Consider the following 67,390-nt stretch of genomic DNA (forward strand, 5'->3'; position numbering starts at 1 on the left):
ATGATTTTATCTACACCGAAATAATTCTGAGAAAATAAATAAAACAGACAACAGATTAGCAAGATTTATATTTTAGCCCCTGATCTAGCCATGAACTAAGGCTCAAACTTCCTGGACAAGCTAACACACTCCAGAAGAACACTCAGGAATATTTTCATGATTTATTAAGAACAGAAACTATCTACCATGAATAAAGTCTATTAAACAAAGATTAAATCAAATAAATAGCTACAACAAAGAACTGATCATGAAATTTTTATAGTAAAGCTAGTGTAGCAAGAGTAAACTACCACCAAAATTTCAGAGCAATACAAGCTTTCAAGCATCAGATAAGAAAAAGATTAAAGAACAAGTAGTTATACACCTAGTAACACAAAACAACATCTACAGCAAAAACTTGCAACTAAGGCCTAACATATTCTGGTTCTACTGCATAGAGCTCTTCAAGAGGATTCCAAAACATCAAGATTTGCTATTTTACGAATTTTCTACGAATTGATCTAGAATTTCAAAGTTCACTGAAAAATATTACAAGGCAGTCCTTAGTGCACTATTCACATGAGTCTAGGTCTATTCAAATAACACCCTGAAGTTTTGTTTCTTCCACCCCGAGGTCCTTGGGCCGGGTCAGAGAGAGGGGGCGGCGGTTGACCGGCGATTTCCCGGCGAGGGGCTCACCGGCGGCGAGAGGGGAGGGGTGCGTGAGCTTCACGGGTGCAAGGCGCACCTCTGGGTGGCCTAGGGTCGCGGGGAGAGGCTCGGAAGCGGCGGCTCGGCGGAGCAGGGCGGGTTGGCGGCGGAGGCGAGCGACGGCGAGGGTGCTCCGGTGAGGATTGGGCGAGGGGAAACGGTCTGGGAGTTGCGCGAGGGTGAGGCGCGGCTAATGGTGGGGGATGTAGGGGTGGAGCGGGTCTGGGTTGGCGGCTCCGCGGTGGGGTGGAGCTCGCCGGGGTTCAAGCGGGGCGGCGGCGGCGTTCTGCGGCGTGGGAGCGATGAGAGAGCGAAAGGAAGCACGAAATCGAGTTCTGGGGCTCTTGTAGTGCTCGGGCGCTCGCTAGAATAGAGCGGCGGGCTCTGCAGGGGACGCTCCACGGCGGCGTCGCGGTGGCGGCCGTCGGGGAGGTTCTGGGCGCGGCGGGGGTGCGTGGCGAGGGGTGGAGGCTCCAGCGCGAGGCAACAGGAGGGGGAGAAGCTCGCCGGCGACGCGTGGGAGCCAGCACACGGCGAAATAATGGCCGGGAAAGCCGGGAAGGCGTCGGCGGGCGGCGCTGTCGGTGGCCGGCGGCGAGAAGCAGAGCAGGGAGGGGGAGATGGTCATAAGGGCGATTTTGCAATTTCCAAAAGTTCCAGGGACCTTTCTGTAAACAAACAATAACTTTTGAACTAAAGCTCAAATGAAAAAGTGCCCAACATGAAAGTTGTTCAACTTTTCAAGATCTACAACTTTGATGTTGTGCAAAAATTTATTTGACCAAAGATTCAAGAGCTAAAATTAAAATCATTGAAGGGATTTTGAAATCTAGGAAATTTGTCTTTTTCAACGTAAATTCACTACAAACATAGACTTACAAGCAAAATTGGTTGCCATGCAATAAATGCACTGAAATTTTGCACAAACACCCTCCATAAAAGCTATAAACACAATTAACTATATAAAGGACCTTGCATAAAATCATAATTACACATATAACCTTTCATAATTACAAAAAGATCCTTTTTAAGTAATTCAAGCACATGATGCATAGCAAACCTACACCATTACTGTGCAGGCACCTAATTAAAATACTGTGTAAACACCCGGGGTGTTACAGGTTCCGTGTGGGAGGTGGGTGCGTTCCAAGCTGCCTGCACTGTTTGTTCAAACCGTGGAAGCCTTGTCCAGAAGTTCTCGAACTTGAATGGAGTTGGACGCCGCGGTCCAGATTGTTGCGCCAAAAGTAATGGACAGTGATCACTATGCGAAGACGAGAGTGCGTGCAGAGTATGGTCCGGGAAGGCCAAATCCCAGCCCTCATTAATGAAGAAGCGGACAAGTCGTATCAACGTCGGCCGGCGTCTCTCATTGCTCCAAGTGAATTTGCGGTTTTGCAGATGAATCTCTTTTAACTCGGAAAAATCAAGCGCCGCTCGGAATTGTCGCATAAGTCTTAGATTCAAATTTCTATTGTTCTTGTCCCTGGCTCTGTAGATCAAATTAAAATCGCCCAGAAGAAGCCAGTATATGCCCGGTGACGGCTTGATGGCGCGAATATGTTGCAGGAAAGCCATTTTCAGCCTTCTCTGTGAAGGGCCGTACACCGACGTCAGCCGGAAGGTCGTACCAGAGTCTCTTATTGTTACCGTCGCGCTTATTGAGAAGCTCCCAATCTGCACGTCACTTAGAAGTGTTGAGTTTTCATCCCAGAGTAAAATAATGCCACCCCTTGTCCCCTGTGCAGGTTTGTAGGCGAAGTTGTTAAGACGATATCCTCCTAGAAAGCGTGCGAAGGCACTATCGACATTCTGCAGTTTAGTTTCTTGTAGGCAGGCAATGTGGCACGTTGTTGATTTTAAAGTCTCGTGTACTGCCAAGCAGCGAGCAGTTGAGTTAAGGCCGCGGACGTTCCAGCAGATCGTGTTTAAGTCATTAGTCATTGTGTAGAGAAGTTTGCCGCTTGTCTTGGCAAAACAAAATTTTAGACGCTGGGAGTCTTGGACGTGTCGCAACGGCTGTGTGACGATAATGAAAGCGTCTTGGTGTGCCTAGAAAAGCCCGAAGATCGAGGCCAGCAGGGCATAATCACAGTCGCTTACAATACGCCCGAAGGTCGAAGCCAGCAGGGCAAAGTCGAAGTCGCGTCACACAGAATGCCGGAAGGTCGAAGCTAGCCGGGCAGAGTCTAAGTCGCATACAGTACGCCCGAAGGTCGAAGCCAGCAGGGTGGGTAAGGAGTTTCGGCATCTGGTAGAAGACAACAGGCCTAGGATACATGGAGTGTACTGCGCTCCTGTGCGGGCAATGCGCCACATCAAGCATCAGCAACCGCCAGCTCATGGTGTAGGTCTGCAGCATCCTCTCCTGCGTGCTGCAATAGCGCGTCATGCACCAAGTCGTCGTCGTCGTCCTCCAATTTGAAGAGAGCAGTCATTGCTGCCATTATGTGATCAGGAAGGGGACCTGAAAAGGTGCTGATGAAGTCTTGGAGAATCTCCTCAATGGGCTTCATTTCGTCATCGGAGATCCCCAGCTTGCGGCAAAGGTTGCGCTGCGCCCTTTCGACTGCCGGCAGCACCGGGCGCTTGGCTAGCTTGGCACTCCTTCTGACTGCAGTCGTGTCGAAGGTTCGTCACTGTTGGGGACGCCGCTTCTGCTGCTGCGGCACCAGAGAAGGTGCAGGCGTCGTGAAGAGATCGTCGATGGCCGCCTCCAGTTGCTCCTCATGAAGCAAACTCGTTTGGCCGCCGGCAGCCACCGGGTCCTCGTGTGCTGGCGACTCCTGGGCCGCCATCGGGCCCAGTGAAGGCTCCTGGAGCTTGCCATCAATGGCCCGCGCATCATCCTCCAGCAACCCCAGCCCAACAGCCATCGTTGGCGGGCCATGGGGAAGCGACTGGTTGGGCGCAAGGCAGTCCTGGCACGGCCCAGTGTTGCTGATGGAGTTTTGAGCGCCGTCAGGCGAGAGTTGCAGCGCCTCCCCCACCATTGTCGCCGTCGCAGAAACCTGCAAGTTTTGCAGGGCGCGCTCCACCTCCGCGATCGAAGGCGCCATAGCAGATGCAATCCTAGAGAAGACACGCGAAATAGGGATTAAAGGCTCAAAATCCTTTGGAGCGGACCAGGCTCCATTCCCACTTGCCGATTCCGCAGTCACCAAGCCAATTTTGTCAGCGAGGAGAGAAGCTTTGTTGATGTAGTCGGCGGCATCCTGGAACCAGAAGGTAGACGCGTCGCCGACAGACACTATCGCGTTGGTCTTCAGAGCCTGCGCCTGCCTTGCGAAGGTTTCACGGAGCTGAGCCGCCGAGAACGCCCCCAAATCCAGCTTGGCAGGATATGGCATTTGCAGAGTGCGCAGGCAGCTGTGTGTCAGCAGGCGTGATGAGCAGCGCCGACCCGGACGCCGGTCTCCCTTAAACTCGGTGTCGCGGCGGTGCGGCGACCTCGTGCGCTCCCGCCTTGTGGCCGCTGAAGTGTCGCGGTCGGAGTCCCAGGACCAGCGGCGCGACTGGCCGCCCCTGCCCGGGTGGTCATAGTCGTCGTCGCCGCCGCCGCCGCGACGCCCCGGCCAGACGAAGCCATCATCCTTGCATGTGCGGCCGTCGTTTCGGCGCCGCTCGGACCTGCGGATCTCATCACGGTCCCGTGGACGCCCAGTGCGGTCCCGTGCAGGTGCCGTGCCGTCGCGGTGCCGCTCGTCGTCGCGTCGTGCCAGCTGGTCGGACCCCCCCGGCAGCTGGATCGTGGGGCGGCAGGGGTAGCCGCGCTGGAAACCTGGAGCGCGCCTCCGCAGGCGAGCCGTCGGCCAGCCCATAGCGCCAGGCGTACCCACGCCGGACCGGCCTGAAGGCGGTCGGGTTGGAGATCGCTCCTTGAAGGTCCTGCGCTGCCGCCGTGTAGTCCTCCACGGCGCCAACATGGATGAAGACCTCGTAACGAACCCCATGTTGCCACTAATCCGGTAGCTGCTGGAAGATTGCCACGGCAGCAGACTGATCTGAAGGGCTATGGGTAAAAATCAGCCATACCTTCTTGGGGATGGCGCTCGGATTCTCCGTCCAGGCCCACAGGTCGATGTGCCTGGTATCAAGCGGCTGCACCAAGTCCGTGTTGATGCATTGCAGCGCACAGCGACGGCCGATGACGCGCTCGACAATCTCCGGCGTCCAAGCGTGGCCGGGGATTCCGCCGAGGTAGAACCGCACACGGTAGAAGATGCGCATCCCAGCGCGTGCGTGAGGCTCCTCCAGCGCCTCAAGCAGATGTCGATGCCGCGGCGCTGAAAGCGCCCACAGTTTCGCGCCTTCTCATAGTGCTCCTGACGTTCGAACCGGATGAGGTACGGCTCCGGCTGATGAACGGTGACGGTGACAGCACCCCGCTCCAGCTTGAGGGTGTCCAGCAGCAGCTCCTCGATGTCCTGCGCCCCTGCTCCGCGGGGCAGATGCAAGGCCCAGGGAACAAGGGTGCAGGCCTCCCAGTCGCGGGCGTCACGCTCCAGCCCGAAGGAGTTTGGCACGAAGACCGTGTCCTCGTCAGGCCTTGTGTGTGGGTTGCCGATTGCCATGGGCACGAACCCAGGGCGCAGAGGAGGAGGAGGAGGCGGCGGTGGTGGCGGCGGCGGCGGGGGAGGTGGCGGCGGTGGCGGGGGTGGGGGGGTGGCTACGGTGTCTGCCCAAGCGGCACTCCCGCTCACGATGTCCGAACTGGTGGCAGCAGAAGCAGCGGAATGGGTCACGGCAGACGGCTGCAAGGTGCCCCCTTCCAAGGCATCTGAAGCAGCGACCGTTCGTGGCAAGCTTGAATGCGTGGAGAGAAGTAGTTGAGCTTCTTTAATGGTGGCGGGTTCCTTCCGAGCGGCTTGAATGGCGGTCATGTCCGCCGTCACCTCAGTGTTGGAAGATGGCCGTGTTGCGCAGAGGCCGCTTTCGGCGTCCGCGAGCAGGTGTCCACCCCGGATCCAGCGGCGCCGGAGTTGACCATCGTGGGATCCAGTCTTGCATCGTCCTTGTGGCCTGGCCGGAGTAATTGCGCAACTCAGACGGAGGATGCCGCGGCGTAGTAAATGCTCGGCGTGGGGGTTGCCGCCGCGCAGTGGAGGTCACCGGACGATGGGATGTGCGGCGGGAGACCGGCAGGTAATCCGGAGCAGGCGACCCAGACGGAGGAGCAAATCTTGGCCGTGTTTGGTTAAATTCCATGAAATTACTGTAGCACCTTTGACCACTAATTTAAAGTATTAAATAAAGTCTAATGACAAACCCACCTTCACAACCCCCCGTGTAAATCGCGAGACGGATCTAATGAGGCATTTGACCACATGATTAGAGAGTGTTTACTGTAGCATTACTATAGCAAATCAACCCCTAATTACCGTCATTAGATTCGTTTCGGAAAGTTACACACATCCCTAAAAAGATTTTGCAAATAGACTACATTTAGTACTCCATGCGGACGTTCGTCTTTTTGTGTAAACTTGACGTGACCGTTTACCAAACACGGCCCTTGCCGTAGATCCACCGTGTCTGACCACCTCCGCGTAGGTGGGGGCCGGATCCACCATGGTGTTGCTTGGATCCATCGTGGCAGCTTCATACTCCGGCGTGGGGGGCATCCAGTCCGTCTCATCGGCGACGGGATGTCCATGGCTAGGCGGGGGCGGTGGCGAGTATGTGAAGAAGGCTTCCCAGGCAAGCCGGTCTGGCAAAAGCTGGGAAGGGTGGATCTGTGGCTAGGGCAGTTGGGTTGGCTGCTGGCGGCGGAGGATCTTGGGCAGGGGGTGGGGGAGTGGCTCGCCGGCGGTGGATGGCGAGGGGGGTGGGGGGGGGCGGAGGTGGGTGGCGGATGGCGACGGGGGGTGGGGTGGGTGGGGGTCGGGAGGCATGGCTGCTTCTATGATTTGCTTCCGGCTGTGCAGGCAGCATCATGAAATTAAAAGCGAATGAATATAATGATTTCGCGGCGACCTCTCGCTCCGGTTTTATTGGTTAGTTTCTCCTATAAATACCCTCGCTTCTGATCTGTCTCCCCGCATCCATTGTCAAGTACTAGCTCGATGCCTCGATCAGAGCTGGGAAGTTCGTAACACGCGAGGACGTCTCCCGATCGTCTTCATCTCGATCTCCTAGCTACATATTGACCCTCGCTCTCGTCTCTCTTCTCCCTCTCCCGGATCGGCAGGGCGCGGCGGCCAGCCATGCATCCCGCCATGGATTTACCGACAACCACATGGGCATGGCTGGCGCTTGCTCTCATCTTCATGGTTGCAGTAGCGATCGAAACTAGAAGACGACCACAGCGATCTGCCGCTGGTCGGACAGTGAAACGACGCCCGCCTCCTCCCCCTGTCTCCGGGTCCGGGGGTCCCTCTCCTAGGCGACCTGCCAGCTCTGCTCATCAAGGGCCCCTTGGCACTGATCCGCGACCGCTACACGAGTCTGGGAAGCGTCTTCACCGTGCGCTTGTTCCACCTGAAGCTGACCTTCTTGGTCGGGCCGGACGTGTCGAGCCATTTCTACCAGGGGCTCGACTCGGAGATCAGCCAGGACGAGGTCTCCCAGTTCACCATCCCCACCTTCGGCCCCGGCGTCGCCTTCGACGTCGACTACGCCACTCGGCGCGAGCAGTTCAGGTTCTTCGGCGACGCCATGAAGCCGGTGAAGCTCAGGACCTATGCCCAGCTCATGGTCCGTGAAGTCGAGGTAAGAAAGAGTCGACCTAGGAGGCTAGGAGTATACATCTATCTAGAATGCATGCATGAATTTCACGAGAGAAAAAAAAGGTTTGAACTTTATAAATTTTCAATGTTGCAGAGCCACTTTGCTAGATGGGGACAGTCCGGCACGGTTAACCTGAAGCAGGAGCTGGAGCACGTCGTGACGCTCATCACCAGCCGGTGCCTGCTGGGAGCCGCCGTCCGGGAGAAGATGTTCGGCGAAGTCGGGACGCTGCTCCGCGAGCTCAACGACGGCATGCGCCTCGTCACCATCCTCCTCCCTCACCTGCCCATCCCCGCGCACCGCCGCCGCGACGCGGCGCGCGCCAGGCTAGGCGAGATATTCGCCGAGATCGTCAGGTCCCGCAAGAACCGCAGCGACGGCGGCCGGGCCGACGACGACGACTGCCATGACCACGACATGCTTCAGTGCCTTATCGACTCGCGGTACAAGGACGGCCGCGGCACGACGGAGACGGAGGTCGTCGGGATGCTCGTCTCGGCGCTCTTCGCCGGGCAGCACAACAGCTCCAGCGAGGCCACCTGGGCCGGGGCGCGCCTCCTCACCCACGCCAAGCACCTGCGCGCCGCCGTCGATGAGCAGGCGCGCGTCGCGGCGCGCCACGGGGGCCGCGTCGACTACGACGCCCTGCTGGAGATGGATACCCTGCACCGCTGCGTCAAGGAGACCCTGCGCCTCCACCCGCCGGCGCTGATGCTCCTCCGCCACGCGCGCCGGAGCTTCGCCGTGCGCACGGGGGACGGCCGCGAGTACGAGGTGCCCGAGGGCCACGCGGTGGCGAGCCCGCTGGTGATCCACAACCGGCTGCCGCACGTCTACGAGGAGCCCGACAAGTACGACCCCGACCGGTTCGGCCCCCGGAGGGCGGAGGACAGGGCCGGCGGCGCGTTAGCGTACATGTCGTTCGGCGCCGGGCGGCACCTCTGCGTCGGCGAGGCGTTCGCGTACATGCAGATCAAGGTGATATGGAGCCACCTGCTGAGGAACTTCGAGCTGGAGCTCGTGTCACCGTTTCCCCAGACGGACTGGAACGTGGTCATGCCGGGGCCCAAAGGGAAGGTGATGGTCAGCTACAAGAGACGGCAGGTGCCTACTACTACAGCCTGAGCCAAAGCCAAGGGGTCTCTATTTCGAGATCAGTAACGTTAGATGAAACGTACAGTTCAGTTCTCGTAAGAATAATCCAGAAATAACCTACCAATGAACTCTGCATATCTAGCATACGCACGGCCTATGAAATCTGAAGGAAACAAAAGAATGACATGACAACATAGATCATGATTTATGAACAGAAAAATACAGCACATGACTTAATCTTCAGTACAGCTTGATGTAATTGTCTACGAGTAATAAAACTTCTCTCCTACCAGAAGCCTCCACTCCACACAACCATGTGTTGTCGAAGTACAAGTGTTGTTTCTACTCCTCCCAACCCTCGAGGAGGTGGTAGGTACTTTTGAAATGAGAAAAGATGTGTCCACCATGCAACAAATAACATAACAGACCGAAAACATTGCTCAATATAGCTGCCGGCCTTTGGCTAAGCACAACAGACGCATTGTGCAATTACAGTCAATTCTCATTTTGCATTACTGGCCGAATTTGCAGCATAGCAAACACTTCAGCCTTCAGTATATCAAGACTGGTACCATGATCACTTCCATATGCTCAGTTTACATTTGTTCCCAAGTCGTTCCTAAGTCATTCAAGAAATGAATGCTTTGCCAGAAATTGATAAACCCAATGAATTTGGTACATAAAGCCTTTGTAATAACATTTCTTACACGAATCATGTTATTTTCAAAATATCATGTACAAAAATAGATGGGCACCGAACTAATCAAAACTCTCAGTTCCAAATACCTCTAGTTGTTGCATTCTGTATTGCCAGTAGACAGGTTTGCTATCGATAACTGGTAGAATAACTAGTCAAGTCCACATGCTTGCGCTTGCTTGTAGGTCCAGCACAAGCCTTGGTGAAAAGAATATATATACACAATGCTGCTGGTATTTTTCCCACCATAATGTTTCCAGTAAAAATTGAGCAATATACCATGGCCATTCTGAGTACCTACCTATTGAAAGATTTCTTCTGTGTATGGGTTCAAAACCAAAGTGAAGATCTGAGCTGGAAATTCAGACTGCTGCGACTACAAAACATCAAGGCAATGGAGACAGTAACGGTTAAGGATTCTCTCAACAAGACTGTTGGATTCAGGCACCAGCGTAGATGTAATGCCGTTCCAAAAGTGGAAAGTGGTAGAGTCATTCACAATCCTAGAAAAGATTGCATCATGGTGTGCTTTCTCAACCATGTTATCTGGCTGTAAGAAATATCTGCAGTACAACAACATCATAATGAGTATGCATGTCTATGTCCAATTTGTAGCTAGCACTCAGCTTCCAGCCAAACACATGAAGATCTGGCAATTAGTTTAAAGTGGAACGTATAACAAGTAAATTTGAGGAGCACCGGAGGGCTTTTAGGTGGTTGACATAACGAATCAGCTATGCAATTCAGGATCATGAACAATTGAGATAAAAGACAGAATATAAGGCAAAAGTGCTAGAATACTAGATACAAAATATCATAGTTTGATATTATCTTTCAGGTCGAGATTGATAGCTGACAATTGTAAATATAGCTTTTGGATAGTAAAATTGATCAAACATCGATAGTCAGCACAAATGGATAAATAGAGATCATACCTCATAATATCAGTAGAACTTATAGGGTAAAATGTAGCAGAGGGCTCCAATTTTGTGTAAAGATGCCACATATTTTCATCTGCTTTGCTAGATAGATTGCTTATTACTCTTGTCATAAGTCCAGCGCCATTCCACTGCAAGTGGGTATCATCATATGTTGAATAAAACTCTTTAAGACATTCCTCCAATAACGGGCTGCAACCAGCACAAGCAAAGTGAGAAACACTAAATGCGCACTAGCAGTAGTCATGTAAGTGCTCACATCTGACACCTAGTTACAAATAATATTTAGTACTTTGGTGCACTACAACGAAAAGATGGGTATTGACCCCCTTTTTTGTGAATCAATAAAACATGGATAGATGCCGACTTCATGTTTGTTACCTATTACATGATGGTATAACTAATTTAAGTTAAATGAATTATTATAAAATAAAATAAAATCATATAACATTTTTACCTCTGTTTTTCAAATGCTAGCACAGCACCACTATAACTGGAACTTCCAGGTACATGATTTGTGGCACCAATAGTATTTCGGAGCGATGTTAAAGGTTTAAGTACGATAATATCAGAGTCAAGGTATATTCCACCATATCTGCATACAAAGCACAGAGAAATAAATTAACCATATTTGTCACAAAGAAGAGGGAACTAATAATGTACTCAAGATTACATTTATGTTCCAACTTCCAAATTCTGCCTGATATCAGTGTCACACTCATCGACATCCATGAAAAAGGAAAAAGTCTAAATTACTCTTCTCAACTTTAGCCAAAGTCTGGATAACCCCCTAAACTATAACTTGGTTCAATTTACCCCTAAACTATACCATTTAGTTTATTTTATCCCCTAATTCAATTTATCTTTTTTGTTTCTCCATACACAAGTCGAATTTTAATTTCAAATTTTGCAGTGTAGTAGTGGACATCATAATGCATATTTAGAAAAATTTTTATAAATTTTTCCCATTAGTTTTCATATAATTTTGTACTCCAATGATTAATTTATCATTAAATATTCTAACCTATCAAAATAATAATAAAAAATATGATCTATTTTTTCTAACATGTGTTATGGTGCGTACTATTATGCTGTAAAATTTCAACTCAAAACTCCACCTATGCATGGAGAAATAAAAAAAGACAAATTATATTAGGGGGTAATTTGAACCAAATGGTATAGTTTAGGGGGTAAAATGAACCAAACAATAGTTTAGGGGGTTATCCAGACTTTGGCTATAGTTGAGGGGAGTAATTTAGACTTTTTCCCATGAAAAATACTTATCATATTATTGGTTTGGTAACTAAAAGTAAGGTTGAACTGTTGAAGGCTTGAAGCTAATTTGTGAAAGAAAGTTTCAAACACTATTTGCCAATAAATTATTTTCTCTATTGGGAAGGTTGATAACAAAATGTATGGTTTTAATCTCACCCTAGTTGCTATTGTTCAGCTCTGAAAATAAGGACATTCTCTGTAGATGATATCCCAAGCTCTCAACTAAACTAATCGGGTCAAGAACTGAGAATATCAGTTAGAGGGTGCAATCGCATCCATTTACAGGGTGCTTGGTTTGAGAAGCCTCCTAATTCTAGGATTGGTTGTGTCAACACGGGACCATGTCATCATCATTTTTGCTGGGTCACACTAGTCAGCAATTTTTAGCCTTGTGCTTGTGAGGGACAAGGTGGGAGGCGGGCAAATAAGTTGGTAAGTTTCAGGGTTATGATCAAATAGTGCATTCACAATCTGGTTCCTCAAACCATCAGTCTGTTAGATTCTCCACTGCTTGTGAAAAGACCTAATTTAAGTATCATTCTGATGTTCCAAAATTACAAGTGGTGAGATGCCTGATTATTCACAGTTACTTGTAAAAAGTGAAACTGTATTTTCAGCTGGTAATTCCCCTTTTTCATGTTTTTAGTCATGCATCAAATTGCACTGCCTGAGCTGATAAGGAGTAGATTGATAAAATTATTTGCAATCTATTTCTTAAGGTAACTCTTGTGCCAAGAATTACCACAAAGAATTTTTCTGCTCAAATATAAATACGTATCATTATCTCTCAGGATTTTTTTTTTCTGATAGAACGTAAAGCAAACAGAGCACGTCTCTCAACAACTTCCAGAACTTATGTACTTTAGGATTGTATTTTCTTACTTGTAAAGAGCAGCAAGGCGTATTAGCTCACTGTAATGCAACGGGTAATATTTTGTCTGCCTCCATTCATACCACACTGATGCAAACTCATGAGTTGAAGTGCTTTCCAAAAGCTCGTCAAGATTCGGCACTGCAACAGAAACTTTATATCTGCACGAGAAATAAACTCTATGAATAGCAACCCATATGTAGACTAGGTGTGGCTAAAACAATTATAACTTAAAGTGGTTACATGCAAGGCTCATAGCATTAGTGGGTCATGCAAAGTACATACGAGTCACAATGTCTAACATGTAATGTTTTAAGAGTTCAGATGTAATTCTAAGCAGTATAGTTAGTTTAATTATATAATTAAGTGAGGTTCAAATGAAATACACAGTTTGGCCCCTGCAGTAAGTAGATAGTAACAAGACAGATCCGTAAATGTTCCTACAAATGACTGCCAATAACTTGCCATTAAGCTAGCAGTGAACCATTTTCTTTTCCTGAAAAATACTAGATGCTACTATGCTAGTGCCTCCAAGCTGCTCAGCAGGCAAGACGGCGATTAGGAGGTAGACAGGAGCTTGGGATGGTGGCATACAATCACAATGTAGGATAGTGACAGTAACTTAAGGTACCTCTAATGACAGAAGTTATTATTTACATTACATTAGCTCACACATGACAATCAATGTCCATATAGAACTATACACAAGATACACTTTATGATCCGCATCCATTAGATTGGATATTAAAATGAACCAATCAGAAAAAAAAAGTGTAAACCAGATGGAGATTTTAAAAGTTGGGTGGCCAACAGAAAAGGTTAATCAAGTATCTAGGGCATCATTTGCATGATTTGAGAAATGATTACTTAAACTAGATCATGTCATCAGGAAAAGATGTGTGTCACAAGCCCAACTATAAGATGTGACTTCACTTGTCCACGAGAATTGAGAACAATTGATAATTAACAAACAGTATCCTATATTTTTCTCATTGTGCTGCAATATAATTACAGCATATAAACTGAACGGGATACATGAACAACATGTAAATCTGATATAAATCTAGAGTTGATAACAATCATGTTTTTTCTCATAGTGCAAATGTGCAACATGTGCATTCAATATCGTAGAATAACTAAACTGATTTTGATCCTTAAATACTATGTAGATCTTATATAATACAATACCAATCCAGAATTGCTAACAAAGATATTTCATGTTTTCGGTTGGAATTATGCAATTTCTTTTGTTCATGGTCTATATTCTAGAGTTAGGCTGTTAGCTACTAAAATTAACTACTTCAATTAATTGTATTCTAGAGCTATGGAGGCTAGAGTTGTGTACCAACAGAACATACCCTTCCTTCACAAATTCCTGGAAGGATTCTAGCTCCAGCGTCTCTGATAGCATGACTACGCAGGCATCTGGGTGCTGAGTGAGCAGGCTCTCCAATCCACGCTGGTGTCGGACACCATAAGCCCACTGCGGGCTGTTCCACACCATGAACACCCTCATGGAGCACTTCCCAAGCTCGAAGAATCTCTCCATGAACTCTGAGAACCCCAAATGGGGATCAATCCCCGGGAAATATCCCCAACTCCTTCCCTTCTGTTGCTTCACCTTCACAGCTGCTCCCATGCCCTGCTCGTTTTCGTAAGATAGGAGCCTACGCTGCTCAAAATTCTTGGACGCAGGTTTGTCGAGCTCAGCTAGCAGCATCCGCTGCACCATGCGGTCGCCACGGGTGAGAGAGGTGAGGCCGGGGCTATCGGGGTCCTGGAGCAGCGGGTGATTGCGCGGATTGAGTGACTCCAGGTTGGAGCGGAGCATGCGATCGCGCCGGAGGTAGTCGGCCTTACCCTCGAGCCACCGCGCCCACCCGGCCCGGAGCCGCGTCTCGGCGCCCTTGGCGGAGGCGGGCTTCAGGAGTAGGGCGTCCTCGATGCCGGCGATGGACGAGATCTCCACCCGCAGTTCCAGATCCACCAGCTCGTCGTCCGATCCAAAGGCAGCGGCTGCGATCCGGCGCGGGGAGTCGAGGCGGGGGAGTCCAGAGGATAGGTATTCGCCGGCGGCGGGGAGGCGGAACGGCAGGCGGGCGGCGCCAGCGACGTGGTCCCAGACGAGGGACGTGGAGGCCGCCGCGGAGGCGGTGGCGTCGTCGGCCGCGTCGGCGCCCGCGGCGTCCTCGTCCAGCACGTCGAGCTCGTCGATGCGGTCGTCGTCGGGGTTGGTGCCGGCGCCCCCGCCGCCGTCGGTGGCGGTGGTCGTGGTGGTGACGGTGAGCAGTGGGTCGAGCGCGGCGGCCACGTCCTCGTCGACGTCTTCGTCGGCGAGGAGGGCGGCGGAGGAGTTGGCGTCGGCGGCGGAGTGGGAGCGGGAGGTTGGGAAGTTGGAGGACGATGACGAGGAGAGGCGCGAGTGGAGGACGGCGAGGGAGAGGAGCAGGAGGAGCGCGGCGACGGCGGCGCAGAGCTGCGGGCCCAGCCCGGAGCGCCGCCGCGCCGGGTGGGAGTGCGTGCGCGGCAGCATGACGGCACGAGGGGAGGCCGGTGCGGTGCGCTGCGAGGTGCGACGCCGCTTTCCCTCCGTCCCCCGCACCAGCAGCCGCGCGTCGGAGGATTTCTTCGTGTTTAAACCACGCCGACGCTTTGCCTGGTAGCTGTTCGCGCGGCGTCACCAACCAACTTCACCAACCCTCCCCGACGCTCCGTCAGGAAGCTGACCTGCGACTTGTGACCTGTGACTCTGTGAGTTCGTGACTAGCCAACCTTGAGCCCCAACTGAACACTGAACTTGGTTCGGTCAGGGGTCACTTGCTCGCCATCGTTGGGCAACAAACTGGTTCTAACGCTCGAGCTAGATTTCAGAAGTTTCAGAAAACAGAGGAGCCTGAAGGTCACAGGTTCGGAAGTTCAGAGAATCTGACAAGTAAAGGCTACAAGTTCAGAAGTCCTAGACAAATCAACACTGTCTTCCCGTCACCCTAGTCATCTGATCAATACAAACATCAATCATTCAATCTCCATCACCTTCGATCTTTGGCCACCCGTTTTCGGCTTGCGACTTGACAAACGAAGCTAGGAGCTTGATGTCATCCTCAGATAGCCGGGGGCCGAAGGTGCACTGTCCTCTTGGGGTGCATTTCTCTCCAAAGCCCTAACAGAAAACAAACATGCAACTATTACAGTACATTTTTTTTCTTTTTCTCCAAAACAAGTAGCTACACTTTAGTAACTGAAGAACACAAAGATGGTCACTTCAGGAGGTTGAACTCACCGGCATCCTCCCCTTCCCGTAGTATGTGATGCTATACAGTTCCTCCTCTGTGGCGACTCCATTCCTGCAGGTTTGCCTCCGTTGCGTCAGTAGAGTGAGCAGTGAGAACACGCACATTCTTCAGTTTGCATATGACAGTTACCTCTCGAGATCCTTCAGGAAAAGAGTGGCTCCCTGGCATGATCAACCAGCGTGTTAAGAACAAACGATGATCAAAACATATAATGGATCTGTCCTCCACACAAGGATTTCGGCGCAGCAACTCACTGGCTGTAGGATGTTTCCCCCCATGTCGTGGCATCCGATGCAAGCCTTCCGGAACAACGCCGCGCCTTCTGAAACTGGTTGGGCAAATGCTGTCGAATTGGGGAAAATTGAAGGAAAAACGCGCCGTCAGCCTGAATTCCAACTACTACGAACATCCTATATAATACTATGCATTATCCTAGATTCAGTTTTCTTTCTGCTCCTTGATTAGGAGAGCAAGTTTCAGTACGGGACAGTTTTGCTGGTATGCCTGCAGAGTCAGTACTTGCGTTCTTCAGCTAATTCCATAGAAATTACGTTAACAATCAAACCTCAAATGCCAGAACAGCGTATTAGGGTGTCCAAATTACAATAAGCCATCAGTAGCAGCAACGATTTCCCATGTAAACGACGCAATGCAGCTGACACGGGCGACAATAACAACTTGAAGGTCTGCGCATCGCACAGCAATCAACAAGCAAGGACTGAACAAACCTGGAGAGGTACCAGCAGGTAGTCCAGGGGCGAACCTGCAAGGAGGAGCGCCGCAGCCAAAAGTGGCGCGGCCGCGCGCTCTGCCACGGCTGCAGCGACGGCGGAATGGCGCGCCTGCTTCAGACTGGCGCAGCAGTACGCCGACGCTGCCCTCGCCCGAGGAACGGAGGAAGAAGCCGAGCAGGCGGAGTGAGACGGCAGCGGGGGCCGCGCGGCCGAAGGAAGCCCGTACATCGCGCGTGGCGCGGGCCCGGCGTCCTTCGCCGTCGGCGTCGCAGCGGACGAGGAAGACGACGCTGCCGAGTGCCGATGGGTAAAGGTTGGCTCAAGTGGACGCCACGTGGTCTTTAGGATCTGCAGGTGTGAACTGTGTGAGTTGGGCCATACGTCTACCACGTTTCGGCCTAAATGGCCCGGCTTCATCAAGTCCTGGGCCCATAATTGGCCGAGGTCCAAAACGAATTAAACCTCCAGATCCAGATTTGCACAATGAACATCTTCATAAGTCATCAAAACAAAGACACCATTGTACGTCCTGACTTCAATAGAAGCTCTCACAGAGGGATTGTACCAAACCAAAAAAAAACAAAGAAATTGAATTTGAATGACAGGTCTGCCACAGTTCATGAACAAAGTGCAAACTAACATGTGAAATCAGACTATTGATCATGATCACGGCCTCGAGCAAAATAGAGTAGGCATCATAATGCTAGTACACAAAGGCGCAACAGGATTGAGAATCAAGCAAAAACTATGAATTGGCATAAACAAGGATCTTATACATCGCCATCATCCAACAACACGTGACAATACAAAAAGGAAGTATGATTGGTTAAATATCCACATGTCAATTAGACAATCACATCATACCAAGACATGTTGACATATATGATACATGTGGTGATAGACTCATAGTCTTTAATCAGCAGATTAAAAAATATAGGCTTGTATAGAATTTGAATTCTGCAAAATGAATCATACACAGCCTAAACAAGTCTAATGTGAATTGCATTAGTTCGATTACCTTATACTCCCTCCGTTTCAAAATGTAGGTCGTTTTGAGTTTTTTAGATTCGTAGTGTTTGCTATGCATCTAGATATAATATATGTCTAGATTCATAGTAAAATATATGAATCTAGAAATGTCAAAACGACCTATATTTTGGAACGGAGGGAGTATAGTATAGCAATAGGAAACTCATCCATTCATCACGCTACTACCGTGTTTGTTGTTTGTGTTTACTGAACAGCTGATGTACTTGCTTCAGACTTCTTCACAGCTAATCAACAGTTCACAGTGATGTTGAGCCCTGTTATGACACTAAAAATGAAGCCTGTGCTACAAGCCGCAACCAACCTGCCACCATGTCAGGGACACTGAACATAGCTAATGCTTATATAGAACATACGACTCCAAATTACAGGTAAGAATAATGCTATCATGCTAGTACATGAACAGCTAATGCAAATGCAAGTATGCAACATCCCCTTTTCCTCTGTCACAGAACTGCCCTTTCAGCAGTCTTAAGTAACAAAATTAACACCCCTTCTCCATCTCTCAACAGTTTTAATCACGGCCTCATTTTCTTGTCATTGAAGAATATCGAAAACCACACAATGAATCCCAAACAATTCATGTGCAAACATCTGAATAAACATGATATTGCGTATACTAATTAATACGGACTACAGCATTGTGCAAACTTTGCTTGAAGTTGCTTTACACTGTTCTGAATCCATGCAAGCAAATTGCAATTCATGGCCTCTTTCCAAGAATACAACTGGATACTCAAGATCATACCATGAAAGCCATGCAGATGCCAAAATACATGCATCTTTTTAGAGTCCAATCCAGCTGCATCTCTAATGTTGCATTCAGAGTAATCTTTATACAGTTTTGTATACATAATTGGTTGGGGCTCCAATGTTCCATGACAATATTACATTCTACAAGTGAACTACATATAGAAAAAACGTGTTTGATCATCAAGGGGAATCGCTGTACGCCTTTACCGGATGAGATTGCCCAAATAGATCAGGGCTCCTGATGTGCCTCGAGGCAGATGGAGAGGTCGATCCGCGCGCGCTGGCACTGCGTGCGCCTGAGCTCGGTGCCGGCACTGCCGCAGAGGGTGCGGACGGCCTCGATCTCGTCGGGGCAGCACGCGGTCACGACGCACTCCGCCAGCGCCCGGCTGAGGTGCCGGCACAGCGCCTCTGGCTGCAGCGGCCCGCGGGCGGCGCGGCGGCGGCACTCGGCGAGCGCCCGCTGCGTCGAGGCGCAAGGCCCCGGGACGGGCAGCGCCGTCGAGGCGTCTGGGTCGGACTCGCGGTCTCGTCGTCCCCCGCAGCTGCCGCCGGTCATGGAGTTCGGTGGGAAAATCGGCGGCGCTGTTCGGTCCCGGCGTGATCTCTTTTCCTCTGGACTCTTGAGAATTCGACAGCGATCTCCAGTAAAGTTTGTCAGAGGCCCGATAAAACGATGGGATCGGCCCACGAACATTTCTAATAAGGCCCAGTTAACGATGGATCGGCCCATGACGAACGAGTTGTCCTTGTACCAGCAGCTGGTTCGGGTTGGGCCCAAGTCCAAATCCAAGTATGGTGACATCTCTTTTTCAGAGAACAGCATGCAGATGTGGCAAACGACAAATTTCTCCGGTGTATGTGGTCACTTTCTTGCTATCGATTAGCCTCTGACGTTACCTTATTTGAGCTGTGGTCAAATCACAGTCCACACTCAAATGTAGCTCCAATACTTATCCCCAAAACATGTGGTTCATCTCTGCTGGCATTATCCTGTTAGTTTTTGTTTTTGCCCGCCGTGCAAGTACCTCCATGCTACTACATAACACAACGACGCCGTCGATCTCACGGCCGTAGCAGCATTTGCTGAAAAAAAAATTCTTGTACCCATCAAAAGAAACCATATACCGGGTGTTGCATCTACATCACCTGACACGTGACACTACCCTTACCGCGCTGAGACGTCCACCAGGCAACATGATTTGGTGTCAGCCACAGCACGGGGATGACCGGCTCAGGGCTCAGGCAGTCAGTCTGAGCTCGGGCAAGTAAAAAAAAACAACAAAATCCTCCTTGCAGCCAGCAACTCTTGCTGCTTGCACGAGATGGGCAGCGGCACACCCGCGCCGTGCACTGTGGCGCGTCCCGTCGATGCGCGGCGCCGGCACAGCCTGTGCCTAACCAGAAACGTCAAACGTCCCACCGAGAGGCACTGGTATCCGAGGGGAGCTTTTGTCCGGCGCCCCGTCTCGCCCGCCGGTCGCCCCCCGTCGAATGATCACAGGCTTTACCAATCAATCCCGGCCGGACCCGAGCAAACCAACCCCCGTCGGCACCGCCGGCCGCACACGCACGCACACCCCGGCGGCCCGGCCCCCGTGATTTTCTTTAGAAAACCCCACTCCTCTCCCGTCCCCGGATGGAAATGGAGACGACCGGTCGCCTTGTCGCGGCCCGAGACCTTTGATTCCCCCTGCCTGGCCGCGCCAGCAACTGCCTGCAACCAGACAAGCAGACGGCCGCCCTGGCGCCCCCTTCCTTCCACGCTCGCGCTCGGCGCTCCCCACTCCCCAGTCACCAATGCGATCAGTGAGCCGTCCCCTCTCGGCTCTCGCTTGCCTCGCCACGGGTGACAACTGGCAGAGTGAGTCACTCGGCGGCCTTGCCCCGGAACGAATTATTGGCCGACGGCGCGATGCTCCAGGGCGTGTTGTCCCGCGCGCCCGCCACCGACTCGCCAGCAGCGGCAGCGATGAAGGCCAAGCGGGCGCCGGCGTCCCCCGACGATGAGGATGACGGGGAGGGCCGCCCGGCGCCGGGGAAGCGGCAGCAGCTGCTTGGGCTCGGCTCCGCCGCCGCGGCGGCGGCGGACGAGGAGGGCCCGGAGACGCGGGGTCTTCGGCTGCTAAGCCTCCTGCTCCGGTGCGCGGAGGCGGTGGCCATGGACCAGCTGACGGAGGCGCGGGAGCTGCTTCCCGAGATCGCCGAGCTGGCGTCGCCGTTCGGGTCCTCCCCGGAGCGCGTGGCGGCCTACTTCGGCGACGCGCTGTGCGCGCGCGTGCTCAGCTCCTACCTGGGCGCCTACTCGCCGCTCGCGCTCCGCCCGCTGGCGGCCGCGCAGAGCCGTCGCGTCGCGGGCGCGTTCCAGGCGTACAACGCGCTGTCGCCGCTCGTCAAGTTCTCGCACTTCACCGCCAACCAGGCCATCCTGCAGGCGCTCCACGGCGAGGACCGCCTCCACGTGGTCGACCTCGACATCATGCAGGGCCTGCAGTGGCCGGGCCTCTTCCACATCCTCGCCTCCCGCCCGCGCAAGCCGCGCTCGCTCCGGATCACCGGGCTCGGCGCCTCGCTCGACGTCCTCGAGGCCACGGGCCGCCGCCTCGCCGACTTCGCGGCCTCGCTCGGCCTGCCCTTCGAGTTCCACCCCATCGAGGGGAAGATCGGGCACGTCGCGGACGCCGCGGCGCTGCTCGGCCCGCGCCACCACCACCACCACCACCGCCACCACGAGGCCACCGTCGTGCACTGGATGCACCACTGCCTCTACGACGTGACGGGGTCGGACCTGGGCACGGTGCGGCTGCTCAGGAGCCTGCGCCCGAAGCTCATCACCATCGTGGAGCAGGACCTGGGCCACAGCGGCGACTTCCTCGGCCGGTTCGTGGAGGCGCTGCACTACTACTCGGCGCTGTTCGACGCGCTGGGCGACGGCGCCGGCGCCGGCGCGGCGGCGGAGGAGTCCGCCGAGCGCCACGCCGTGGAGCGGCAGCTGCTGGGCGCGGAGATACGGAACATCGTGGCCGTGGGCGGACCCAAGCGGACCGGGGAGGTGCGCGTGGAGCGGTGGGGCGACGAGCTGCGGCGCGCCGGGTTCCGGCCGGTGTCCCTGGCCGGGAGCCCCGCCACGCAGGCCAGGCTGCTCCTCGGCATGTACTCGTGGAAGGGGTACACGCTGGTGGAGGAGGACGCGTGCCTCAAGCTCGGCTGGAAGGACCTCTCCCTGCTCACCGCGTCGGCGTGGGAGCCGGCGGACGCCGCCGCCGCCCCCACGCCACGCCGCGGAAGCCAGGAGACGTAATTGCAAGCCAAGATTTTGCCGCAGCACCTAGATTGGCAACCATTCTCGATCACTTGTGCTGCTAATCTCGCAGCTCCTTCGTGGCCACTTCTGTTTCTTGTTGTCTCCCCTGTTCGTCTTCTTCTTGTGAGTAACTTGTGTTTGTGATATAAATCGTGTAGGATTCGGCATTCGTTCCATCTCCATGCTCAAATCAACATTCCATTTCAGATTCTACAATGATGCGGCTTCAGTTTCGGTCTGAATTTTGCAAAACGAACATATGCATTATCAGCACTTGGAGAGGTTGGTGATTGATAGAAAAAAGCTTGCCGTCACGGTCTGGTCCTGTGAATCTAGTAAACATCATCCATCGCCTTCCACAGTTCCGGGTGTCCCGGACTGTCAGTAAAGTAAAATAGAAGCTCAGCTCAGCCGCCGGCCGTCGGCCGTATGCCTGCAATAGCTTAATGAGTCAGTGACGATGACAAGTTACTGAAATGAAAATGACTGCTTCCACGTACGCACGGCGTGTTACGGCCTTACGGGTGCGCAACAGCTGTTCCTTCCTGGCTTTGGATATGGATAGCTCCATGTACATCCTTAGTGTAAATCTCATTTCTCGAGGAGTCAAACAAATCCAATTTTAACCGAATTTATACAAAATAATACTAATATATATATTACAATATAAATATGTTTAGATTAATTATGTAATAAATTTCTATACTACATCAATTCAAAGACACAAATGTTTGTAATTTTTTGTATAAATTTAGTCAAAATTAAAAGTGATTGACTTTTCAAGAAACGAGATTTACATTTTTCTTTTTGAGACGGAGGGAGTAAAACAAGTTGGAGTCTGCGCTTTTTGGATAGAGACGATCAAGGTCGCCTCACTTCACGGGTGGACAGGCGAGAAAAGAAAGATGCACGAGGAAAGAAAGACGATGCATGCTGCCTGGGCCTATATCTTCGACTAGCCCGTGAACTAGGCCCGGCCTATTTTTCGCGCATGAACTAGGCCCTTTTTCTTCTTGAAGGAGTAAACAAAAAAAAAGAAGAAAATCGATGGCCCAGTAATCAGAAAAATCAAAGGAATAATTCTAGAAAAAAATGAGCGTGATAGTGGCTGATCACACGAAATTGCATGCAGCCACACGAAATTTTACTCAGTTAATGAATTAGGAGTCGCCAGCCGGTCACGAAGCTCATCGGTGTTCGTACGTTCGTTCCCCGATTCTTCACGTTCAGTGTTCTTCGGTCCAGCATTCGACTTCAGCAAGCACGCGCGCGCGGTGCAGTTCTGTTCTTGGCATGGGGCATGCCCACGCGTACATCAACAGGCTGCATCCGAATTGATCTCCCAGATTGGCTACCAACAATCGCAGCAGGCGATTTCATTCGCAGTTCCAACTAGCCGCGCCACCGGCAGAAGGTCACGCGTGTGCCTGTTTCTTTTCTTCTAGCTGCCGCATCAGAGACTCTGCCGGGTTTCGTCTCAACCCAAGTGGCAAACCAATCGCAGCTAAGAGCCGACGCCATCGAGGCCGGCCGGCCGGCCGGCGCCCAGTTTCCCCCACTTTCTACTTCCTCTCGGGCGCCTATCACGTCGAAGCACACCGAACGCCTTGTCCGCATCGCTCGCTCTCGCCCTCTGCGTTTTCCTATATATACAAAAGACCCCCCCCCCCCCCCCCCCCCCCCCGGCGCACGAGCATCTGGTCCGATCCGACCTTGGTTTGCTGCGCCGTCGCGCGAGGATGAGCTACTACGGCCAGCAGCAGGCGCCCGTGACAGGTGGGTGATCCGCGCGCGAGCTCGGGAACTTTGGTTTCTTCCGTTGCCTCGCCTTGAATCCTTGATCGAACACAGGCCTGGGCGCAGCTGAACTGAACTGAGCGCGTGTTTTTTTTTTTCTGTTTCTGTGGCTTGGGCGAAGCAGCGTACCCGCCGCCGGGAGGCTACGCGGCGACGGCGCCCCCGCTGCCGGCGGGGCAGCCGTACGTGCAGCCGCCGCCGCCGGCGGGGTACCCCGGCAGCTTCACCGGCGCCATGATGAACCCGCCGCCGCCGCAGGTGGTGGCGCCGGCCCGGACGCGGAGCCGCGGCGACAAGGCCTTCTGGGAAGGATGGTAAGCTAAGCATCACGCCCTTTTCCTTATCCCACGACCACGAGATATATACGTTTTTTCAGTGACCCGCCGGCCGAACTGATTCGCTCGCCGCGTTGCTCTTGCAGCTGCGCGGCGCTTTGCTGCTGCTGCGTCCTGGACATGTGCTGCTAGCCCGGCGAAAGCACCAACACATCGGAGATTATGGAATGCTCTCCATCTGTAACAGAGTCCGTTTGTAATGCCTCGAGAATAACTAGTGTGTGATACCTGTCACGTTACTCGCGTACCATCAGCTTTATTATGTGGGCATGAGGTTTGTATTTCTGATGCATGTATGAAGGTCCAAGGTTATCGAGATTTTTTTCCTCATTCTTAAGAAAAGACAAAATTTCTATAACATAAACAGATAGGCAGCAAGATGCGATAATAACCACGATAATCCTGATAATTACCGCTGATGTTTCAAGGTTTTTTTTTTCTTGAGGGCAATGGTGTTTCCAGGTTCCAAGTTCCGATAGGTATACCAGATAATTAAACTGATGAAAAGGATGACCACATCTACAGGTACTACAATGTTTCAGCAACTAAGCTTCAGGATCAGTGAAGTAAACAGGGCTCTCAAGGTCATCATTGTTCGCAGAAGCGAACGAATCTTCAGACCCTGATGTTGATGGAGTTGCGATGCTCTCATCAGAATCGGATATCTCATCATGCAGAGCAACATGTGCTTCAGGTTCGGGCTCAGGCTCGGACTCGGATCCAGAGGTCCCCAGCATGAGCTTGTGAATTGCACCCTTGGCAGTTTCAAGAAACCACTCATCCTCAGGAAGTGCGCTGAAATGAATTTTTGTGGAAGAAGAAACATGATATTAAGCACTGGGCAAACAGATAGCCTAACATCATTGAAATGATACTGTAATCACGGACCTTTGTGGGTCAACATTCCTTGCTGAGAAAGCAGCAATCGCTCTGGTTATGATTGTTGACACAAGCTGCTGAACTGGTCTGTGTGGAAAACGCCCGCAGACAGCAATCTCAACAATGAAGTGCATATCCAGAATAAGCTGCAAGGAGCAAAGGATTGTTAACTTCAATATTTGCATCGAAGTAACATAACCATTCAGGAAAATGTACCTGCTGCAGCCCTGAAGGCTGGAGTTGGACAGACCAGTCCTCAAAAACATCCCATAATTCTTGCTCATTGGAGAGCCACATGACAACAGTTTCAGTTAGCCTTGAGAGTAAGACCTTCTGTATCTTATCTTTTCCCAGGAGAACATCACCTGCAACACTAGCTAGCTGCTGCAATCTTCCAAACAACGCCTGGAAGAACAACAATAGATAGGTGAGACAACTTTGTTTGGATGGCCAACTTTCAAATTTGTTGGTGTTTGGATAATCACTTTAAAACTCTAAACCAAGTTGGACATATTGATGCATTTCAATAACAGAATAAAGGAGTTGAAAGTGAGAAATAGTCATTGAATAACAGAATTCTTTTAACTTTAATCAGATTTGCCAAACATAATGTTGGGAAAAAAACCATACATATTTTTCCACAACAGAATAAGCACCACACAGCAAAACAACCACAAATTGATAATTACAAGCTCAATGATAATGTAAACATCACTGCTGTTCCCTCTTAAGTTACAGATTTTGCACCCATGGGACCCAAATGCAATACTCTAAAAAAGATATGTAGTATATTTAACTGGCATAATTTCCTTAAGAAGTGTATATCTCTATCCTTACACCTTGCCCTTCCCTACCCTTCAACATCACAGACAATCTGAAACTCTGGGACTCCCATGCATTCATTTAACAACAGTTGCTCAGCAACTGATAAACACAAATAAACACATTATGCTTATGCATAAAGGCACACATTACAACATCCAATCTAAAATATAAGTCGTTTTAATATCTGCGTTGGTCAAATTTTTTTAGTTTTGAGCAGAAATATATGTGATTAGTAGATTGACTACATAATATGGATGTTTCTCGATCCATCATGAAAATACCTTCATAGTACATATTTTAAACAACATATTTTCATAGAAATTGGCCACCGAATCTTGGAGACTATGTCATCTCCTAAACTGATTTATATTTTGGACCAAAAGGAGTACAAAGTAATGTCATGTAGCATCTATAACACAGAAATATAAAACAATTTTTCAGAAAGATAAGAAAAAGTCACTCCTATCAGGATCATATATAAACATATGATATTAAATCACTGAGATGCAATACAAAATCACCTGGAAGGGCAGTGAAGGCAAGGGGTCAGCATCAAACAAAAGATCATCAGTCTTCCGCTCCATGTACATTCTAGCATCCAATCGTGACTTCCCTTCCAAGTAAATAAATGATAAGACATACTGTCGGCAAAAGTGATCTCTTAGTTTGTCTAATGAATGTTGCAAATGACGTTTCCACTCTTTGTATTCAATGGAATATATGGAACCAGAACCAAGGCCTTCACTTGATCCACCAGCACCTTTCTTTTCAGTTTGCATATCAAAGAACTTGGATACAGCAGCTGGCAATAACTCATCTGCTATAGTGTATGCCGCTCCAATTAGTGTAAGTTGCTGCGCATCACTTTCAGCTTTAAATTCAACAGGCTCTTTTGACTCCAGTAGAGTATCATCTTCAGAAGGTCCAGGCAAAACTTTGATCAGTGTTTCTACATATCTATCAAAAAGTTGGAGGAATTTATTAAGAATTGCTCCACCAAAGTGAACTATAGTCATTGGGGTGACTTGATCCAAAATATCCTGTATGGAGGACAAGCAAATATATCAACCACTTCAAATTATCAGATAGCAGGTGAAGTACATAGATTCGCGGAACAAGTAAATGAATTGTGCAGTATTGCATTCTATTTGCTCCGGTTAAAGATTACTCTATTCACATTCCGAAAAAAAAAATAGAACATGAATGCACAAACAGTAAATTGATTACAGTAACTTGGTATCTACCCAAGCTCATTGCTACATAAAGCGAAGCAAATGTGTTACATCTACTTGTCCTAGATATGTTTATGAAGGGAGGTATTCTTCAGTGCATGGCTGCCTGTGTCAAGTAACTATCATATGCAGAGAATGTGGGCTGACTGCTAGCAAAGCATCAAAAGATTTCAGTAAATTTTCCATGACATTTGGCAAATTTGTCAGCAACTGATCGACTTATAGCAATGCTCGAATGCTCAATGAGGTTAAAATCGAATGTCTTTAGAAAGGAGCAAAAGACTAGCAGGCCAAATCAAATTGCACAATCCAACATAACAGAAAGTTGAATTTCCAGACATGTTAAACAAAAGGTTGGATTAAGGCTAGTCCACTGAAAAAAATATCACAAGATAAGCATCAACAAAGAAGAACTCACATTGACAACAGACATGAACTTCTTTCCACTGCTTGTAAGCATAATGTTTGGGGCAACTGCACCAGAAAGCGGTGATCCTTCTTGAGGGGTGAGAAGCAGAATATCATCATTACTTGCTGCCTCCACAATCTTTCTTCTCACCCTTCTAAAATTCAGTTCAAGAACTTCTTCGATATAAGGCCGCAATAGCACCATAAGTAATTTTGAGACCTTCAGCCCATAAGATTCTAGAAAAGAGCAATGAGAGAGACTAGTTTGGATGCATATGCAAGCAGCGCGAAGGGCAGAAACACTCTCAGGCAAAGGAGAATTTTCTTTAACCAAACGTGCAAATGTTTCAATTTCATATTCAGCCCATTGGATGATCCGGTTCATATTCATGGGGCTATCTCCAAATAGTGTATTAGTTTCTTTCGCTGCTTTTGCAATAGCTGTGAAAACAATCTGTGACAATGATGCAGCGTAAGTTTCTGTGTAGATTGAACATGAGGGGAGAAATGCCTCAACATTTTTCTGAAGGTGTGAACCGTAAGCTTTTAGAAGTAATTGATGGGCTAAAGAACTTTTGCCTATCTTTACTAAACCAGCCAAAGACTTCCTTAGTTCAGTTATAGGCAAAGATGGCTGTTCAGACCACCTGACAAGCTGATCCTCAAGAATTGCTTTCCTTTTAAACAGTGCTGTCTTAAAGGCAGAAAGTTCTGCATTTGATTCTTTGCTAGATTCATCTGTAACCAAATATTTCTTCTCTTCAACTTCCAGAGCAAGCAACGCTTCCTCCATTTTGTGCTCCGCAAGCAAAGCATCTAACTTATCAAGAAAAATAGCTTTGGGGTCCTGGGTATCATCAGACAAAATTTCATCCAGTTCAGTTTGAAAATCCTTTTCTTTCACATCTTCTTCCTTGTTAGATTTGAACCAGACATCAAGCTCACGGCACACGCCACTCATTAGGTCTTGCACAAGAATCCCTTGGGCAGACACATGCTTCTGGAGCTCAATTAACTCTTGCTCTGCTTCAACAACCTCCTCTGATATTCTGTGCAAATAGCGAAAAGGAGGGAAAATATTGAATAGGAAAATGATTTAAAAAGTGAAAATGAGTGTGTGGACTGGAATTTTCAGGTATAAGCAAAGGAAAATAACATATTCTGAATTTCCATTTGTTTCATTTATTTTCATAGCATAAGGGATCAGCCATAAATTCTGGGATAATTACCTGAGAAAAGCCAGGTACTTTGACTGCATATTTCCACTCAGATTTTCAATAGCATCCTTCAACTCTAACAACTCAGAACAAATTTTCCTGATACCCTGCAAGTACAACAACCATGCTGTTCATTACCATCACAATACCAACGAAAACTTTTTAGAAACCGCCAGAGTCTCTACTCCTTTCCGATTCCAAAAGACAAGGATGCACTAATACAGGCAACACTAAACCCTTCCTTCAATCCCAGTTAAAATTTGTCAAGTTATGCCAGATTTTACTTGCAGTTCTTAGTGCAAGAAGCAGCTAGTACTTCTGTTTGGTTGTGCTTCTAGTCTTGGTGCATCAAAGTTCAGTGAGACCATGAGCTACAGAAAACCAGAACACAAATTTCAAGAATCACAGATCAGAACTAATAAGACCAGCTCTTTCCCAAGCAAAGGGGGAAATTTCTAAGGCCAAATGCAGGATAGATTATCTCCCTACGCGAGATTACCCCTCACAAGAACATCAAACCACCTCTAGATCCAAAATTGCGAAATTTCACGCACAAAGGGGGCCGCGCCCCACAGAAACGAAAGAAGCAAGAACTCGCTCGGCACAAGGAGTAAAATTCCCCACTATGCGCTGACCGGAATGTAAGAGAAGAGCTGAAGAGCAGAGCAAGGTAAGGAAAAATCCGACCTTCTCGGTCTGGGACTGGTAGGTCGCGTTGATGGAGGACTGTGGGGTGATCCACTCGTGGCCCGGGAACTCCTCCTCCAGCTCCTCCCCGCTGCTGCTCTCCATCCTGCACCTCCGCGCAACCTCAGAAGCCCAGTGCAGGGTCGATGCTGGGAAGGAGAGATCTCTTGGCGTGCGGCGAGACCGGACTGAATGGTGAGAAGACAAAGGCGGCGGCGCTGGTGGAGGAGTGCTGGAAGTGGAGTGGAGTGCCGTCACGGGTAGCCACCCACCGGCAGCAACCGGGGGGCTACCATCCAGGGGTTTTTCTGCCTTGGCGTGTCCGGCGCTAGGTGAGAAAATGCAGCCCGTCGGCGACTCGGCATGACTTCCACCACTCTTTCCTGCAATGCAATATAGTTCAATCTTTCCATTAAAAATCCGGGCAATTTTTCATCCAAACTGGCCACCACAGTCCATAGCTATTTGTACTTTCTTTATTTTGTATAACTAATTACTTATGGTGTTCTAGAATTACAAAATTAATATTAGAATAAAAATACAATGACTCGATACCGATGATAATTTCTTACAGTAAAGGATGATGTTATATATGCTTCAAATGTGCCTTCTTTTGTCGTATGATGTGATTTTAGTTCTTCTAATGTCTACTTTGAGAAGTATAGTTAATATGTAAATACATCTTGAAAAAACATTAACAAGTTGCTACTCTTCGAACTTCTTTCTATTATCGTTGACATCAAGTACCAATATCTTCATAGTTCTGCATTATTAAGTGATGAGGAACTTATTTGCTATGTATTTTTGTTTAGATTTGCAAAGGTCCTGTATTTACATAACCTTCGTTATAAACTTCCTTAATTATTTTCCACATTAATATCTTTTAGCTTCCATTGAAAATATGAATCCTGTCTAAAAGAAATAAATTCCAAGTGACTATATTGAAAGATTATGTTAGGAATTTTCTCAAAATTTACAGAAATACTATTATACAGCGCAAAGTGATGGAGACTATAAAGTGGATCCGATAAGAAAATCCTAAATTCGAGATGCTAAGCTTTGAAAGTTACCTGTGGATTTAGAGATCCGCGGCATGATGGCAAATATCGCAGTGTGGCAGCGGAGTTTGAATCGTGAGCCGGAGGGGGGATGGTGGCGCTGCCTTGTTCGTTCTCTTTGTACCTAGTAGCTTGATTTCCTAGAACTAGCAGCGACTACACGGTGAAATTCTGAATCAAGAGGAATCAGTATCCGGAAGGCGATGATAGTGGTGCTAACGACTTCTTTGTTAACTCTTCTTGCACGGAGGAAGGTCTTGGTGAAGAGGATTCGTCGGTCGATTGGATCTGAATGAAAGAGGAGTGGGGAATTTGGGAAGAGGGGGGCGGGGGGAGGGGGGCTGAGGGTATCGAATGGCAAGACAGGCGAGATTTTTTATATATAGAAGAAACATAGGTGGATTTTCATTTTGGTCTCATGCAAAATCGGCCCTACCCCATCCAGCCAGTCCCATGGGTAGCCCGCACCAAGGTGGATTTTTTTTTTGACAATCACCTCTGATCAGTTTTACTTTTATATAAAACAGCGCACACGCTCCGGCTTCATTCTCGGTTTTTTGTGCCAGGGTAAGGCTCTTATAGATTTTTAATTTTTTTGTGTACATCTGTAATAGCACATTCTGAAGTTTTTTTTTTAGAAATGGGGATTACCTCAATTCCATTTTGTGATCAAAATAGGGAAGATGTTGGAATGCCTACAGCAGCAAAAAGGTAAAGAGGGAGAATATAACGAAGATGAAAACGGAATACTTCCACCAGTGGGTGGATGCAATCTTGAGTTCTTGACCCCCTCCGTTGTAAACGGGATAGAATGCGATGGGCTGGGCCGTGCCTGGCCCAAAAGGTACCCATGATTATTTTTAATAGTAATTTGGTTTAACCAACGAAGTATGCTTTTGAGGTTTGTGTGAATGTTCAATGAAAACAGCTACAGGGGAACTTCAAATAAGCATTTTCAATTAATGATATCAGAGGAGTTGAGGGATCCGAGGGTTCGTCGGCAGCCGAGGGAAGCGAAGGGGCTCTCGGAAAAAAGTGGATCTTGCCTCGCGCTGACTCTGGCGATGGCACCCTACAACGCTGTCACGGCTCCTCTGACTGCCCTTCACGGTTCTGCCGCCGCCGGAGTTCGACGTCGGAAGTCCAGCCGGAGACGAGGATGGCTGGCAGCAAGGATCTCTTCGCATCCAGGGGTAACACGACCGTCGATGGCCGGCTTCCTCCCTCTCCTCCTCATCAACGTCGTTCACGGCTCGTCGTCACGCCATTGAGGAGGCTTGTCCCGTGGCGGTAGAGCGGTGCTCGGGAGGACGCCGGCGCTCTGCGTGGATCGGCCCGATTACGGTCCGTGGCGGCTACAGGTGAGCGTGCTTCGGCTCTGTGGCGGCAGATGGAGGGCCGCCGACTTTGGCAGCAGCCAACAAAGTTTGGTGACAGTCATGGTGTCTAGGTCCTCAGGTGAAAGCCATGATCGGTCTTGACCAGTGCCGGCGACGACGGAGCCCTGGTGCATCGTTCTCCTTGTTGAAGGCGTTGCAGTGAGGATCTTGACTCTGGTATTTTTTTAGATGAAAATCGAAGAGCCGAAACAGGTTCGGATGGTAGTGGCATCTTTGGTGATGCTTTCCTCTTGAGGTGTTTTTTTGGAGTCCTTGGGATGACGGTACCCAATCAGCTCGGTGGGATGGCGGTGCACAGATTGTTTCATGCACTTGATTGGATTGCTCGTTTGCATGGTAGAGATTTACTAAGTGGAGTTTCTACGCGACAAGAGAACAACAGAAAACAAGTGTCCGACAAGAAGAATCATCATAACTTATAAAATTTCTAAAAAATGGTAAATGTGAGGGATTAGTTGCTACACAAAACTTGTTGCTAGGTGGAAGCAAGAGCATGTAAAAAGTGTGAAGCTTAGTCTCTTCAGCTTTCTTTCTTAATAGCTTTCTTTCCTATTTTTCTTTGTTCCTGGTGTTGAGGCGTCAAGTCTAAGTACTCATGTATCTTCAGGTTAGGTGGCCGGATTTGTTTTTTTTTTTGTGATCGTAGACATTCACTCGTAAATGTTCTTAGACTAGATAATTTTCGTAATCTAAAAAGGGAGGTCATGAAATGAATAGATTTTGATCAATACTCTTGTGGCAGACAGTGAAAGCCTCTCTAATTGAAAGCAGCTAGTAAAGCCCAATTCGAAACAGAATAGATCCAATAAGCATCAAACTCATTTTGTTATGGCCCATGGGCCAACCGCCAATATATCGCCTCATTTTAGGAAAAAGTCCTTTTTGCCTCTCTGAACTTTGGGCCGAGTCCGTTTTTCTTCCCTGAACTTTGAAATCCCTCCTCGAACTCCCGAAACCGGTTGCACGACCTCCTTGAGCGGGTTTGAGGGTGGTTTTACCATTTTTCTTTTATGTTTATTTTAATTGAATCTTTGAAAAATTATAGCAAATCACAAAAAAAATCATAAAATAGAAAATCAAATTTTGTTGGACTCCACATGAGTAGATATACACAGTGAATATATTATATGGTATACTTTAGTACAATTTTTTTGCTATATCTTTAGATATATACTTTTCTATAATTAGTTTATAGCTACAATTTCCGTCATCCAATTATTGTGAAATTTTTTATGGTGGGCTAATAATTATATCATTGAGCTGTACTAAAAATTTTATGATTATTGGATCATGTATGATTGAATTATAAATTTATCTAGTTTTATCTATAGATTCGTCTAGATTTTTCTATAGATTTATCTTGTTTAAATAGATAAATCTATAACTCAGTCAAACTTTATCCAATAATCATAAAACTTTTACTACAACTCCATAATATAACGATTAGTCCGCCATAAAAATTTCACCATAATTGGACGATGAAAACTGTAGATATAAATCAATTACAGAAAAGTATATATCTAAAGACATAGCAAAAAAAATTGTACTAAAGTATACCATATAATCTTGTAGCATACACCAACCCTAGGTCACGGATCAACAATAACCTTACCCAGCAGGTAGAAACTCTAAACCTCTGAAAAGATCATGGGTTTTGTTCAAAAAAAAAACAGATCATGGGCATACAGATTTCACAAGTAGGCCTTCTGGGTTTGTTGACCTGTGACTCTGTGAGTTCGTGACTAGCCAAAATTGAGCCCCAACTGAACACTGAACTTGGTTCGGTCAGGGGTCACTTGCTCGCCATCGTTGGGCAACAAACTGGTTCTAACGCTCGAGCTAGATTTCAGAAGTTTCAGAATACAGAGGAGCCTGAAGGTCACAGGTTCGGAAGTTCAGAGAATCTGACAAGTAAAGGCTACAAGTTCAGAAGTCCTAGACAAATCAACACTGTCTTCCCGTCACGCTAGTCATCTGATCAATACAAACATCAATCATTCAATCTCCATCACCTTCGATCTTTGGCCACCCGTTTTCGGCTTGCGACTTGACAAACGAAGCTAGGAGCTTGATGTCATCCTCAGATAGCCGGGGGCCGAAGGTGCACTGTCCTCTTGGGGTGCATTTCTCTCCAAAGCCCTAACAGAAAACAAACATGCAACTATTACAGTACATTTTTTTCTTTTTCTCCAAAACAAGTAGCTACAGTTTAGTAACGGAAGAACACAAAGATGGTCACTTCAGGAGGTTGAACTCACCGGCATCCTCCCCTTCCCGTAGTATGTGATGCTATACAGTTCCTCCTCTGTGGCGACTCCATTCCTGCAGGTTTGCCTCCGTTGCGTCAGTAACAGTGAGCAGTGAGAACACGCGCATTCTTCAGTTTGCATATGACAGGTTACCTCTCGAGATCCTTCAGGAAAAGAGTGGCTCCCTGGCATTATCAACCAGCATGTTAAGAACAAACGATAATCAAAACATATATAATGGATCTGTGCTCCACTGCTCCACACAAGGATTTCGGCGCAGCAACTCACTGGCTGCAGGATGTTTCCTCCCATGTCGTGGCATCCGATGCAGGCCTTCCGGAACAACGCCGTGCCTTCTGAAACTGGTTGGGCAAATGCTGTCCAATTGGGGAAAGTTAAAGGAAAAACACCCGTCAGCCTGAATTCCAACTACTACGAACATCCTATATAATACTATGCATTATCCTAGATTCAGTTTTCTTTCTGCTCCTTGATTAGGAGAGCAAGTTTCAGTATGGGGCACAGTTTTGCTGGTATGCCTGCAGAGTCAGTACTTGCGTTCTCCAGTTAATTCCATAGAAATTACGTTAACAATCAAACCTCAAATGCCAGAACAGCGTATTAGGGTGTCCAAATTACAATAAGCCATCAGTAGCAGCAACGATTTCCCATGTAAACGACGCAATGTAGCTGACACCGGCGACAATAACAACTTGAAGGTTTGCGCATCGCAGTTCGCACAACAATCAACAAGCAAGGATTCGACAAACCTGGAGAGATACCAGCAGGTAGTCCAGGGGGCGAAGCTGCAAGGAGGAGCGCCGCAGCCAAAAGTGGCGCGGCCGCGCGCTCCGCCACGGCTGCAGCGACGGCGGAATGGCGCGCCTGCTTCAGACTGGCGCAGCAGTACGCCGAGGCCGCCCTCGCCCGAGGAACGGAGGAAAAAGCCGAGCAGGCGGAGTGAGACGGTAGCGGGGGCCGCGCGGCTGAAGGAAGCCCGTACATCGCGCGTGGCGCGGGCCCGGCGTCCTTCGCCGTCGGCGGCGCAGTGGACGAGGAAGACGAAGCTGCCGATGGGTAAAGGTTGGCTCAAGTGGACGCCACGTGGTCTTTAGGATCTGCAGGTGGGAACTGTGTGAGTTGGGCCATACGCCTAAATGACCCGGCTTCATCAAGTCCTGGGCCCATAATTGGCCGAGGTCCAAAACGAATTAAACCTCCAGGTTCTATCCAGATTTGCACAATAAACATCTTCATAAGTCATCAAAACAAAGACACCAGCGAACTGATCATAGATCAGTTGGTTAGGTCCATTGTGGTGGAACCTATCCACCCGGGTTCAAATCCTCGACTTAGCACTGGTGCTCGCACTTTTCTGGATTTATTTCAGGATTTTCCGACGTTATGCATTAAGTGGTAAGCGACGTCCTGACTTCAATAGAAGCTCTCACAAAGGGATTGTACCAAACCAAAAAAACAAAGAAATTGAATTTGAATGACAGGTCACGGCCTCAAGCAAAATAGAGTAGGCATCATAATGCTAGTACACGGGGGCGCAACTGGATTGAGAATCAAGCAAAAACTATGAATTGGCATAAACAAGGATCTTATACATCGCCATCATCCAACAACACGAGACAATACAAAAGAGGAAGTATGATTGGTTAAATATCCACATGTCAATTAGACAATCACATCAGACCAAGACATATTGACATATATGATACATGTGGTGATAGACTCATAGTCTTTAATCAGCAGATTAAAAAATATAGGCTTGTATAGAATTTGAATTCTACAAAATGAATCATACACATCCTAAACAAGTCTAGTGTGAATTGCATTAGTTCGATTACTTTATATAGTATAGCAATAGGAAACTCATCCATTCATCACGCTACTACCGTGTTTGTTGTTTGTGTTTACTGAACAGCTGATGTACTTGCTTCAGACTTCTTCACAACTAATCAACAGTTCACAGTGATGTTGAGCCCTGTTATGACACTAAAATGAAGCCTGTGCTACAAACCGCAACCAACCTGCCACCATGTCAGGGACACTGAACATAGCTAATGCTTATATAGAACATACGACTCCAAATTACAGGTAAGAATAACGCTGTCATGCTAGTACATGAACAGCTAATGCAAATGCAAGTGTGCAACATCCCCTTTTCCTGTCACAGAATTGCCCTTTCAGCAGTCTTAAGTAGCAAAATTAACACCCCTTCTCCATCTCTCAACAGTTTTAATCACGGCCTCATTTTCTAGTCATTAAAGAATATCAAAAACCACACAATGAATCCCAAACAATTCATGTGCAAACATCTGAATAAACATGATATTGCGTATACTAATTAATACGGACTACAGCATTGTGCAAACTTTGCTTGAAGTTGCTTTACACTGTTCTGAATCCATGCAAGCAAATTGCAATTCATGACGTCTTTCCAAGAATACAACTGGATACTCAAGATCATACCATGAAAGCCATGCAGATGCCAAAATACATGCATCTTTTTAGAGTCCAATCCAGCTGCATCTCTAATATTGCATTCAGAGTAATAATCTCTAATGTACAATTTTGTATACAGAATTGGTTGGGGCTAATGTTCCATAACAAGATTACATTCTACAAAGTATGTGAACTACACGTAGAAAAACGCGTTTGATCATCAAAGGGAATCGCTGTACGCCTGTACCGGATGAGATTGCCCACATAGATCAGGGCTCCTGATGTGCCTCGAGGCAGATGGAGAGGTCGATCCGCGCGCGCTGGCACTGCGTGCGCTTGAGCTCGGTGCCGGCACTGCCGCAGAGGGTGCGGACGGCCTCGATCTCATCGGGGCAGCACGCGGTCACGACGCACTCCGCCAGCGCCCGGTTGAGGTGCCAGCACAGCACCTCTGGCTGCAGCGGCCCGCGGGCGGCGCGGCGGCGGCACTCGGCGAGCGCCCGCTGCGTCGAGGCGCAAGGCCCCGGGACGGGCAGCGCCGTCGAGGCGTCTGGGTCGGACTCGCGGTCTCGTCGTCTCCCGCCGCTGCCGCCGGTCATGGAGTTCCGTGGGAAAATCGGCGGCGCTGTTCGGTCCCGGCGTGATCTCTTTTCCTCTGGACTCTTGAGAATTCGACAGCGATCTCCAGTAAAGTTTGTCAGAGGCCCGATAAAACGATGGGATCGGCCCACGAAAATTTCTAATAAGCCCATTCAACGATGGATCGGCCCATGAAGAACGAGGTTCGGGTTGGGCCATGTCCAAATCCAAGTATGGTGACATCTCTTTTTCAGAGAACAGCATGCAGAATCTTTTCAAAAAAAGAAAAGAAAAAAAAGAACAGCATGCAGATGTGGCAAACGACAAATTTCTCCGGTGTATGTGGTCACTTTCTTGCCATCGATACCCATCAAAAGAAACCATATACCGGGTGTTGCATCTACATCACCTGACACGTACTACCCTCACCGCTGAGACGTCCGCCAGGCAACATGATTTGGTGTCAGCCACAGCAAGGGGAGGACCGACTCAGGGCTCAGGCAGTCAGTCTAAACTCGGGCAAGTAAGTAAAAAAAAAAACAAAATCCTCCCTGCAGCCAGCAACTCTTGCTGCTTGCCCGAGATCGGCAGCACCACACCCGCGCCGGGCACTGTGGCGCGTCCCGTCGATGCGCGGCGCCGGCACAGCCTGTGCCTGTGCCTGTGCCTAACCAGAAACGTCAAACGTCCCCCCCAGGCGAGCGGCACTGGTATCCGAGGAACCGGATCCGCTGCAGTTACCTCCCCTGCAGTTGAGTCACTGCGTGTGGGCCCTGCACGCGGGCCCCACGCGTGCAGGCCCCACACGCAGTGACTCAACTGCACGGCGGCCAACTGCAGCGGAGCCTCGTCCGGTATCCGAGGGGGAGCTTTTGTCCGGCGCCCCGTCTCGCTCGCCGGTAGCCCCCCGTCGAATGATCACAGGCTTTACCAATCAATCCCGGCCGGACCCGGAGGCCGGAGCCGAGCAAACCAACCCCCGTCGGCACCGCCGGCCGAACACGCACGCACACGGCACACCCCGGCGGCCCGGCCCCCGTGATTTTCTTTAGAAAACCCCACGCCTCTCCCGTCCGGATGGAGACGATCCAGGGGGGGTGCAGGGGGTGCTGGAGCCCCCCATACCACCTTGGCTTCCATGGAAGCCCCTCCAATTGTCTTTCATGGAAGCCCCCCCTATAAATTTTGAGGAGGAAGAAGAAGAAATGAGAGGAGGGAGGAGGAGGAAGGAAAGGAGAGCCCCCGCTAGCTCTAGACCCTGGCTCCACCAAACCGTATAGGATTCGGCATTGGTTCCATCTCCATGCTCAAATCAACATTCCACTTCAGATTCTACAATGAATACTGCCTCAGTTTCAGTCTGAATTTTGCAAAACGAGCATATGCATCATCAGCAGGTCGCGGAGTTTTGTTAGCTTGGAGAGGTTGGTGATGGATAGAAAAAGCTTGCCGTCACGGTCTGGTCATGTGAATCTACTAGTTCGAGTAAACATCATCCATCGCCTTCCATAGTTCCGGGTGTCCCGGGCTGTCAGTAAAATAGAAGCTCAGCTCAGCCGCCGGCCGTCTGTCTGCAATAGCTTAACGAGTCAGTAACACGCCCCTGTGACGACAAGTTACTGATACGAAAATGACTGCTTGCACGTGCGCGGGCGCGTGTTACGGGTGCGCAACAGCTGTTCCTTCCTGGCTTTGGATATGGATAGCTCGATGTAAAACAAGTTGGGGTGTGCGCTTTTTGGATGGAGACGATGAAGGTCGCCTCACCTCACGGGTGGACAGGCAAGAAAAGATGCACGAGGAAAGAAAGACGATAAGCTGACTGGGCCTAAATCCTCGACTAGCCAGTGAACACTTGGGACCGGTCTGCCCACCGGCCCGGCCCGGCCTACCTTTCACGCATGAACTAGGCCCCTTTTTCTTCTTGAAGGAGGAAACGAAAAAAAATCGATGGCCCAGTAATCAGAAAAATCAAAGTAATAAAACTAGAAAAAAGAGTAATAGTGGCTCATCAACAAGAAACCACTGCTCATTAAGTTGCATGCAGCCTGTCAGCACCCGTTCCCCAACAGCTGCTGATGAAGGTGGGCCTCGTCCATCTTGGCCCAGGAAGCCCAGCTAGCGTGTGACAGGCCCTGAGTGGGTGAATGTGTTTGCATGCACAAAATCAGGCTGAGCCCATGCCCATGTACGAGTATACTTAATAAGGGAGAGGAGGAAGGAGAGCATCAGGAATTGTAATTCCGACTCAATCAGTCCTCGTCCCTTCCTCGCCACTGCTTCTTCTCCGATCCCGATCCCAATTCTGCTTCTCCTCCTTTCCCCCGCTACCTTGCTGCCCTCACATTTGGTAACAGATTCATTCAATCCCCAACACGCCTCCTCCTTCTCCTCCTCCTAATCCACATGTGCCTCGTGCTAAATCTGTGTATACTAGGGGTTCGAGTGGGGGTAAAATGCCTAAGCTGAACTTTCCAAATTTTGATGGAGATAACCCTAAGCTTTGGATTTCTATATGTGTTGATTACTTTGAGCTATGCAACATTGATCAGGACATGTCGATTCGCATTGCTACCATGCACTTCACAGTTTCGGCTGGCTGCTGTCTGTAGAGAAGAAACTTAAAACATGCACATGGGATGAATTCTGCAAATTGGTTCTCGACCGATTTGGCAAAGATCACCATGAACTCTTGATTAGGCAGATGTTGGGCATTAGGCAAACGGGCACTGTCTCTCAATATGTAGAGAAATTCTCTAAACTGGTTTATCAGTTGTCCGCTTATGATAAGCGTCTGATCCTCTTTATTTTACCTTACGCTTTGTTGAGGGATTAATAGATGATATGAAGTCTGATGTACTTATGCAACGTCCTTCCGAACTCGATACTGCCTATGTGCTTGCCCAGTTGCAGGAAGAGGTGTCCGCTCTGGCGCGTCGCAAGGAATTCAGGCGTTCAGACTTCTCCTTCCAGAATCGCTCCCCACCGGCGACGCCTTTGCCTCTGCCTGCGCCACCCAAGTTGGAGAAACCAACAACGGTCACCGCCACCAATCGTCGGACCACTAATGCAGCTTGCGCTCGCTCTTCCGACGAGCGTTTCGCCGCGCTGCGTTCTCATCGCCGAACCAGTGGTGTGTTGAGCGCTGGTCTAAGGACCATCGGTGTTCTGATAAGGTGTAGCTGCATGCTCTGCAGGAATTGATGTAGGTTTTTCAGTTATCTGGGGCTGCCGACCAAGTTGATTCGCCAACTGAATCTATGGATGAGTTGTTCCTTACCATTTCTGTGGCAGTTGTGTCCGGTACTTCTGCTCCCAAGACGATGTGTTTGATGGGCCAGATACAGGGCGTTCCGGTTCGAATCCTAGTGGATTCAGAGAGTTCCCATACCTTCATCAGCGAAGAGCTTGCACAGAAGTTGTCTGGTTCCTCTCAGCTTCCTGCTCCAATTAAAGTCAAGGTGGCCAATGGTAATATTATATAGTTTTCTTTTCAAATTGCTGCTGGTGCTTGGTCTTCAAATCGTTATTCCTTTCACTCCGATATGAAAGTGCTTCCCCTATCTTCTTATGACATGATCTTGGGTCTGGATTGGCTTGAAAGTTTCAGCCCGATGAAGGTGCATTGGAAACACAAATGGTTGACGGTACCTTATGGGGACTCCACTGCCACTTTGTTTGGTATTATGGATGAGATTCCTGAACGGGTTGTCGTACAAGTGTGTACTGTTCAGACACAGATTTCTGACTCGGTGGAGCTGTCCATTCCTCCATATGTCCAAATGTTGATTGAGCAGTTTGCTGACCTTTTTGCTATGCCTACTGAGCTCCCTCCCCCTAGAGACAGTGATCATCGGATTCCTCTAGTTCCTGGTGCATCTCCTGTGGTGGTCAGGCCTTATAGATTTGCTCCTGCTCTCAAGTCTGAATTAGAAAAACAGATAAAAGAGATGCTGGATAGTGGGGTTATACAGAAAAGCAGCATCCCCTTCTCATCATCAGTGCTTTTGGTGAATAAAAAAGACAGTTCCTGGAGGTTCTGTGTGGACTACAGGCATCTGAATGCTATCACTGTTAAAGGAAAATACCCTGTGCCCATAATTGAAGAAATTTTGGATGAGCTAGCCCATGCCAGTTGGTTTTCTTGCTTGGATTTAAGGGCAGGATTCCATCAGATCAGGTTCAAACCTGGGGAGGAATACAAGACAACATTTCAGACCTATTGTGGCCATTTTGATTCAGGGTGATGGCTTTTGGTCTGACTGGAGCTCCTGGTACATTTCAGTCAGCTATGAACGCTACACTTGCTCCTTACCTGAGGCAATTTGTGTTAGTATTCTTCGATGATATACTCATATACAGCAGGTCCTATGAGGGACATCTGCTTCATGTGAAGCTAGTGTTGGAGCTGCTGAGAAAAGAGCAATGGAAAATCAAGTTGTCAAAGTGTTCCTTTGCTCAGAGAAAGATAAATTATCTAAGCCATGTAATCAGTGAACAAGGGATTGGCACCGATCCACAAAAAATTGCTGATATTGTTGAATGGCCTGTGCCTGTTAACACCAAAGAGTTGCGAATCTTCCTCGGTCTTGCTGGCTACTATAGAAAGTTTGTCAAGAACAATGGAATTATCAGTAAGCCTCTCACTGACTTGCTGAAAAAGCATGCCTTATATGTATGGACGGTTGCTCATGGCAGTGCTTTTAACACCCTTAAGTCTGCTCTTTGCCAATCACCAGTGCTGGCGCTACCTGATTTCAACAAAGTGTTTCCCATTGAGACTGATGCTAGTGACCTGGGAGTGGGAGCCGTACTTATGCAAGAAGGCATCCACTAGCCTTTATCAGTAAAGCTCTTGGGCCTAAGTCACGAGGTCTCTCCACTTATGAAAAGGAATACCTTGCTATCTTGTTGGCAGTACAACAATGGCGCTCTTACTTATAGTTTGATGAGTTCATCATCTTTACTGATCAAAGAAGCTTGTCCCAATTAAATGAACAAGATCTCCATACCTCCTGGCAACAGAAAGTTTTCACCAAACTATTGGGTCTTCAATACAAGATAGTGTGTAAATGAGGAGCTGAAAATCGTGCTGTTGATGCTCTCTCCCGTAAATCTGCTCATAACTCTCGGTGTGCTGCTGTTTCATCTTGTTCTCCACAATGGCTCTCAGAGGTATTGGTTGGTTACCAACTGGATCCTGATGCTCTTTCTCTGCTTTCCAAATTGGCTCTTGACAATCTGGCAGTTCCTCACTTCTCCCACCAACATGGTCTTCTCCGTTACAAGGACAGAATCTGGATTGGTGCCAACACGGCCCTGCAGCTTAAATTAATGCAAGCTTGTCATGACAGTCCCGTAGGCGGTCATTCCGCCGTACCTAATACTTATATGCGTCTCATCAAACTATTTGCTTGGCGGGGCATGAAGTCTGACGTCCATAACTATGTCAGGTCCTGTGTTACCTGCCAGAGGGCCAAATCTGATAGAGCTCGGTTGCCAGGTCTGTTACAGCTCCTTCCGGTGCCTTCTTCCGTGTGGTAAGTTGAAAGGACCTCTATCGCTTGATGTCGTCCAGAGAGGTGGTGAATAGGTGTTTTTGCAAATTAAAAATTTAATCTAGCTGTTAGTACACTGACCGGTCAGACCGGTTAGGCAGACCAGTCAGACCGATTTAACACTTAGAACTGGCTGAAATAATGCCAACCGATCAGACCGGTTGGAGTGATCGGTCAGACCAGTCTACTGCAGAATCTGCACAAATATCAGAGTATTCCCCTCCTCGAACTCTAGCACAAGAACAACTTGGTGAAGTGCTTCTGCAGGTGATATCAAGTGTATTTCTAGTCCCTGCACATATAGAAGCAACACACCAAAGTAGATCGAAGCGGAAATACAAATAAAATGCTAGATCAACAAGTAATGAGGCACACCACAAGAAGACACAAGAATTTGTTTTGACGAAGTTCGGATTCACCCTGTGCACCCACGTGTGAATCATACTTTCCGTTGAGGAAGCTTATGGTGACCCCAAGGTCAAACTATCTTCTTCTTTCCACTGTATGATCATGCGCCCTCATGGCACAAGATTGCTGCTACAACAAACTTGCCACTGCTCACCATTATCTTGGAAGCTAGCAGACGATGCCTAGCTATCTAGGAGGCTTCACCTCCAAGAGTAACAAATATATTTAACAAGTTGGCCAACGCAACCACAAGTGCTCAAAGCTAGGGATATGCTCTTGCTGCTTAAAATGCTCTCAAAGAGTGGCTTCACTCAACCCAACTCAAAAATTCGATAAGAATCAAGCAACTCTCACAAAGAGAGGTTGGGGAGGACTTCTCAAGTGCTCACAAGATTTTTAAAGTGATCTGGAATAGAATAGCATCAGTACTCATGCATGGGTGAAGTCAAGGGGTATAAATACCCCTCTCTCAAAAACTAGTCATTGCCCCTGTCAGCATCAAACCGGCCAGACCGGTCCCCAGACCGGTCAGACCAGTCTAATTCGAAAACTAGCCGTTATACCCTAGACCAATCAGACCGGTCCCTTGACCGGTCAGACTTGAGAACTAGCCTATTTGGGAAAGGTTACTCGGAAACTCCGGGTATATGTCTGGATACTCCGGACATACGTTCGGACATCCGATCAACAACCCGGATACTTCGGGTATATGTCCGGAAACTCCGAACAACCGTTCGGACAGCCGAACGGACACGACCCTCCTCAGACCGGTCAGACCGGTTACTTGGACCGGTTAGACCGGTCCCTCACTAAAAGTAGACAAAGTTAGTTCTCTCGGGCTAAACTCTCCAGGGACTACTACAAGCACTTTGGTTTTGTCTAAACCCACTGATGTTGTACCCCCTTGATAGTACGACATACCTATACTCAAGTACACAAATGAAACAAACAAACACCACTTGAGCTTCTCATCAAGATCATGCCGACCTTTCTTTAATCAATATCGTGAGGGCATCAACATCTTCAATTCATTGAGCATACCCGCTTTGAGCTTGTGACTTTGAATCTTCTATCGCATAAGAATGAAATTCATCTTTGATTTATAAGTCACCTCCTTTATTTAAGTAATGACACTCTTCAACGTAGAGCTCTCCATGACTATAGAATCTCCGGTCTTTGACTCATATCAGTTTTCTTGCTCCCAAAGCCGTCGCTTGCGTAGCCTCTTGAAACTCGCCTCTCGGTCTTCTACCTTTATCCTAGCCGTCCTTTTTTAACTCACATTGATTTATGTCATACATGAAATCTTCTTTATCAATTTGAATCCATAATTTAATTTTATATGCAAGCTTTCCAATTTGAGACTATATATATATATATATATATATATATATATATATATATATATATATATATATATATATATATATATATATATACAAACACACACGTGTCTCTTTCACATGTACCTTGCTTGCTTCCTTTGATAACCAATATTCATCACATATGACAAATCTTCCAACTTTGAGACTATTCATAAGCACATCACCATGTCTCATTCACAATATTTTTGCTTGTCACTTTGAATCCCATTATAAGTTGAACAAGCCTAAATAAATATTAGAGTCTTCATATTAACCATGAACACCTTGCTCTAAATTTTCCTTTCTTAGTTTGCTTGTCACATATAAATAATGCCAATAGGATATCCACACTACACGAGCCATTTCATTTAATATCAATTCCTAAATTAAATTTCTGCTCATAATCTCATGTAAATAAGTTAGTTCTTTAATCGTGTTGTCATTCAATACACCAAAACCCATTATAGGTCTAGATTGTCTTTCACAAGTTCTGTCATTGCATTTTGTGGAGGGCTTGCCAACATCCGGCAATGCCAACTGCATTTTAGTGGTGGTTGACTACTTCATAAAATACTAGAAAGGCTGGCGCGGCTTTGCCGCGCCCGTCGTGGAGGTGGCCAGTTGCCTAGGCCGATACGTTTGTAAATTTAATGCACCAATCTGAGACTATATGGGCTCTTGATTTTGATTTTGATGGACTAAAACACAAAATCTCTTGATGATGAATCAGCAAGATCAAATTCATATGCTGCAAGCAGCAATTAATTGGACAAGAGAAGGAATATAGAGAAAGCAATTAGAGAAGTTTGAAAAAAAGGAAAGGCCCATTAAAATAAATATAGAGGTAGCATATAATGTGTTTTTCATTAATTAATAAAAATGACTATCAAGCAGTGACCGATATACCTCAAAGCTGGAAAGACAGTAGAGTATAACCAATTTTGAAGTGTCAGAATAGCAATTTGTCACTGAAGAGCAGTCCTTGAAATTGTTCCTACTTCCATCATTTCGAAAAGCCAACGAAACTGAATCTTTAAATATTTATAAACCATTCAATAAGCCTAAGCCAATTTAAATCGGTTACTCAATTATACTTTATCTAATGAACTTGAAATTTTTACCACACCACCTCATGCATTGAGTAGCCTACCATAAAATGAAAATTACAAAAGGAGCACAGGAACTGAGGAACTACAGATATGAATTAAACCTTAAAAACCATAGATGCACACACAGCAAAACCTTTCTAGAAAACATCAGATATTTAGTAGCTATTGCATAGATCAAATCATAAGGAAACTAACAAAATTGTCTATGAATTAGTACCGGTATTCAAAGTTTCAGCTGATTATATACATTGGTTATCTGCACCATCCCAGTTCAACTACCTTCCTGGTAGCTTATCCTATCGAGATACAGCTTGGGGCTAAGGTTTGATGCATGCTAACACATGGTACTGCATGTACAAGCTTGTATTATTAAACGGAAATTTTTTTGCATGTAGGCAAAATGAATGGATAACTCTCTATGCAGATTTTTTAAGAAACAATTAGGTCTTTTTAAGTTGCGGTAGTTTGACAAATAATCATAGAGAAAGTTGTAATGCAAAATAAAAAAAATCAATTGAGCATTTTAGCACCATTATGTACTCATGATACATGAACATCATGACCTGAAATGTTCTGAAAATACAATAAGCATGCACTAAGAAAATGATATCAGGACTGATAGGATTTTTTGTGAATATCAGTTGGTTGCGATTGTGTGTACAACACATTTAGCATGAAAGTCAACACCCAAAGGAAACATCTTCACTATAAGAGGACATCAGAATCCGATGTAAATGAAAGGGAATCTAGGTGAAAGATGACTCTGATGTATGTAGAAGAGGAAATTAGAAAGATGTTTTAGTGTTGAAAATTCTTAACATTCTCAGCAAACTTGCATGATGTTCTCTGAATCAGAGCACAATAGCACATGTATATTTTAAATTTGCTTTACAAATACTACTTGTCTACTACTCCGAAAAATTCTTCCTTTGTATTGAGCACCTTACCTTTTAGGCATTTCGTCAAGCAGGTGGTAGGCATCATATATGCCAGTCGCTTCTATTGCCGGGGGCGCTGGACGCCTGGACCAAACGCTTTAGTTGCCAGAGGAAGCAGGGGTTTCGAGGAGCTGCACGGCGTTGTGTCCCGAGCAGGGGCGGCGTAGCGTTGGCAGTTCACACTGGCATTAGAACCGTTGTTGGAGCTCGCAGGCTGGCGCCGTGGCGGGCTATAAGCACGACGAAGGAAAGGCCAGCAACATCGTGCTGCGAGAGTTCGAGGCTGTGACGGTGGCGGCGAATTCGGCGGGCGGCGGTAGCTGCTCGTGTAGCGGCGGGGGCGTGCGCACCTCGCGCGCCCTGAGCGGCGGCGTCCACACCCATCGTGGCTGCTCACCAGCGCGGGCGTGGCCGGCTCTCCGGTGTGGGATACGGCCGACGGTGATGTGCAACTTCATATGCTCAGGCAGGGGCGAGGGGGCAGAGAAGATGCGGACCGCGAAGGTTCGTGATGGATAGGTTATTTTTTATCGGGTGGGAGATCCAAACCGACCCGTATTGGACGGACCAGATCGCATGAGCGCTCGATCTAACGGCTAGAGAGTTAACGGGCGACGTGGCCCTATCGGGCGCCCGCGATTTGGTGCAGGAATCGTATTTAGAGATGAGCATTTTATCCCTCTACACCACCCTTTCACTGCTTTGTCTGTTGGCAATGTATTCCTGAACCACATCTATCGGTTGCATGGTATGCCATTATCTATAGACTCTGACTGTGACAGAGTATTTACAAGCAATTTATGGAAATAATTGTTTAAGCTTGCTGGTGTGGAGTTGCATATGAGTTCCAGTTACCATCCACAGTCCGACAGACAGACTGAATGGCTTAACCAAACGATAGAGACGTTCCTGCGCTGTTATGTGAATGCCAACCAAGTGGAGCACCTGGCTTCCTTTACCCGAATATTGGTATAATACTAGCAGTCACTCCGCCACTGAGCGTTCTCCCTTCGAAGCATTATATGGCTTCACCCCAAGACACTTTGGCATCTTTGAGCATGACGCTGTGACAACACCTGACCTATCTGTCTAGATTCAAGACCGGGCCGTCATGAATGATCTTATCAAGCAACATCTGTCTAGGTCTTGCGAACGAATGAAACGGTAGGCAGATAAGCACCGGTTTGAGCGACAGTTTGAGGTGGAGGATATGGTCTTTGTCAAGCTGCAACATTACATCCAGTCCTCGCTGGATCGTCATTAGAATTAGAAGCTTGCCTTAAAGTTTTTCAGCCCGTTTGCTGTCATTGCTAAGGTGGGCCAAGTGGCATACAAGCTTCAGCTCCCAGCTTCATCCTCGATCCACCTAGTGTTCCATGTGTCCCAATTGAAGCAGGCGGTTCCCAACATTGTCCAGGTATTGCCTTTGCTTTCTCCTGACATTGTTTCACCCAGGGTTCCGGAGGTGGTGTTGCAGTCCGTTCCACGCTCAGCTAATGGCTCCTCAGGCGACAAACTGCTCATCAAATGGTCCAACTGCCCGATGGAGTTGGCCACATAGGAGGATGCTGCTGATCTGAAGAGGAGCTTCCCTCGCGCCCCACGTGGGGTCAAGCGGCGTTTCAAGAGGAGGGGAGGGGATTGTCAGCACCCCGTTCCCCAACAGCTGCTGATGAAGGTGGGCCTCGTCCATCTTGGTCCAGGAAGCCCAGCTCGTGTGTGACAGGCCCTGAGTGGGTGAATGTGCTTGCATGCACAAAATCGGGCCGAGCCCATGCCCATGTACGAGAGTATATAATTTTTTTAATTTTTATATTATTTTTTTCCGATTTATCAAAAATATATGTCGATTTTTTTTTTCAAAAATATCATCCTGCTGCCAGTTCATCCGGTGGAAGGTAGGTACCGCTTTATAATTACAACAAGTCTAGCGTTGTTTAGATGAAAAATTCCCGGTGCACTCCCGATGAGCAGCACGACTTGTTTAGATCTGATTTTTTAGATCTAAATGTTGTGTCGATTATTTAAACACCAGAATGATTCCAAATGAAAAAAGTTTGAATTACAAAGTTGTAGATCTCGTCGAGATCTATAATTTTCGTATAAATTTTATCACCATCCGAATCCATATGAATTTGCTATATTTTTTGAAAATGTGCTAAATTTTCTAAATTTTATCATCCGGTGGAAGGTAGGTACCTTCATTCCGCCGGTTGAATTGGCGGCAGGATGATATTTTTGCAAAAAAAAAATCGGCATGTATTTTTGACAAATCGGAAAAAAATAATATAAAAATTAAAAAAATTCGAGAGTATACTTAAGTAAGGGAGAGGAGGAAGGAGAGCATCACGAATCGTAACAAGCAAATATTCCAACTCAATCAGTCCTCGTCCCTTCCTCGCCACTGCTTTTTCTCCGATCCCGATCCCAATTCTGCTTCTCCTCCTTTCCCCCGCTACCTTGCTGCCCTCACACAGCCACACGAAAGTTTACTCGGTTAATGAACTAGGAGTCTCTGGCCGGTCACGAAGCGCATTGGTGCTCGTATGTTCGTTCCCCGATTCTTCAGGTTCAGTGTTCGGTCCAGCATTCGACTTCAGCACGCGCGGTGCAGTTCTGTTCTTGACATGCCCACGCGTGCATCTACAGGCTGCATCTGAATTGATCGCCCAGCTTGGCTACCAACAATTGCAGCCGGCGATTCCATTCGCAGTTCAAACTAGCCGTGCCACCGGCAGAAGGTCATGCGTGTGCCTCTTTCTTCTAGCTGCCGCATCAGAGACTCTGCCGGGTTTCGTCTCAACCCAAGTGGCAAACCAATCGCAGCTAAGAGCCGACGCGACCGAGGCCGGCTGGCCGGTGCCCAGTTTCCCCCCACTTCCTATTTCCTCTCTGGCGCCTATCACATCGAAGCACACCGAGCGCCATGTCCGCATCGCTCTCGCCCTCTGCGTTCCCCTATATATGCGAACCCCCCCCCCCCCCCCCCCCCCCCCCCCCCGCGCACGAGCATCGCCGAGTCCGTCCGTCCGTCCCGCGAGTTGGGCCATCTGGATACTTCCTTGGTTTGCTGCGCCGTCGCTCGAGGATGAGATACTACGGCCAGCAGCAGGCGCCCATGACAGGTGGGTGATCCGCGCGCGAGCTCGGGAGCTTTGGTTTCTTCCGTCACCTCGCCTTGAATCCTTGATCGAACACAGGCTTGGGTGCAGCTGAACTGAACTGAGCGCGTGGTTTTTCTGTTTCTGTGGCTTCGGCGAGGCAGCGTACCCGCCGCCGGGAGGCTACGCGGCGACGGCGCCCCCGCTGCCGGCAGGGCAGCCGTACGTGCAGCCGCCGGCGATGCAGGCGGGCTTCGTGCAGCCGGCGCCGCCGGCGGGGTACCCCGGCAGCTTCAGCGGCGCCATGATGAACCCGCCGCCGCCGCAGGTGGTGGCGCCGGCCCAGACGCGGAGCCGCGGCGACAAGACCTTCTGGGAAGGATGGTAAGCTAAGCTTCACGCCCTTCCCTTATCCCACGACCACGAGATATATACGTTTTTCCGGTGATCCGCCGGCCGAACTGATTCGCTCGCCGCGTTGCACTTGCAGCTGCGCGGCGCTTTGCTGCTGCTGCGTCCTGGACATGTGCTGCTAGCCCGGCGAAAGCACCAACACATCGGAGATCATGGAATGCTCTCCATCTGTAACAGAGTCCGTTTGTAATACCTCGAGAATAACTAGTATGTGATACCTGTCACGTTACTCACGTACGTACCATCAGAATTATTATGTGGGCATGAGGTTTGTATTCCTGATGCATGTATGAAGGCTCAAGGCTATCAAGATTTTTTCCTCATTCTTAAGAAAAGACAAAATTTCTATAACATAAACAAATAGGCAGCAAGATACGATAATAACCATGATAATCTCGATAATTACCGCTGATGTTTCTAGGTTCTTTTTTTTTTCTTGAAGGCAATGGTGTTTCCAGGTTCCAAGTTCCGATAGGTATACCAGATAATAAAACTGATGGCAAGGATGACCACATCTACAGGTACTACAATGTTTCAGCAACTAAGCTTCAGGATCAGTGAAGTAAACAGGACTCTCAAGGTCATCATTGTTTGCAGAAGCAAACGAATCTTCAGACCCTGACGTTGAGGGAGTTGCGATGTTCTCATCAGAATCGGATATCTCATCATGCAGAGCAACATGTTCTTCAGGTTCAGGCTCAGGCTCGGACTCGGATCCAGAGGTCCCCAGCATGAGCTTGTGAATTGCACCCTTGGCAGTTTCGAGAAACCACTCATCCTCAGGAAGTGCACTGAAATGAATTTTAGTGGAAGAAGAAACGTGGTATTAAGCAATGGGCAAACAGATAGCCTAACAAATATCATTGAAATGATATTGTAATCACGGACCTTTGTGGGTCAAAATTCCTTGCTGAGAAAGCAGCAATCGCTCTAGTTATGATTGTTGACACAAGCTGCTGAACTGGTCTGTGTGGAAAACGCCCGCAGACAGCAATCTCAACAATGAAGTGCATATCCAGAATAAGCTGCAAGTAGCAAAGGATTGTTAACTTCAGTATTTGCATCGAAGCAACATAACCATTCAGGAAAATGTACCTGCTGCAGCCCTGAAGGCTGGAGTTGGACAGACCGGTCCTCAAAAACATCCCAGAATTCTTGCTCATTGGAGAGCCACATGACAACTGTTTCAGTTAGCCTTGAGAGTAAGACCTTTTGTATCTTATCTTTTCCCAGGAGAACATCACCGGCAACACTAGCTAGCTGCTGCAATCTTCCAAACAGCACCTGGAAGAACAAAAATAGATATAGGTGAGACAACTTTGTTTGGATGACCAACTTTCAAATTTGTTGGTGTTTGGTTAATCACTTTAAAAGTCTAAACCAAGTTGGACATATTGCTGCGTTTCTATAACAGAATAAAGGAGTCGAAAGTGAGAAATAGTCATTGAATAACAGAATTCTTCTAATTTTAATCAGATTTGCCAAACAGAATGTTGGGGAAAAAACATACATATTTTTTCCACAACAGAATAAGCACCGCACAGCAAAACAACCACAAATTGATACTTACAAGTTCAATGATAATGTAAACATCGCTGCTGTTCCCTCTTAAGTTACAGATTTTGCACCCATGGGACCCAAATGCAATATTCCAAAAAAAATATGTAGTGTATTTAACTGGCATAATTTCCTTAAAAAGTGTATATCTCTACCCTTACACCTTGCCCTTCCCTAGCCTTCAACATCACAGACAATCTGAAACTCTGGGACTCCCATGCATTCATTTAACAACGGTTGCTCACCAACTCATAAGCACACAAATAAACACAATGTGCTTATGCATAAAGGCACACACTACAACATCCAATCTAAAATATAAGTCGCTTGTGTTGGTCAAACTTTTTTAGTTTTGAGCAGAAATATATATGTGATTAGTATATTGACTGCATAATATGGATGTTTCTAGATCCATCACGAAAATACCTTCAGAGTGCATATTTTAAACAACATATTTTCATAGAAATTGGCCACCGAATCTTGGAGAGTATGTCATCTCCTAAACTGATTTATATTTTGGACCAAAAGGAGTATAAAGTTATGTCATGCAGCATCTATGACACAGAAATATAAAACAAATTTTCAGAAAGACAAGAAAAAGTCACACCTATCAGGATCATATATAAACATTTGATATTAAATCACTGAGATGCAATACAAAATCACCTGGAAGGGCAGTGAAGGCAAGGGGTCAGCATCAAACAAAAGATCATCAGTCTTCGGCTCCATGTACATTCTAGCATCCAATCGTGACTTCCCTTCCAAGTAAATAAATGATAAGACATACTGTCGGCAGAAGTGATCTTTTTTTTTCTCGAACACGCAGGAGAGCTGAGTATCATTATATTAAGAAGAGGAAAAACAGGGGGTAAAGAGCCCCTAAATACAACACACCCACACAAACCCTGGCACACAAGGTCCCACAGCTAAACTAAAAGCCTGAACAGACGCGCCTTAGTACATGATCAACCCTCAACCGGACTCACACCTAGTGGTCCAACCCTCCCCCGGCAGGAAGGGAGGAAAGACCTTTAGCCCCTGCCAAACACCACAATCTGACCTCCTCTCTAGCAGCCGAAAGGACTGCTGCGCCACTTGGAGAAAGGCCATCAAACACACAACGATTGTGATGTTTCCACAGCATCCATGCTCCTAGGATGATCAAGGAGTTCAGACCTAGCAGAAATTGTCTTGGCACTTTATCACAGCAGTTGAACCACCAGGAATCGAAGGAGGATTCATCAGGTTGCGGCGAAAGGTCCTGGAGACCCACATGCTGCAGGAGGTTGAACCAAAATTGCCGTGCAAAAACACAAGAGATGAGAAGGTGGTTGATGGACTCCTGGGTCTGATCACAAAGGGGGCAGCTCGCTGGATGATCTAAACCCCTTCTTGCAAGCCGATCTGCAGTCCAGCATCTATCATGTGCTGCGAACCACAAGAAGAACTTGCATTTACCAGGTGCCCAACTCTTCCAAATTCTGTCTGCAGCTGAAAACTTTGTGGCGCCTTCAAACATTGCATCATAAGCTGATTTGGTGGAGTACTGCCCAGATGTAGAAAACTTCCATACATGCACATCAGGAACATCAGGCTGCAACTGAAAGTTATCTAGGAGGTCCCAAAGTAAGAGATATTTGTTAGTATTGATCTCCACTGGCCAGTCCAACGACTGGGCCAACCTTGACTCGCGTCCTGATCGGGGACGCCTAGCCCAATATGAGGCTGGTGGGCCCCCGTCGCGCAGCTCTATAAAGTGGAGGTGGGATTAGAGGCTCAACACACGAGGTTCGCTGCCGCTACTGTTTCCCACCTCCAAACCCTAGCCGATCTACGGGAGAGGCTGCCAGCGGCGGGAAGTCCACCGACGCCACCGTCCTCGCCACAGCGAGGACGTCACCGCCATCAAGCCATCGTCGCCGCTGCACGGCGACGCCGCCGCCCCTGCGACGTCCACTCCGGTGCATCCAAAAGAGCGCCATGGCAAGGGGCAGCAGAAGCAAGGTATTTTCCTCTACGGAAAGCTATTCAACCACACGATCTACTCCTAGCGATCCAAAATGTCCTAACAATGGTATCAGTTAGCCGGTCTAGCGAAGTAGATCGATTTGGGAATGGATCCGAACTCGGATCGAAAGAATTACGGAAAGGAGAGAAAGAAATTCGATCCAAATCGGATCGAGAGAAAGAGGCTGTAACCCTAGGGGATCGAGGCCGGCGGGACTCACCTTCACCGCCGGCCGGAGCTGCGTGGAAAGACCCACGAGCCGCCGGCTCACCGGTGCTCCAGCGCCGCGCGCAGACGCACGGCCGCCACCGCGCGGGGAAGACCCGAGCCGATGCGCTAGAGGAAGGACCCTCTCAACGCGCGCGCTCTGGGCCCAGGGCACTGTCCCGGAGCCGCTCGACGGCGGCGCGCTCGCCACGGCGAGCACGCACGCCGGCGAGGGGGCCCGCGGCGGTGCCATCTCCTCCGGCCGCCGCTCGATGTGTTCAGGGAGAGAGATTGAGAAAGGGGCTCGTGGATCTCGGGCCGTGTGCGCCTGCGAAAGGGGGCGGCGGCGGCGGCGCCACCTCCTTCGGGCGCCACAGGCGGCCGCTGCTCCAAGAGCCGAGTTCGCCGGGGGGGGAGAAAAGAAGTGGCCGGCGAGGGGGCGTGCAGCGGCGGCGCCGCCACCTCCTCCCAGCCAAGGGCCGTTGCCGCTCGGTGCACAGAAAGAAGGGGCCGGCGGCGGCGCCGTTCTTCCTCCTCCAGCCAGCCCCAGCGGCCGCCGCTTCCATGAGAGAGAGAGAAGGGGAGGGGGGAAAATGGAAACTAGGGTTTTCCAGGGAGAATGTGGCCGGCGGGTTTTTTGTTCCTGCGAGGATGACGGGCGGCCGTCGATCGGCAACGGACGGCCAGGGGCGGTCGGGAGCACCCAGTGGAGCGGGCCGCGCCTAGCTGGGCGCGTGCGATGCGCTGCAGCTGGGCCACCAGCCCAGGCGGGTGCTGAGCGGGCCCAGGCGTCCGAGCCAATAGCGGGCCTATTTTGTGCACGGGCCGCATGAACAGTATAGAAATTGAAATAAGTCTGCTATTTTCAGAAGCCTTTCTTTGTTGAATTTTGTACAGTTTTATCTCTATTCAATTTTGAACCAACGAGATAAATTGCTTAGAGAATAGATGAGTATAAAGATGCTTCTGAATAAGCGTTTTTGTCAAGTTTCTGCTGCAAAGTAAAAGTCTCAACCTCTATTTAAATTAGAACCAACGGGACAATTTAAATAGAGGAGGAGAAAGATATTAGTTTAAAGTTAATTATGATATTGTTATTTTCTGACCAACATTGATTATAACAATATTATAATTTCATTATGAGTTTAAGTTCAATATTGAATCTCTGAATTGCATCGAAGTGATCAATTTTTCAGAGAAAAGAGAAAGACAAAGAAAAGCTTATGAAAGAAAGAAAAGTTCTCCGCTGCAATAAAGAAAGATAAACTCAGATGAGTTTTTCCCTGTAAAAAAAAGAGCCTGTAATTTTAAGGTTGAGAAAAGCTTCCGCTGTTGAAAGTCAAAGAAAGGTTGTTTTGGCACCATTTTACCATTGTAAGTGTCAAGTTGAGCATTAGTTTGCTCTTAAAAGAAATGAAATTTAAAGTTTATTATGATGTTGTCATTTTCTGACCAAAGTTGATGATGGCAATATTATAATTTTAATTCTTGTCATGTGTTCTATTTCTGCCCAACGGTGATATAGAATTGAAAGTAAAGGAAAATTGTATGTTTTAATTTTGACCAACGTTAAATTAAGGCATACAATTCTTCCCAAGTAGAGAGAAATTAACAGACAAAAGTGTATTCCGATCAACGCCACAGATAAAGTTTTGAGGTTACTCAGCTGTAGAGTTGAGGTTAAGAAAGAAAAGTACTGGTTCCATTCTGACTTTTAGTTGATATGGAAAGAGAAGCAACTGTTTTCGAGAAGTTTTTTGTTTCTCTCACTAAAGTTTTACTGTCGTTAGATTTTTTGATTAAATTGGAACCAACAGAAAGATTTAATCAGAAAATAAAGTATATGCGCATGTTTTAGTCATTGTGACTAAAGTTTTATCACTATATTATGTTTTTACCTTGTCCTTCAACAGTAAAGATAATGGTTGAAATGAGTTTGATGCACGTTCAATTTGACCAACGTTGACTTAAACACGCGTTGCAAATGCCTTTGAAGTTTTATACAGCATGTCGGGAAAGGTTTTGGCACTTGTGCCATTCACATCCTGCACGGCAGGGAAAGTTTTTGTGATGACTCACATGCCACATGAGTATCACATAAAAGTGAAGAAGTCTGGGGGAGCTTTTAAGCTATCCCAGCAATTCTCATGCACTACTATAGTGGCATGTTTGGATAGTGATTTGAAATAGTCGAAGGACAAAAAGAAAGTTGTATGTGAACCAAGATTGCAAGCATGACTTGCAAAAGTATAGCATAATGAAGAACTATATGAGTTCTTGAAAGTGCAACAAATCAAGAACTCTGAGGAGCTCTTGAAAAGGAACGAGGAAATGGTACTCCCATTATTTTGTATGGCTTGGTCATTTGAATAAAGTTCTAGTAATGAAATGCTCCTCGTTCACAAGTGTTAAAAATAGTTTCGAAATTATGGCAGCAAAGTTTGTGCCATATTTCGAGGGGGAGAAAGATTAGAAAGACAAGATAGATTAAAATTTAGAGAGAATTTCCCCGCAAAGTTAAATGCGATGCATTTTTTAAAAGCAAAGATGATCTATTAAAGTGAATATGACCGACCGAAAAGGGAGTACAACGGTCATAATATTAATACCCCAACAATAAAGTAAGTGAAATTTCTGGAGTTTTTAGCTCCAAATAGGGAGAAAATATAGTTAAGCCTCAAATCAACCGAAAAAAGAAAAGGTGGTGCTTGAAGCACCTTTCGAGGCTTGTAAAAACTGAATCGAGGCTTGTAAAGAACAAACCCAAACAAAAGTTTGAAGATATTCCATCTTTGCAATAGATGGGATAATCTGGGGGAGTAAAGTATGTCAAGATCTAAGGCTTGAAGAGAAGTGGGACTGTATGTTCACTCCAATGATTCAAGCACTGAAATTGTCTCAACATATGTTTTCACGTTGTATAAATGTCATAAATTGAGTTGTCTCATTCATCGATGTGGCGAGAAGCAATGGAAGATATAATGAGACCTAAAAGTTCCAAATTTATTTTGGAACATGGAATAAGTTTCTAATGGAGCCAAGACAGTAGGCTATAATGGGTCTACAAGATTGAAACGTGACTCCGGAGGGAACATGAAAAGTTGCTAAGCACGACTTATGGCAAAAAAAAGGTTTTGTGCAAAGAAAAGAATAAGTTATAATGAGACATTTTATTCAGTCTCATAAAAGGATTCTTTTAGAATCATAATGCAATTAATGGCATACTGCTTTTAAATTGCATCAGATGGATGTTAGAGCAATATCTCCCGACGGAGACTTGCACAAGAAAGTATATATATATGACATAACCAAATGGTTTTGTTGTGAAAAGAAAAGAATATTGCGATACCACTTGATGATATTAGATCATAGAATAGTAGTATCTAAAGTTTTATGAGAACAAAGAAAAGTTATGTTTTAAGTAAAGGTCAATGCAAAATGACAATTTGCAAATATGCAAAATTCAAAAGATGGGAAATCCTTTTCCTGAAAAGATTCAAAGAAGGTTATTTTGACCTCTAGTTTTGATAAGAATAATTTCGGTAAAGAGTCATTCGCTCTAGGAAAGGAAATTCACCGGAATAAAAGAAAAAAGGGGTATTAGGACTATCGCAGAAAGCATACTTGGAAAAGAGTTCTAAAGATATATAGTATGCATGCGAGTAAGCTACGCCTGTCCTATTGTCAAGGGTAATAGTTTTGGAATTTTCAGAATTCCAGGAACCATTATATGATCGATCAAAAGAAAAAGGTTCCATGTGCTTCAGCTGTTGGAAGCAAAATTAGTGCTCAAAAGAATTTACCCTGACATAGTACAGGTATCCGGGACATTTTGGCAGAAGTCCAATCCAGCAATAGATCACTGGAATGGAGTTATAGAATGTATTGCAATTTTGCAAAAATATTGTCAGCCTCATGCTAAGTAAGAAAGAAACATTTACTCTCAAAAGGTTGTGAGTAAAAAGAATCAAGTTTTGGCGAGTTTAGTGAAGCCCACAGTAGTAGCTAACACTCGAGTTTGGAGTTTTATTGTGGAAAAGCTCCAAAGCAAAATAGTTGTAATATTGTGGGTCGTGTACCCAAGATTTAGCATTATATGAGGCTGCAGGACAGGCAAAATGGTTAAGAAAACCATTACCCGGAATTGATAATGGTAGACAACAGCAATATACCATTCGAATGTTTTCACTCCTATGGCAACATGTCAAGTGTGCTGCCAAACACATTGACAATGGGTCATATGTTGCAAAGGAGAAAATCCAGAATCATATGAAATCATGGAGCACCAAAGTATCAAGCAAGTGCTTGCGGATCCGCTTACCAAAAGGCCTACCGCCCAAGTCGACATGGGTTTTACAGGAAGCCTACGATTTCTGGATTACTAAAGGGCCCAAAGAAAGGTTAAGGTCTTATTTCAATACAGTAAGGTACATTGTGGCTGTTAAGTCTGACGGTAACTAATAACTGTCATGATGAGGCACGCTCTACGTACTGATCTGCAATGAGATGAGGCCAATAGCAAAGTAACTAAAAAGAAAGTAAAGAGTTAAGTTCAAATTGAGGAATTTTAAAGTATAAAGGTGAGATCAAGGGGGAGAATGTTAGTATTGATCTCCACTGGGCCAGTCCAACGACTGGGCCAACCTTGACTCGCGTCCTGATCGGGGACGCCCAGCCCAATATGAGGCTGGTGGGCCCCCGTCGCGCAGCTCTATAAAGTGGAGGTGGGATTAGAGGCTCAACACACGAGGTTCGCTGCCGCTACTGTTTCCCACCTCCAAACCCTAGCCGATCTACGGGAGAGGCTGCCAGCGGCGGGAAGTCCACCGACGCCACCGTCCTCGCTGTGGCGAGGACGTCACCGCCATCAAGCCATCGTCGCCACTGCACGGCGACGCCGCCGCCCCTGCGACGTCCACTCCGGTGCATCCAAAAGAGCGCCATGGCAAGGGGCAGCAGAAGCAAGGTATTTTCCTCTACGGAAAGCTATTCAACCACACGATCTACTCCTAGCGATCCAAAATGTCCTAACAATATTCAAACATCACATCCACGCTGAGGGCTCCACGAATATCAGAGACCCAGCGAAGATTGTCTAACGCCTCTTGCACTGTACGCTTGGCTGTAGCTCGCTTAGGGACAGTAGCAAAGAGCTAGGGGGAATTATTGTTATATGTGAGAGCACATTAGGTGAATACATGATAAACATGTTAAATTTAAAGCTCATATTAGAAATCCTGATAATATATATTCACCCAGACTTGGTGGCTAATATGCGCTGATAATCATTCAACGGTATTCGCGTCCGTTTACAGACTATTGGGGCAGCAGGACTAACTAGTGTAATTGTCATATCCAGCAATACACAGAGCCGTTCCCCAAACAGCTGGATAAGTGTACTTTAGCCAACACTTTGGAATTATCGGGTTCATTAGATTCAGTTTAAAACCCCACCCTTAGTTTAGGGTTTAGGGTCACCTGGAATACTCTAATGTATTGCACTATGATTATAGCAGCCCATAAATTAGTAGTTGTGAAGGTAGCTCACCTGGAACACTGTATGTACGTGATAACTCGCAGGAACACTCCCGTGAGTTTATAATCCAGGATATACTAGTGATACTGTGACTGATAAACCTATAGATACTCACATATGATTGTACCAACATTCACTGCTCACCTCCTTTTGTTCACAGTCGGACTGAATGTACTTCCATCTGGATCGGTCAAGATATGAGAGTTACTTTTGTGACACTCAGAGTATAGACAATATATATTCGCTGGTTATCTATCATTCAAGGCAGGGAGCCCATCAAAATGACTGTATGTTATATGAGAGTTACATCCTATGGCCAAGCATTGTCCAACACTCAGCTACACCTCTTCCTCAGGGAATTATTCGGCTTTGTTTCCTAGGAGTGTGTACAATGCTTGGCCATAGGATGTAACTCTCATACGTTTGCCATCAGAATTGGGAAATCGACAGTTCAGCAGAGATGGAAAATCTGGGATATGATTCTGGAAGTATAACTCTGTCCAGAGTTGAAGAAACCACCAAGGGCCACCTCCTTTAATGGATTCTACTTCAAGGAGGCGTGTGGTATGCAAAGACAGAGTCCTATACAACTCAACAAGGAAGAGCTTCCCTATAGCCATCTTTTTGCCTTGAGCTAAGGAGTGAGCCAGATTGAGATAATTTCTAGTAGGAGTAAAGAGGGGCCACAGAACATAAAATGGTCAAGCCATAGGTTCAGAAAGGCAGTATGTTCCCTAGAGTCAACTGTACCTTTGGTTTTTGCATAGAGCTCAATGTATTGACTCCAGTTTTTAGTTGTGGCTTTATCTATTATCTGATGGGTACACTTCGGCAACGAGAAAGCTGAAGGACAAGCAGAGGTGATGTCTAACCCTGTCAGCATGGCCACATCCATCAGAGTAGGGGTCATTGGTGCATGGCCGAAGAAGAAGCAGTTGAGAGCATCAGACCAAAAATAACTTGAGATTTTCAACATGTTCTCCTATTTTTCAAGCTGAGCTAAGGATAATGGCAGCAAATCGGCTATTCCAGCTGATTGCCAGGTGGCATAATGTTGTTTTGATACTCTCTTATACCAAGCATCCCAACCTTTGACAGGGTGAGGTTAGGCTCTAAGTTGGTCTGTGAGGGAGTTCAGATCTGGATGCTGGACAACAAAAGGGATTCGTTTGGTCTCTAGAGCTATTATGTCAGAGGGATCTTCAAAGGATTGCGGACCTAAACTCAGAGTATTGGGATTTTCGGTTGGGAGTAATATGTCTTGCGCCTTCAAAAGCAAGAGGATAATCTCCTAAGGGTGTTATTGCTGAAAGACTAGCAGGCGAATTAATAAGAAAAAGGGGTTGAAGTTCATACCTTCAGACCAAGAACTTCAGTCACTGTGTCGTTTCCCGCCATTGGAGGATTGATGTGTCTGAAGCGAAGATTCATCGGTGTTCGAGGTTCTCTGTTTGGTTTGATGATAAAAGCTAAGGGGCTCAGCTGGTTTTATTTGAAGGCAAGACTTAGTTCCAGTCCGGTTCTGAAGGTGTTTCCGCTTTCGTTTCGGAAACGAAAGTTCAAAATTTCCATATCTAGCGATAGGAGTTTTGGCGGGCGGATGTCATTTTCGGAGTCAATTTGGTCAAAACCCGGTGTGCCGGAAGTTAACGGTCAACAGTCGCTTTCAAGGAGTTGATTTTCTGACTAAAAGTTCATGAGCCGATGCGATGCCATTGGCTATGAAAAGAAGATTTTTTAGCTTATATCGATTGGGGTTTTATAAAAGCTGATGCGGTGCCATCGATTTTCTGAGTTTTCTTTCATGGATAAAATTAAAAAAGGAAAATGGATTTCGGAAGATAGATTTTATTCATGATGGATAATTTACATACGGGAAAAGAGAGTACTTTACAAAAGATCTCTTTTCGACTGAGATTAATCTACTGAGGCTATTCCTCCTAAGAGCCGATTTCTACGGCTACTATCCTACTCCCGACGCTGACGCTTCGCCAGAGGGGCCTCCTCGACGATTGCGATGTAGTCATCGTCGTCAGAGCTGGAGAGGAGGATGTCCATCACTTCTCTGTCGCTGTCGCTACCGTTGTCGTCGCCGCCGTCGCTGCTCGTCTCGTCGTCGCTGAAGCGGACGTGCAGCTGGGAGGACACTTCCTCCTCACTCTCCTCGTCGTCGTCATCGCCGGAAGGAGCCTCCTCGCTCTCCTCATCGGAGAGTCCTGGGCCGTCCCAGGACTAGAGGTCATCGCTAGCCTTTGGGATCGTCTTCTCCTCATCGAGGAGAAGAGCCGCCCTTGAAGCGGCGGTGGAGCCGATGATACTATCCGACGTGGTATGGTCGGACAGATCGGGGTGGGTGTCGGTAGAGAAGTCCCAGAGGATGTTCTCATCTTCCTCCGGCAATGCAGGTGCCGGAGGGCTGGCAGTCGCCGGTACGGCTCGCGCGGAGGAGGAGTGGGAGGAGCAGAGAGGGAAGAAGTGCTGTCGGCCATGGAAGAAGATGGGGTTTTTCCGCTTCGGTTGAGAGGAGAAGAGGATTTTCTTGGCTTTGGGAGGAAGAAGGCATGTGCAAGTGAAGAAGGATCGATATGCACCTTCTTCTCAGGCTCTTTGGGCTTAAAATGTGCCTTAACCTGGGCAGCCACAATCTGAGTTATCTCCTCATCAGTTCTATCGTAGGCTCGCTTTGCAAGTGATGATGACTTGGATGATTTGCTTTTCGTACTCTTGCTCTGTGTTTGCTGCGAGCCCGACCTTGCTAGATTCTGCTTCCTCTTTTTAGGCGACGGCAAAGGTGTTGGATTGCGGGGAGGTGTTTGGGCAGGCGGGGGTGATGGATTGTGGGGAGGTGTTTGGGTAGGCGGGGGTGATGGATCGCGGGGAGCCGATCCCGATGTCTTCCCAGCACCCACAAGTATAATGTAACACTTTCTCCAAATGATGTATCCATGCAGAGCTTCTCCAAGCGTCCTTACCTCATCACCTACTGTAACTTCGAGACCTAAATCTTCAAAGCCCCTACAGAGGCGTTTATATAAGGGGCCGTTTTTCCTTTTTTTTTGTTAATTTTGTCTGCGGGCCGAAATGGCAGCCCAGCTTCTTCCGCGTTGGCCAGGCTTGTTTTTGTGCGCGCGCGGCCCGGCGGCGGCTCGGCCTGCCCACGGCAGCGCCGCACCCCGCGACCCAGGCCACAACCTGGGCCTGGGCCGGGAATCAGCCTCCCCTCCTGGGCCGATTCCAGCCTGGCGCGGCGAGGCTCGGTTCTAGTAGTCGGATCTGATCCGACGGCCGTCCGCCCATTTTGGGCGATCAAAACCGCGGCTCGCGCGGCTCTCTGGAGAAACCCTACGCCATTTCTTCCTCTCCCCGTCGCCTCCCTCCTCTGTTCTTCTCCTCCACCGACGCCGGCGAGCCGAGCGCACGAGAGCGAGGCGAGGTGGTGCACCGGCCTGGCGCGCCATGGGACGGCTCGCCGGCGAGCGCTCTCCCCTCTGGGCGAGAGCGCTGCCGTCGAGCCGCCTCGCTACGGTGCCAGTGGGCACGCGCAGCGCTCCCGTCGAGCCGGGGCTACACAGCGGCGGCGGTGGCGGCTGTGGATGCCCCCCGGCGATGGCCAGGTAGGTCTTCTTCCCCTCTCGGTGTGAGTTTTCTGTGCGGGATTGGGTCTAGGGTTAGGGTTAGGGTTTTTAACTGATCCCCTTCCCCTTTTCTCTTTCTGTGTTGAGTCTTCTCTGTTTCTGTCGATCCGAGATCGATCTGTTCTTCGTCTTTCTCGATTCGAAAATGAATCTTTCTATTCTGATCTAGTCTAGGGTTTGGGTTGATCCGCCTGGCTCTGGTACCATTGTAGGTTAGGATCACCGGTCCCAAAACCCCTTCTAGTTCTCTGTTCTCGTCTCGAATTCTATAGATCAATTCGGTAAGAGAGAGAGAGAGAGAGATGGCATACCTTCGGGGCCGAAGTTAGTAGTGGGGACGTACGCACGGCGCCGATCGGCGTCGATGCGTTCCTCGGCGTGTCGCTGCGTGTCCACTTGGGCACCGGCGGCAGCAACACCTTGCACGTCGGTGACGGGATTGGCTACGGGTCTTGCCGCTGCAGTGTCGGCGGGGTCCTGGACGTCGACCATCGTGCAGGGTGGACGAGGGCGAGCGGCAGCGGTCGTGAGCCTTCCGAGTCCCTCCGCGCTAAACCCTAGATCGGCGGGTGTGTTCTTGGGCGATGTGGGGCGGCTGTGAGGCACGGCGAACGTTGGTTCGTGTGCCCCGGCCGCCCCCCTTTTATTACTGTAGCGCATGGGACCGGGGGCCACAACCAGGTAGGAGTCGTTGCGCGCCCCTGATCATGGCGCGGTCTCGCCCGGCCATCCTAGACCGGGTCGAGATCAAACTCCAACACAGCATCCCGCGGGACTTCCCGCTCTTCCTCACATTAGGCGGCCGGGACTCGCTGTCCGACCCCGCAAGCTCTTCCTCACATTAGGCGGCCGGGACTCGCTGTCCGACCCCGCCGACGTGCGCCTCCTCCTCGACGACCTCCGGGGCCACGACCAGGACAAGCTCACGGTGCAGTACCTCGACCAGTTCGCGCACCTCGACTTCGTCATCGGCGTCTGCGCCAAGGACTACGTCTACAAGGACATGATCGCATTCTTCGACCGCTTCAACTAGATAGCACTACTTCGGTGGGTGGTTCCGTCCCAGAAGACGAGAAAAAGGGAACAAAAGGTCACTGGGCCGTGCATAGGATAGGAGTGAGTATATCAGAGGTTTTTTTTTGAGCTGGATATATCAGAGGTTTAAACATAGTACCACTACTACTACGCAGTAATTAAATAGATTAAGGATGAGAGAGAAATGAGGCTACTGGTAATTAAGTAGCTAGGTGGGAGAATGTGGTCCCTGGAGGTCTGGAACAGCGGTCAGCCGACCACACTATTGCAATTGCAAATACGCAACACGGAACGCTAGTACTACCTCATATAGCCCTATTACGTGCACAAATTGGTTTCACAAGAACAATGGAAAGATCGTGCTCTGTTAGTCTGTTTTGAGTACAAATAGCACTGTGGTTCGCTTGGGACTATAGTCTGTCTGCCGGTCTGACTCCGACCTATCTTGCCATCTTGGCCACAAGAAGGTTTCAAGCAAACATTCTTCTCCTTGTGCTCCAAATATTCTTTACCAAATCGTCCTATTCAAGGATCACATATATACAAAGACAACACATCCGAAGCGTATGCAACTATACAATGCTACACAAACAAGCATCAGCTAACTTAAAAGGCTTTAGTCTTAATCTATACTCCTACAGAGCAGCAGAGAGCAGGAGACGTCTCAGACGTCTCTCAACGTTGTGTTGATCCTATGCTAATGCTAACGTCATCTATTCTACACCTAGCAGGCTATCGAGAATTTAAGCTGTACACGTGGCCATCAGCCAGGCAATCCGACAGGTACAGCGACGACGGCACGAGCCAGGCCTTGACGACACAGTTCTTCTCGCCGAACTTGTCAAACTCCCAGGCTCCGGTGACCTCCTTCCTCGTCAGGTCATACTCCAGGAGCCTCCACGTCGACCACACGTACATCGCGTCCTTCTCCGGGTGCAGCGCCAGGAACCTGGCTACGTTTCCCCTGCCCCCTCCCCCCGCGACGTCGACTTCGTCGAGCCTGACGGCGTGCTTCAGCCGCCACTGGTGCGCTGAGGGCTTTGAGCCGTCGTCGTCGTCGTGCACCCAGATCTTGAGCAGCGCGCCGCCACTGGCCACGTAGTGCAAGCGCCCGCCGGAGTGCGCGAGGCTGCCATGGCCGCCCACCGGCTCGGGGAGCTCGGCGACGGCGCACGCGAGGTCGCCGTGGTCGCCGTCGGCGGAGGCGACGACGTCCATGCGCACGACGCAGTCCGGATCGGAGGCGAGCGCGTAGACGGCGCCGCGGTGGAAGTGCATGGAGCCGGAGAGCGCGCCCGGGGGCACGCCGAAATCCGCGTCGCGCACGGCCCACGCCCACGCCTCGGACGAGAACATCTCCACCTCGGCCCCGCGCTCGCGCCACCGCCCCGTGAAGCAGACCACGTGGAAGCGGCCGGCGCCGGACCCGGACGCCGGGTCGAAGGCCAGCATGGAGAGGCGCGGGTCCCGCGACGGCGCCGGCAGCGCGGCCCAGCGCCTCGTGACGGGGTCGACGACGAAGAACCGCGTGGTGCCGGCGGCACTCAGCAGGAGGAGGCCGCCGCGCGCGTCGCAGGCCACGGCGCCCTCGAGGAACGGGAAGAAGCCGAGGTCGCGGTCCTCGAGCCGACCGCCGGCCGCGCACGCGAACCGCGGGGCACGGCCCCGGGCGGGGTCCTCGGGGAAGTAGACCACAGCGAGCTGCGGCGGGAGCCTGCGCCGGAGGTAGGCGTCGGAGATGGCGGCGCGCCAGGCCTTGGACACGCACGTGGACCGCGCCACGGACTTGACGGGCAGCCTGAGGATGATCTCCGCCAGCACGTCGTCGCTGAGGACGGCCACGGCGGCGCCCTCTTCTCCGTCGAAGCTCGTGGCACCGTCACTGTCAGTGGACGAGTGCCCCTTCAGGATCGCCATTGTTCTGTTCGTTCTCGGGACGACGCACCCAAGCCAGGTGACAGTGACACGATCGCACGACAGAAGAATTAACGAACTCGCGGAGAGGATGGATGCGGTGCGATGCTTGCTTGCTTGCTGGAGTAAGCTCCATTTGCGTCTATAAATAGGAGCATTAGGTACTGACCTCGGTAATCAAGAAATGCACGCATCGGAAAGGCGATGGAGTGTTTCTGCGTGCTTGGGTTCAAGCCTGCACGGCATCTCGAATCATTGAAGCCTGCGTGTCCGCCACGTGTCACTCTGCGCCAAACGATGGCCGTCAGAGCCCGCGCTGCCGTGCCACGTATATAGCGCCGAAAAGCTCAGGTGTCCCTGTTCCAGTTTCTTCGGTTTTTCCCTCCCGTCCCTCGTCTCGCGGTCTCGCCTGCCTGTTCCGCCGCGAGTCGCACGATCCGCGAGACGCCAGGGGCGGTGTATGTGAGTGCACCGGCGACGGCAACGCGGCGTTTGGGGGTGGAGCAGGCACGCATCCTCGGTGCGGACCGCACCACCGCGTCCAGTTGAACCGCCGGCGGGTGGTGGCCGCACCACCGGGAGTCCCGGACGGTTGCACATGCTCTGCTCTGCTGCCTCTCTGCTTAAGCAAAATCATCAGGCTCCTGATTTCGCGCGCTCGCACCGGAAATACTTCCTGCTGCAAGTTCAAAATCCGTGTCGAGTTCAAAATCCGGAGTATATCTGTCGTGGGGATTCTAGGGATACCCACAGCCGGGTGGCGGAACGCACCCACCTATTCCCAGTGAGGGAGTACTCGGGGAAGTACTAGGCGATGGGGCTGGATCTACACTGGGACAAGGGGACTCAAGAACACACGATTTAGAGTGGTTCGGGCCGCCGGAGCGTAATACCCTACGTCCACTGGGAGATGTATTGTTCTTGGTAGTGTGTATGAACCTATCCTCTGCTGGCCTTGGCTCTTGCTCAGCCTGGGGTTTTCTAGCGGCGCCCCCCTTTTATAGATCAAGGGGGAGCGGATACATAGAACGTTGATGCCCCGACAGGTGGGCCCAACGTGACTGTGGATACAGCGGTAGCGAATCTTCCCTCCGATATGCGTACTGCTGCTCCTCTGACACAGGGGGGTCTTCTCTTGTCCCGTCAGCTAGGTGCCCGTTGGAGTAGCGTAGCTTGCGGCGTGGCCTGCTGAGGCTATTATGTAGCGTCATAAAGGGCGAAGCCGAGCCGTCGTATCCATCTGTTACGGCAGACTGGCAGACGCGGCGTGGGCGGCGCCAGTCCCCCCACTACCTTGGTAATACGCGATCAATAGTGTCCCTGACTAGTCAAACGCCTCGGCTTCCTGCTATATTAATGCGGACGTCCACCTACCGCAATGAATGCGAAGGTAGGTGAACCTCAATATGGAGGCCAAAGGCTTCATACACGTGTCGGCCCCGGACCATCCTGAGGCGGGGCGTCGAAATCTTCCCTTGGAGAGGGGTCCGATTGCTATGCGGGGGGTCCGGGACCCTATGAGGGGTCCGGGACCCCGCGGGGATCCGGACTCCTCGGGAGGTCCGGAGCCTCGGCTGCTTGCGCTTGAGCGCCTGTTTCTCCTGGGACACGTGGCGTCCCCGAACCTTCCCCAGCCGTGGAACGGGTCCGGACCATTATCGGGAGGACAGGGCGCCGGACCGCAGGGGTCCGGTTGTTTGGTTGTAGTCAAGGATGACTACTAAGGCTCTTGCCTAGACACAGCAAGAGGGGGTACCCCAGTCCTGGGGTACCGACAGTGGCCCCCGGGCCCACCTCGGGAGAGGTACGAACCCGCGGGTGGGGCCACCACCGTGATGTGTTCCTACGCTACTTGATTGCGTTGGTGTGCTCTTGGAGAGTGCGGGCATCCCGGACCCCTGAAGCCGGTATGCCTGTTGCTAGGTTTAGGTACTAGAGTGCTCTCCATGGGGCGACGAAGGCGTAGGCTTAGGGTGCGGAACCAAGCTAAGCGGCTACACAGACTTCGGATCGCTCAGGGAGCAAGCACCACTTCCCGGACCTGGCTTTTGTCGACCCCGTTG

At 48.7% G+C, this 67,390-nt stretch overlaps 10 protein-coding genes and 1 pseudogene across 10 annotated transcripts; 4 read left to right on the forward strand and 7 right to left on the reverse strand.

Annotated features, from left to right (window-relative positions):
* Positions 1 to 6,718: 6,718 nt before the first annotated feature.
* LOC120691930 lies at positions 6,719 to 8,818 on the forward strand (annotated as a pseudogene).
* A 309-nt stretch (positions 8,819 to 9,127) lies between these two features.
* On the reverse strand, positions 9,128 to 14,923 carry LOC120691921 (uncharacterized protein At4g19900-like). Its single transcript, XM_039975126.1, has 5 exons — positions 13,651 to 14,923; positions 12,304 to 12,453; positions 10,604 to 10,741; positions 10,144 to 10,338; positions 9,128 to 9,771 (listed from the first exon to the last, which is right to left on the reverse strand). The coding sequence occupies exons 1-5, from the start codon at positions 14,823 to 14,825 to the stop codon at positions 9,585 to 9,587; spliced, it is 1,845 nt and encodes a 614-aa protein (XP_039831060.1). The 5' UTR covers positions 14,826 to 14,923; the 3' UTR covers positions 9,128 to 9,584.
* Positions 14,924 to 15,135: 212 nt separating this feature from the next.
* On the reverse strand, positions 15,136 to 16,657 carry LOC120691947 (cytochrome c6, chloroplastic-like). The gene is made up of 5 exons (XM_039975155.1): positions 16,349 to 16,657; positions 15,840 to 15,928; positions 15,715 to 15,746; positions 15,573 to 15,636; positions 15,136 to 15,452 (listed from the first exon to the last, which is right to left on the reverse strand). The coding sequence occupies exons 1-5, from the start codon at positions 16,545 to 16,547 to the stop codon at positions 15,312 to 15,314; spliced, it is 525 nt and encodes a 174-aa protein (XP_039831089.1). The 5' UTR covers positions 16,548 to 16,657; the 3' UTR covers positions 15,136 to 15,311.
* A 3,097-nt stretch (positions 16,658 to 19,754) lies between these two features.
* Positions 19,755 to 21,639, forward strand: LOC120691938 (scarecrow-like protein 23). Its single transcript, XM_039975144.1, has one exon. The coding sequence runs from the start codon at positions 20,035 to 20,037 to the stop codon at positions 21,418 to 21,420; it is 1,386 nt and encodes a 461-aa protein (XP_039831078.1). The 5' UTR covers positions 19,755 to 20,034; the 3' UTR covers positions 21,421 to 21,639.
* Positions 21,640 to 23,093: 1,454 nt separating this feature from the next.
* LOC120691967 (cysteine-rich and transmembrane domain-containing protein WIH1-like) lies at positions 23,094 to 23,873 on the forward strand. Its single transcript, XM_039975173.1, has 3 exons — positions 23,094 to 23,199; positions 23,345 to 23,534; positions 23,642 to 23,873. The coding sequence occupies exons 1-3, from the start codon at positions 23,163 to 23,165 to the stop codon at positions 23,685 to 23,687; spliced, it is 273 nt and encodes a 90-aa protein (XP_039831107.1). The 5' UTR covers positions 23,094 to 23,162; the 3' UTR covers positions 23,688 to 23,873.
* A 62-nt stretch (positions 23,874 to 23,935) lies between these two features.
* Positions 23,936 to 29,111, reverse strand: LOC120691914 (exocyst complex component EXO84C-like). Its single transcript, XM_039975120.1, has 7 exons — positions 28,804 to 29,111; positions 28,129 to 28,223; positions 26,910 to 27,948; positions 25,781 to 26,299; positions 24,651 to 24,839; positions 24,444 to 24,580; positions 23,936 to 24,350 (listed from the first exon to the last, which is right to left on the reverse strand). Exons 1-7 carry the CDS (start codon positions 28,906 to 28,908, stop codon positions 24,101 to 24,103), a joined length of 2,334 nt encoding a protein of 777 aa, XP_039831054.1. The 5' UTR covers positions 28,909 to 29,111; the 3' UTR covers positions 23,936 to 24,100.
* A 3,959-nt stretch (positions 29,112 to 33,070) lies between these two features.
* On the reverse strand, positions 33,071 to 34,629 carry LOC120691956 (cytochrome c6, chloroplastic-like). Its single transcript, XM_039975164.1, has 5 exons — positions 34,281 to 34,629; positions 33,799 to 33,887; positions 33,664 to 33,695; positions 33,520 to 33,583; positions 33,071 to 33,400 (listed from the first exon to the last, which is right to left on the reverse strand). Exons 1-5 carry the CDS (start codon positions 34,513 to 34,515, stop codon positions 33,260 to 33,262), a joined length of 561 nt encoding a protein of 186 aa, XP_039831098.1. The 5' UTR covers positions 34,516 to 34,629; the 3' UTR covers positions 33,071 to 33,259.
* Positions 34,630 to 35,838: 1,209 nt separating this feature from the next.
* LOC120696196 lies at positions 35,839 to 36,838 on the reverse strand. The gene has a single exon (XM_039979333.1). It carries the CDS (start codon positions 36,714 to 36,716, stop codon positions 36,234 to 36,236), a length of 483 nt encoding a protein of 160 aa, XP_039835267.1. The 5' UTR covers positions 36,717 to 36,838; the 3' UTR covers positions 35,839 to 36,233.
* Positions 36,839 to 48,932: 12,094 nt separating this feature from the next.
* Positions 48,933 to 49,758, forward strand: LOC120691983 (cysteine-rich and transmembrane domain-containing protein WIH1-like). Its single transcript, XM_039975197.1, has 3 exons — positions 48,933 to 49,045; positions 49,186 to 49,405; positions 49,512 to 49,758. The coding sequence occupies exons 1-3, from the start codon at positions 49,009 to 49,011 to the stop codon at positions 49,555 to 49,557; spliced, it is 303 nt and encodes a 100-aa protein (XP_039831131.1). The 5' UTR covers positions 48,933 to 49,008; the 3' UTR covers positions 49,558 to 49,758.
* A 79-nt stretch (positions 49,759 to 49,837) lies between these two features.
* Positions 49,838 to 52,613, reverse strand: LOC120691974 (exocyst complex component EXO84C-like). Its single transcript, XM_039975186.1, has 4 exons — positions 51,659 to 52,613; positions 50,531 to 50,719; positions 50,324 to 50,460; positions 49,838 to 50,226 (listed from the first exon to the last, which is right to left on the reverse strand). Exons 1-4 carry the CDS (start codon positions 51,725 to 51,727, stop codon positions 49,977 to 49,979), a joined length of 645 nt encoding a protein of 214 aa, XP_039831120.1. The 5' UTR covers positions 51,728 to 52,613; the 3' UTR covers positions 49,838 to 49,976.
* Positions 52,614 to 63,972: 11,359 nt separating this feature from the next.
* Positions 63,973 to 65,370, reverse strand: LOC120696197 (putative F-box protein At1g12855). The gene has a single exon (XM_039979334.1). The coding sequence runs from the start codon at positions 65,328 to 65,330 to the stop codon at positions 64,146 to 64,148; it is 1,185 nt and encodes a 394-aa protein (XP_039835268.1). The 5' UTR covers positions 65,331 to 65,370; the 3' UTR covers positions 63,973 to 64,145.
* Between the last annotated feature and the right edge of the window lie 2,020 nt (positions 65,371 to 67,390).

Source organism: Panicum virgatum, chromosome 2K (assembly GCF_016808335.1).
Source record: "Panicum virgatum strain AP13 chromosome 2K, P.virgatum_v5, whole genome shotgun sequence".
NCBI lineage: Eukaryota > Viridiplantae > Streptophyta > Magnoliopsida > Poales > Poaceae > Panicum > Panicum virgatum.

Bases quoted from the DNA above. Each gene is read 5' to 3' on its own strand.
- LOC120691974 (XM_039975186.1), bottom strand. From the start codon at position 51,727: ATGTACATGGAGCCGAAGACTGATGATCTTTTGTTTGATGCTGACCCC. The intron at 50,720-51,658 runs GTGATTTTGTAT...TTGTTCTTCCAG, and splicing joins TGCCTTCACTGCCCTTCCAG to GTGCTGTTTGGAAGATTGCA. The intron at 50,461-50,530 runs GTACATTTTCCT...TGCTACTTGCAG, and splicing joins AGCCTTCAGGGCTGCAGCAG to CTTATTCTGGATATGCACTT.
- LOC120691956 (XM_039975164.1), bottom strand. From the start codon at position 34,515: ATGTACGGGCTTCCTTCAGCCGCGCGGCCCCCGCTACCGTCTCACTCC. The intron at 33,888-34,280 runs GTTTGTCGAATC...CCAATTGGACAG, and splicing joins ACCTGCTGGTATCTCTCCAG to CATTTGCCCAACCAGTTTCA. The intron at 33,401-33,519 runs GTGAGTTCAACC...GTTTTCTGTTAG, and splicing joins ACGGGAAGGGGAGGATGCCG to GGCTTTGGAGAGAAATGCAC.
- LOC120696197 (XM_039979334.1), bottom strand. From the start codon at position 65,330: ATGGCGATCCTGAAGGGGCACTCGTCCACTGACAGTGACGGTGCCACG.
- LOC120691914 (XM_039975120.1), bottom strand. From the start codon at position 28,908: ATGGAGAGCAGCAGCGGGGAGGAGCTGGAGGAGGAGTTCCCGGGCCAC. The intron at 26,300-26,909 runs GTGAGTTCTTCT...TCCTCCATACAG, and splicing joins AGTTCATGTCTGTTGTCAAT to GATATTTTGGATCAAGTCAC. The intron at 24,581-24,650 runs GTACATTTTCCT...TGCTCCTTGCAG, and splicing joins AGCCTTCAGGGCTGCAGCAG to CTTATTCTGGATATGCACTT.
- LOC120691938 (XM_039975144.1), top strand. From the start codon at position 20,035: ATGCTCCAGGGCGTGTTGTCCCGCGCGCCCGCCACCGACTCGCCAGCA.
- LOC120691947 (XM_039975155.1), bottom strand. From the start codon at position 16,547: ATGTACGGGCTTCCTTCGGCCGCGCGGCCCCCGCTGCCGTCTCACTCC. The intron at 15,747-15,839 runs GTGAGTTGCTGC...TGATCATGCCAG, and splicing joins GGGGAAACATCCTACAGCCA to GGAGCCACTCTTTTCCTGAA. The intron at 15,637-15,714 runs GTAACTGTCATA...GCAAACCTGCAG, and splicing joins TTCCTGAAGGATCTCGAGAG to GAATGGAGTCGCCACAGAGG.
- LOC120691983 (XM_039975197.1), top strand. From the start codon at position 49,009: ATGAGATACTACGGCCAGCAGCAGGCGCCCATGACAG. The intron at 49,046-49,185 runs GTGGGTGATCCG...TCGGCGAGGCAG, and splicing joins GCAGCAGGCGCCCATGACAG to CGTACCCGCCGCCGGGAGGC. The intron at 49,406-49,511 runs GTAAGCTAAGCT...TTGCACTTGCAG, and splicing joins AAGACCTTCTGGGAAGGATG to CTGCGCGGCGCTTTGCTGCT.
- LOC120691967 (XM_039975173.1), top strand. From the start codon at position 23,163: ATGAGCTACTACGGCCAGCAGCAGGCGCCCGTGACAG. The intron at 23,200-23,344 runs GTGGGTGATCCG...TGGGCGAAGCAG, and splicing joins GCAGCAGGCGCCCGTGACAG to CGTACCCGCCGCCGGGAGGC. The intron at 23,535-23,641 runs GTAAGCTAAGCA...TTGCTCTTGCAG, and splicing joins AAGGCCTTCTGGGAAGGATG to CTGCGCGGCGCTTTGCTGCT.
- LOC120691921 (XM_039975126.1), bottom strand. From the start codon at position 14,825: ATGCTGCCGCGCACGCACTCCCACCCGGCGCGGCGGCGCTCCGGGCTG. The intron at 10,339-10,603 runs GTAAAAATGTTA...TGCTGGTTGCAG, and splicing joins CTAGCATTTGAAAAACAGAG to CCCGTTATTGGAGGAATGTC. The intron at 9,772-10,143 runs GTATGATCTCTA...GTTGTACTGCAG, and splicing joins AGTTCTACTGATATTATGAG to ATATTTCTTACAGCCAGATA.
- LOC120696196 (XM_039979333.1), bottom strand. From the start codon at position 36,716: ATGGGCTTATTAGAAATTTTCGTGGGCCGATCCCATCGTTTTATCGGG.